Here is a 72089-nt window from a genome sequence, read left to right as displayed (position 1 = left end):
TCTGTCCTATAGGATCACTGTCAGTCAAGGGTACAAAAGCCTGAAGGATATCTAAGAGCTCTAGAAAGAGAGTTTGTCTTCACTTAGCTTAAAAACGTCCATGAGAAAAGGTGAGGCTAATTGTAAAGCCTAATATGTGCCTTTCCCATGGCAATATGTCTTTTGATTTCCTGGCTGCTGGTGCCAAGAGTGTTGACTGTGGAGCCAAGCAAACTAAAGCTGTGAACAATCTCAATCTCTTCACCATCCATCCTGATGCTGCCAATTGGTCCAATGGTGAGAATCTTCATCTTCTTGATGTTGAGCCTCAATCCATAGGGTTTTCAGAGGCCTGCTATTTCAGAAGTGGATGGCCAATCCTTCTTCCTAGTCTGTCTTAACTTGAATGTTCAGATTTAGAGACGTATCAGACTGTTAGGGACCTCTCCAGGGTACTGAAGAGCAATGGTGTCTCTCTGGAGACTAAGGCGTGTCTGATACAGGCCATGGTCTTTGCTATCACTTGTTATGTGTCAGAGAGTTGGACAGTGACTAAGGAGGCTAGAAGGAGAATTGATGCCTTTGGGCCGTGGTTCTGGAGAAGAGTATTGAGGTTACCATGGACTGCTAAGAAAACAAACAGATTCATCCTGGAAAGATTTAAACTGGGTGGCTCCTTGGAGGCAAGGATTCTGGGGCTTCATCTAACATACTTTGGACATGTTGTAAGGAGGGACTGGTCCTTGGAGAGGGACATCATACTTGGGAGGTTGGAGGAACAGCGCCGGAGAGGAAGACCCTCTATGAGGTGGATTGATTCAGTGATTGGGGTAATCGGTATGGGAGTGTCAGAGACAGTACAATTGGTACAGGACAGAGCAGAGTGTAGGGCTGTTGTACATAGGATCGCTATGAGTCGCAAGCGACTCGACGGCACATAACAACAACAACGTGTGCCTAGGGGGCGCTGGTGGGTAGTCCATAGGGAGTGGTACCACTAATTTCATGGGAGAAAGATGGCCAAAGTCCTTCTGCGCAATTTAGGAAACTCAACGGGAGATCGGCTATGAGTTGATTCAGACTCAACAGCAATGAACAACTTTTAAATTTGCCTAGGAGTGTCAAGAAGAGATCCTCATTCCAGTTATGTGTGCTTAGATTATGGGTAAAATCCACACATCAGTCTGCTAGGCCTGCAGGACCTGCCCCCAGCTCCTCTGTCTTCTTTGCTATCATCTCCTAAACCTCTTCCCGCCCCCCACCGCCGTACACCTGCTCCCTGCACTCCAGCTGCAGCAGCTTCCTTACTGTTTCTGAATCAGGTATGCTTCTAGCTGGGCCCTTTAAACTGACTGTTCCTTCTGCTTGGAACACACTGGCCCCAGATGCCTTGTGACTAACTCTCTCATCCTCAAGTCTTTGATTAAAAGATATCTATTAATGAGTCATCTAACTCCACCCTATTCAGAATTGCACTCTGTTCCTAAGTCTTCCAATCCTGTTCTGGATTGTTATTTTTCTGTAACACATAGTATTATTTATTTACATGATTTATATAATGAACATATTTACCCTTCATTATCTGCTTCTCTAGGTAGCATGCTAGCTCTCAAGGGCAAGAATCTATTTAAATTGTTTACAGGAATTTCCCAAGATGCTAGAATAGTGTCTGGTATTTAGTAACGGTAATAAACATGTCAAGCTACAGCCCTGGATGTGTTTACTAGTCCATACCAGGAAATTTGGGAGACAGCTACCTGGACTACTGATGGCAAGAGATTAATATTTGTCCCCATGCCAAGAAAGGTGATCCAACAGAATGTGGAAATTCTTGGATAATACCATTAATATCACATGCAAATAAAATCTTGATGAAGATTATTTAAAAACAGTTTGAACAATACATCGACTGAAATTCAAGCTAAATTCAGAAGATGTTTTGGAGCAAGAGATACCATTACTGATGTAAGATAGTTCTTGGCTAAATGCAGAGAACACCAGAAAGATGTTTGTTTGGTTTTAGGTTTGTTTGTTTTTGTTGTGTTGTGTGTGGGTGGTTGTTTTTCTTTTTTCTTTTTTTTTTGGCTATGCAAAGACCTTTGACTATGAAGACTATATTAAATTATGGATAACATTGAAAAGAATAAGAATTCTAGGACTCTAAGTGTGCTTCTGATGAGCCTGGACAAGAAGCAGTTGTTCAAACAGAACAAGCAGCTACTGTGTGGTTTATAATTAAGAAATGCATATGCTGAGCAAATAATCTGAAAACCTGTACTATATGAAGAAGCATGTGACAACAAAATTACAAGAAGACTTATCAACAATTTATGTTACGCAGGTGATACAACCGTGCTTTCAGAAAGCAAAGAGGACTTGAAGCACTTACTGAAAAAGATCAAAGACCACAGCTTTCTGTTTGGTTCATACGTCAACATGAAGAAAATAAAAGTTCTCACCACTGGACCAACAAGCAGCACCATGATAAAGGAAGGAAAAAACTTAAGTTGTCAAGGATTTCTTTTACTTGTCTCCACAATCAACATCCACGGGAGCAGTAGGCAAACAATTAAGAGATTAATTGTGTTGGGCAAATTTGCTGTAAAGAACCTCTTTAAAGTGTCAAAGAGCGAGGATGCCAGTTTAAAGACTAAAGTGCACCCGATATAAGTCATGGTATCTTCTTCAGTAACTTTATACACGTGTGAAAGTTGGACAATGAATAAGGAAGACTGAAGAATTGATGCCTTCGAATTGTGGTGTTGGCTAAGAGTGTTTAAAATACCACTGCCAAGAGAGTCAATATGTCTTGGAGGAAATGCAACCAGGATACTCCTCAGAGGCAAAGATGGTGAGACTTCATCTCCCATTCTTTGGGCATGTTATCAGGAACATTCAGTCCCTGGAGAAACGCATCATTCTCGGAAAGGTAGAGAGTCAGAGAGAGATCCTCAATGGCATGGATTAGCATAGTGACTATAACAATGAGTTTAAGAACAACAGAGACTGTGGGGATGACCCAGAATCAGGTAAGTTTATATCTGTTGTACCGAGGGCCACCATGAGAATTTGCATTGAGAGCGCCTAACAATACTACCGCTTCTCATTACCATTGAGTAGAAACCTACTCGTAGTTGCCTCTGCAGTCTGTTTGCATCTGTCTTTGAGTTGACATCCACTACTAGGCCACCTGCACTCCCTACACTTAACAATTACAAAGAACCTTGTTTAAGACACTGGATAAGAAACATGCATAGCCATCTGACCCTGACCTGCTACAAAGAGTAATAGGCAACAAGTAGGATGTCTCTGAAAGTTGGGAATTATACTTCAAACTCCTTCCTAGCATAGCGAGAGAGGGAAAGGGATCGTTCCTGAGAACTTCCTGGAGAAAGGCATCAGGCTTAGTAAAGAAGAGGGTTAATGACAAACAAACAATTAAAAAATCATGAAATAGACTGAATCCATGGCTACAACAATGGGCTCAAATAATAGCAATGCTTCCAAGACGGCTCAGGACTAGAGGGTTTTACATTCTGTCATTCACAGTGTTGCTTGCTATGAGTTGTAACTGGACTCAATAGAATCTAACAACCACCTCTCTTCCCTAAAGCTCACATTTGCTTACTTCTTTCATGCATTCATCTGCTCACATTATAAACTGCAAATGCACAGTGACTGGAATGAGAAGGAGGAAGGTGCTTCAGGGAATCTGCAAGTGTGCAGGGAAAGGAAGGACTTGGAGAAAGAAGTAATGGTAGATTACAAACTTTCCTTGTAGCACAACATTTTTCTCTGTAGCGTTTGAATAATGAAACAGACTGTGGTTGTTGAGGTCTCTTTGTTCATGTCTTAGAGTCTGGGAGTCCATGTGATATGACAGGCCCCAGGCATGGAGGAAAACATGTCTGGGAACTCCAGCACTATCAGCTATGGGACTTTTTGTAAGGTTCGTAAGAACCTTTTCTAAGCTTCAGAGTCTATATATATGTAAAAGAGGAGAAACACTTCCCTCCTGCACAGAGATGTTGTAGTTCAGTAAAGGTGACATAGGGAGTGTTGGTGGCCCAGTGATAAGGAATTGCATTCTAAACACAATGGCGTGTTGTTGGAATCCACCAGCTGTTCCACTGGAGAAAAATGGGCACTCTCCTTCCTTGTGATTTACTGCCTCTGAAAATCCACTGGAGGGTCAGCTATGGATCACTTTTGACTTGACAGTACTCAACAACAGCAACCAGATTACTAAAACAAACAAACAAAAAAAGATGATGTGTCTAACTCCTCTTAGGGCCACTGAAAATTAATCACTTTATAGATGTATGGCATCATGTTAACGTTGGTGAGTCTGCTTTCAGCTGACATAATACAGTCACTAAAGTGGCCCTCACACCTGCACCAGCCATGTCTCATATCATTACGTCTTGCTTCTTGAAAGCCAAATTGGATTGACAGGGCTGATGCAAAAGGCAGTGTTTGACTCAATGTGTTGTAAGAAGTCCAGACTCATCCTGGTGGGTTCAGCCCCATGTTTCTTGGTTCATTGGGCCAGCTGGGGAGAAGGGAAAGCCTGAGGGTGGTCCAGCCTCATTCATCACTGGGTTCCCTGGTCCCAACCACAGAGCATTTCACATACAATCCCCTTCACCTACAAATCAAAAGATCTTAGGAAACCCATCTTTTCTTTTGAGTGGGATAGGTTAATAGTTCTAGTTACAAAAATGTTTTGCTGTGAAAAATGTAGAAAAAGAATGAAAGTATATTAAATAAAATTTAAATTTCTCATTAACCTATCACCCAGATTACTATTTATACCTTAACAGTCTCTCTCTCTCTCTTTCTCTCTCTCTCTCTCTCTCTCACATTCTATCACTATCTCTTGTTCTCTCTCTCTCACTCCCCCCCACACACACATGCACACATGTTAGATGCCATTGCATGCATCAGTTTAAACACATGGCATGACAACTCCATGCACAACAGAGTGAAACACTCAGGGAAACATTCGGTGTTAAGAAGCTGTGCTGCAATCCCAAAAGTACACAATTCAAATCCACCAGATTGTCTGAGCGAGAAGGATGGGCACTTTCTTCCCATGAAATTTACTGCTTCTGGAGGATTAACTATAGATTGTTTCTGACTTGTTAGCACACAACAACAGCAACATCCTTGAAGAAGGACATCATACTTGGAATGGCAGAGGGTCAGAAAAAGCAAGAAAGACCTTCAGGGAGATAGACTGACACAGTGACTGTAGCAATGGAGTTAAGTGTGTTAGAATGATGACACTGGCTCAGGATAGGGCAGGGTTCAAAGCCATTGTTCATAGTCTCACTAGGACTCTTCATCAATTCAGTGGAACATAACAACAACAATATGCCAATCCTCACAATCGCTGCTGTATTAGAGTCCTTGGTGGAGCCATCGTGTCAGATCATCTCATTAAGGGTCTTCTTTTTTCCCTCATAACCTCCTGCTTTAAGAAGCAGGATTCCCTTCTTCAGGACCTAGTCTTTTCTGATAACATGTCCAAAATAAGTATGAAGAGCTCATTTTCACTCAAAGGAGCACTTTGACTTTAATTCTTCCAAGACAGATGTTTGTTCTGATAGTGCATCCATGGTATATTCAATATTATTTACCAATATCATAATTCAAAAGCATCACTTCTTCGTCAGTCTTCCTTACTCATTGTCCAGCTTTTTTGCAAGCATATGAGTCAACTGAAAAATACTATGGTTTGAATGAGGCCTATTTTAGTCTTCAAGGTCACATCTTTACTTTTTAGTCATTTACAGCGGTCTTCTGCAGAATTAAAAGTCTTCTAACCAAATGCTCAAAATCAATGACAATAAGAGAGATGCAAATCAAACCTGCAATCTCACTGCAAAACATCTCACTTCAGAAGCAGTGGCAAAGTTTAACAAGACAATAAGTAATAAATGTTGAAGAGGATGTGACAAGATAGGAATTCTTATACATTGTTGGTGGGATTGTAAAATGGCACAATCAACCTGGAAGACAGTTTGGCATTTCCTTAGAAAGCTGAACGTAGAAATTTCATATGTCCCAGCTATTCCACTGTATGGAATATACCCTAAGAAAATGAGAACTGAGGCACAAATGGAGACTTTTACATCAATGTTCATAGAAGCATTATTCACGATCACAAGAACATGGAAACAGCCTAAAATGTCTAACCATAATTGAATGGATTAAGAGATTATGGTACATTCATACGATAGAATACTATGCAGCATTCAGGAACAATTAATTTTTAAATCACTACCTAACTTGCAAGGGACTGGAGAGCATTATGCTGAGTGAAATAACTCAGTCCCACAAGGACAAATACTGTATAAGACCATTATTGTAGGAATAGATAACTAGTAAAACATATATGGGGATCTAAGGGGGGGAGCAAAGGGATGAGGATGAGGGGGTAATCATAGAGTCATACAATTTGATGGGTGGAGGGAGGGATGGGTTAAAGAAATGGGAAAGATCTGGTATGGAAAACAGTGAATATGAACTTTGTAAGTAAACAGTAAAAATATAAACTTTATATTAAAAGAAAATATACTACTTTTGTGACTTTATACTCCTCCATGCTAGTTGTTGTTGTTTATTGTTATGTGCCGTCGAGTTGCTTGCGACTCATAGCGACCCTATGTACAACAGCCCTAAACTCTGCTCTGTCCTGTGACAATCTCACTGTCTCTGACACTCCCATCCCGATTATCCCAGTCACTGAAACAATTCACCTCATAGAGAACCTTCCCCTCCTGCGCTGTCTCTCCACCCTCCCAAGCATGATGTCCTTCTCCAAGGACCGGTCTCTCCTCACAACATGTCCAAAGTATGTTAGAAGGAGCCTCAGAATCCTTGCCTCCAAGGAGCCACTCAGTTTAACCCTTTTCAGGACAAATCTGTGTGTTTTCCTAGCAGTCCGTGGTAGAGCTATAAGTAAAACTCCTTTAACTGACATCACCACCTTATAGTTAGACATTGTAGTTGTGACTATTCCAACAGAGACTTAGATCTTTCTCCTCACCTATCATCTCTCCTCATGGTCTTCCTTCAACCACTCTCTGCTCAGAGACAAGGGACAGGCAGACACCAGGCAGAATGAGAGTCATAAGGGTAAAACAGGACTCTTGTTCTGAAGAGGCTGCAGTCTTGAGACACTTCACCCACTAGAAAACCTCTATAGCTTGAAATAGGAGCCATTAGCCCAAGTTCAAAGAGAGACTTGGAGAGTGAGAAGAGGATGAAGCATTTTCATTTGGGTTAAAGTGAATAGGAACCACCAAGAGGACCCTGCAGCACTTACCATGTGCCAGGGGCCAAGCATGTACTGGTGAGCAGTGAGGCCAAAAGCCAGTCTTCATTCAGCGCAGGAGCTTGTAGCCAGAGACAGCCAGTAGCCTGGAGGATGTGAAGTCCAGATCGGAGGCACCAGACTGGTTCCTGCCCTTCCTGAGCTTACAGCCTAGAAGGGAAACAGATAGCAATCAAATCAAATCACAAATAGAGAGAAAATTATAACTGTGCCATGAAGATGAGGCAGGTGAGGCTTCCCTTGGGAGGCAGACGCTACAGAAAGCCCTGTGTGGGAGGAAGCAGGTGTGTGAAACCTGGAAGACCGAAAAGGAACAGAGACCAGGGGAGCAGAGTGCAAGGCGACACAAGTCAGCAGAGGCTACTGATGGTCACATCAGGTTTCAATGCAAAGGGTAATGAGGAACTGTTAAACGGTCTTAAGTAAAGAGAAAGCAAGATCAGATTTACATTTTTAATTAATTGTTCTGGATGTAGAGGGAGCACTGAATTGTTGTTGTTGTTGTTGATTGCAGTCCAGTGGAGCATGACTCACAGCTACCCTACGAACAAAAGGCCTGAACCTTTCTATAACTATCATCATTTATCCAAGTTCACAAAGTTTCCAGAGGCATGTTGTTTAGGAAGTAAATGCAACTCCTGCTTCCAAACTGAGAGTAATGGAGGCGATAGCCCATCCCTTCAAAACGGCACACAGTATCAAAAAACTGCTGAAGGTGTGACAAGTTTCCGGTGGCATGGACAAGGAAGAAGCTGAGGACTGGAAAGATATGTTGGGGCTGGGATCGACAGGGATTTAGGTGAATTCCGTGACTTCCAAAAGACCTTTGTTGGCAGCTTTAACCAAGAGCATGAAGAGGGCTAGATGTCTTCTTAAATAAAGTCCCTCAGAAAACTTTCACATTGAAAGAGGTGAAGCTAGGAAAGAGAGCATAGGGAGAGTTGCCATAAAAAACAATGGCCACCAGGAGGCAGCACAAGGGTCTCGGGCACCTGCAGAGGGTGAGTTCAGGAGGACAAACAACAGCTCAGCGAGTGAATGCATCAAGTCCCTCTCCAGCTGTGTAAACTTCAGCAAGTCACGTCACTTTGCTCCTCCGTGGCTATATTTGAACACCTATAAATGGAGATGATGATGCCTGGCCTGTGCCTCTGGTGCTAGTGAGGCTGTAAGGTAGAGGACTTTGAAAGACTCTCACACATTTTAACAAAAGAAATTTCAAGTGAACATACTTTGTAATGGGCCAGCCTGCCTCAGAGAAGGGTGTCAAAGCCTAGGTCCCTTTCCCAGGAGGACTGGACAGGATTCTCCTATTTCCTATCAGAATTGAAGGAATGCAGTGAGGAAGGGCCTGGGCGCCCTGACTGCTGTCATGTATATGGTCTCCTCCTGGGTGCCAGGAAGTGCAGTGTGTGGTGTAGCAGCAGCTGGATGTGAGGATATTTGTATCTCCAGTGGTGAGCATGGCACACTAGATTATATGCTATGAGATACTGTGTGGTTTAGTGTGGGGAACAAACGCTATGTGGTCAAGGAGACCTGAAAGGACTCCCAGTATTGCTGGCTTCTCCTTCACCTCTCTGAGCCTGCTTCCTCATGTCTCAAAAGGAGTGGTGGACATTTATCCATTTTGGCTTGTTGTTGTGCACCATGGAGCAGGAGCCAAGCCAAGCTGACCCTCCAGTTCGCTTTTAGAGGCAGTTTAATCTCGCAGGAGGAGATTGCCCATTGCTCTGTCAACTCAAAGATGCTTGGTTCAAATCTACCAGCTGCTCTGTGGGAGAAGGCTGGCCAATCTCCTCCTGTGCTATTAACTGGCTCTGAAAACCTGTTGCAGGGTCAGCTTTGCATTGCTTCCAACTCTACAGTTTACAATATCTCTACCTTACCGTGTGGCTGTGGTCTGGCAATTATGGGACATTCCTGAAATAGCTGAGGGTGCTGCCTGTGTTATGGGCTGAAGCTACTCTTGTGGAAGCGTTGGTCCTGGGGGTGCCTTCAAGACTGGCTTCCCCAGCCTTACTCCATGAAGTCAAACTGCTGACAGTGGCAAAGCCACATTGCCATGTGTGGGGATGGGGAACTGCTTTGGTTTACAGTTATAATTTGAAAATGAATATTTGAACTTGGTTTCCTTTACACTTTGGCAACAATGTGCCTTTTTTTCGACTACTGTTCTCTGCTTTGGTTCAAGTCCTCTCTGGAACCGCAGAAACTAGAAGGGTTTTAGGACCCAGCTGCTGAGGTCCCCTCAGACCCTTCAGATCAGGGGTCTACAGTTCCTCTGAGAGAGGCTAGAGCTAGCTGAACATGAATGAGAGGCAAGAGGAAATCAGGATTGAAAAGACTAGCCATGGAATAGCTCTGCTGTCGCCAGGCAACCGACCTGACGCAACATAGAAAAAAAAAGTCTCTTAAAAAATAAGAGTGCTGAGAATTCACAAGGAGCACGAAAGGGAGGGAGAAGCCGGCTCAGACTCCAGGGCTGAGGCGAGAGGTTGAGGATCTGGTGCTCAGCCCGCCTTGGGAAAAGGACGCTGGAGACCTTGATGACATCCTAAAAGGGACCCCCTGAGCGCCCTAGGGAGGTAGGTTCATGACAGAGCAGTGGATACTTTCCTAAGGGTCTGGTAGCCACTACAGGGTGGGTGGTGATGTGACTGTGGTAAAAGAAGTAGAGGAAGGAAATTGGGGTACCCAGGGTGTCTGGACTGTGGGGCATAGAGCAGCCCAGGCCTGGGGCTGGGGGAGAATGTGGAGTGCACAGAGGTAACCTCAGATTCTAAAGCACCTCTGAGTGGACATACACCCACCGGTAGGACAGGGTTTCTGCTTCACTGTACTCCAGGGACACTGGGGGTGTGTGCATGCGTGTAAGCTCCATGTGTGTATGTGTGTACTTTCCTCATGGGGGAGTGGAGCAGTGAGGGTAAGACTCTATCTCCCTGGTCTCTTCCAGGGCTCAAGTTCTGAGTCAAGATTTGGGTCCAAGGTCTGAGAGGCAGGAGCAGCCCCAGGCCGGTCCCTTGACTGGTGACCTCCAAGCTCCCTTGTGTCCTCTGGGTAGTCAAGTTCAGTGAAATGGAAGGTCCTACACTAACGATGCAATCAGCCACTTAGGGAAAGTGACTCAGGGTAATTGGGCTCTAAAGGGGTGATCAGAGAGGAAGCCTGGAAGGGCAACTGTGAAATGTGGACATCTGTGGGTCATCAGGGTAAAGCTGGAAAACATTTTTTCTCCCAGTGAGGGACCACCGACCTTCAAGAAAGTCAGGCTGAATTGATTGCTTTTGGAAAAATCCTTTATCATGTGTATTTCAGTTTTGTTTTCTGTAGCGCTTACTTAGATAAGGAGGCCCGGTGATATGTAATATGTTATGAATTAGGTTGTTAACTGAATGGTCAGTGGTTGGAATCCACCAGCTGCTCAGCAGAAGGATGGGAAATCCTCCTGTAAAGATTTACAGCCTTGCAAACTTGATAGACGGTCACCATGAGTAGAACAGGAGGGGCTGGATGACTGGGTTTTGGTTTGGCTCAGTGCCTACACACAGTTCTGTCCGGTGTGATCTCCTGGGTAGTCTGGAAGGCAAGTTGTCCTTAGGCTTCTGGGTCATGGTCATTGTCTCACATTCATGGGCAGGTTCCCCCAAATCCAGATTCCACAAACTCAGTCACACCAAGTGAATCCCAGAAGGCGAGACTGGATCCTTTTAACCAGGCACCCAGGTGCTTGAGCGAGACACAGTTGCAGAATGACTTCCCTTCTGTACCTGTGCTGAACGTAGTTCTGGGAAACCAAAGCTGTATCTGGGCACCCTGGGGACTGTTGCTTAACCCTGTCCTTCTTGGATAAGGCTGACAATAAAATTTGAACTTCTGCCAATGTTTTTAAGGAATTTGGCCAAGTAGACTTGAGCTGTACTTAGAGCAAATAAAGATGATGATTGCTCTTTCCTGAGGAGATCTGGGTCAATTAGTGGTAATGAACTGTGCTGCCAACCCAAAGTCATGTGGTTCAAATCCACCAAATCTGACTTGCTCCATCAGAGAAAGATCAGCATTCTCTTCTTGTGTGATTTAATGCCTCTGAAAACTCACTGGAGGGTCAGTTATGGGTCAGTTCCTACTTGATGGTAGATAACAACAGTAGCAAATTCTTCCCTGAGTACTTGAAGTGATCTTAAACTGTTTGTAAGCCCTTCCTATCCACTTGTCACTTGACCCTTCTGATTGCCCTTCGAAGGAGGCATCATTAGCCATAACTTGCTGGAGTTCACACAGCTGATGAAGCACAGAGAGAACACCCTTGGGTGCCTGATCCCTGAGGTGCACTCCCCAGGGAGGGCTGCTTTGGGAAACTTGAGCTGAGATCTCAATGACTTCCTAGCCTAACATTCTTTCCTGACAGAGGACGGAGGCAAACAGCTCTGTACATATGCAATGGGAACCTTGTGGAGGAGCTCATCCTATGACCTGAGGATGTGTCCAGCCATCTCAGGGGACCCTGCAAAGCCAGGAAAGCTATTCTTGTGTCAGGAACCTGAAAAGTTTTGCCACTGGTCATGGCCAACCTCAACTCTGCACCCAGGAAGCAAAGAAGAATGGCCTTCCCTATCCTGTATTTTTTTTTAACCACCAAAACTCACTCACACACACACTCTCTCTCTCTCTATCTCTCTCTCTCTCTCACACACACACACACCCTCATCCACCTGCTTCTGTCATTCTCCCTCTTCCAGTTAGTCTAGGATTTCTAGTCAGTAGCTGCTTTAGTATCTACCAGCATGGCTTCCTTCTAGGAGGGACCCGGACCAGGAAATAAATGAAGAAAAATAGCTATTTGCTGAAAGATGTTCACAGAACCTCAGAGCAATGAGGAAGAAACTACTTGTTAACCTCCACAAACATACCCACCCTGTTTTCTAAGTTTATCTTGATAGTGGAAAACTCCAGGAGCCACTGGAATTTCTGGAGTCCCTGGATCTAGGCTCTCCCCAGCACTTACCGGAATGTTGAGCTGCTTGTAAAGGTGGAAGATGAATGAAATGCAAGTGATTTGTTCTCTAGATTACAGACTAAGAATGGGGGAGACCCTCATGTCCCACTACTTGGAAATTATTTCAGATTAACCAGTTGTGCCTTCACATACAAATACTCTCTAGAATTTGATGGGGCCTTTAGATTGGAAGGAGGAGAGAGGTGTTTTGTGCCATCTAGTGGATTTGGACTACAGGCCACCCTATAGGGCAGTGTGGAACTTCCCCCATGGGTCCCCAAGGCTGTCGTCTCTATGGAAGCAGACTGCCTGCCACATCTTCCTCCCACAGAGTGGTTGATGGGTTTGAACTGGTGACTTTGCTATGGTCAGCAGGACTCCTTAAGGAAAGGCTAATTTTGAAGCAGATCTCAAAGGGATGTTGCTGTTGCTACTGAGTTAACTATGTATACCAGAACAAAACTGTTCTTGATCCTACAGTATCTTCATGAGTGCTGGTGTGTTTTGTCACTGTCCATTCGGTGGCAATGAACAGTGACACCCTGATGGGGGTAAGCACGACAGAGACACACCACTCCGGGAGCCATTCAGAGAGTCAACTCAGCTCAATTTTATTGGGGGCTACAGCACACTTATATATAAACAAGTAAACAGGAAGACAGGATATGGGATAGGAGAACCTCAGCCTTGTGCAGACCACTCCCAGCTCAACAGATGTGGCAGCCTTCTTCCTAGGTGGCAAGTTTTCTCAAGCCAGTACAGCCAAACACAGGGGAGCTTTCTGTATCCTGTATTAAAGGCCATTGAGGGGCTTGCACTTATCTGGAGCTTAGGTCATCTGTCCTGGACAGAGGCCCTCCCTTCCTCCCCAACATTCCCCAATAGTGTTTGAGTCCATTGTTTTGTCAATCTCTGTTATTGAGGTTCCCCTCAGTGGGTGTTCCTACAATTAACAGATTTCAGCAGAGCTTCTTGACTAAAACAGATTAGGAGTAAAGGCCTGGTGACCTACATCCAAAGACTGTTGTTGTTAAGTATTGTCCTGCCTGAAGTGGCCTATAGCTGATCCTCTGGTGGGTTTTCAGCAGCAGTAGATTGCATGGGAGGAGATTATTCCTCTTTCTCCCACAGAACGCTGGAGAATTTGATCCCAGTGTCTTCTGATTAGCAGTGCAATTCTTTGCCTCTATGCCACCAGCATTCCTCATCCAAGAATTAGTGAATAAAAACCCTGTGGATCACTAGGAAGCAAAGACAGGTTAATTAGAGGACAGCCATGTGGGGAACAGGAAAAAGGAGCTCAGAAATGGAAAAGAGACTGAGAAAGAAGATAATAGACAAGTTTTGCCTACTTTACTGCAGGTCAGTCAGGTTTGGACTGCCATAGGCATCAAGTTGGAGGGACAATTTTGGAGAACTGCAAATCCCAGCTTTTCACTGGCTAGGGCACTTGATTTGGTAGCAACCCAGAGCCTTCCCACCATGACTCTCACCATCTCTCTTCAGATGTTATAAAGAAAAGGAGAAAGAAAGTGAACAAAAGTAGAAGTTGTAGGCTTATGATGCTCCACTCACCCAATCCCTTTTCCTCCTTAGCACCCTAGGAGGGTGTTCACACAATGCCCATCCTTCTAAAAGGGCCTGTCTCCTTGTGCAAACAGTCTACCCAGGAAGGGGCCTTTTTTCTGTGATTAAGAAGCAGTGAGCTCTCTAGCACTGGGTCTTCACACCAGGGCTCCTGCCCACCCACGAGGCTTGCCTGAGCTCTGTGGTAGCTCCCACAAGCTATGCTCCATCACTGTTAAAGCTGCCTTTGTGATATGGAATTCCTATGTTCAGCTTTTTGAGGAAGTTCCAAACTGCCTTCCAGAGTGATTGTACCATTTTATAATCCCACCAACAATGTTTAAGAGTTCCTTTCTCACCACAGCCTCTCTGACATCTGTTACTTGCTACCTTGTTAAACTTTACTACTCTCACCGGAGTGAGATGATACCTCATTGTTGTTTTGCATCATTGCCAGTGACTTGGATAATTTCTTCATGTGTCTGTTGGCCATTCAAATATCTTCCTCTGTGAAAATGCTCTCCATGTCTTTTGCCCATTTTGTAATTGGGTTATCAGTTTTTTTCTTGTGGAAGCCCACAAATATTCTGTAAACTTTTGTTATAAAACTCTTGTCTGAGATTGTATTACCAAATGGATTGAGAAATTATGGTACATTCATACAGTGGAATACTATGCAGCATGCAGGAGCAATGATTTTGTAAATTATTACCTAACTTGGGAGGAATTGAAGAGCATTATCCGGAATGAACTAACTCTGTCCCACAAGGACAAATATGATATAAAACCGTTATTGTAGAATGAGTATAAGGATCCAAGGGGGTGGGAGAAGAGGGATGAGGATGAGCTGGGGGAGGGAGGATTAGTCATGGAGTTGTACAAACTGATGGATGGAGGGGTGAGGGAAATTGGAAGATTTAGCTCTCAAAAACAATGGATTCAAATTTTGTAAATAAACTAGTATAAAAACCAAAACAAAACAAAACTCCCTTTGTGGATGGATCTGCAATATTTCCTACAGCACCATTCACTGTAGCCCTCCTCCCTCCCAGCAAGTTTTGCAGAGACCCTGGAGGAGGTGAGGGTTCAACTTCTCCCTGGGGCCTAAGCTGAGCCTCATTTCATCAGAGCCACCTCCCTATCGTGGCTGGAATTTCCTCCTGAGGTGTCTTGATCTGAATGTGGGAGCTGGTAATGGATCCCCAGAGGCTTCCTCACAGAACTGATCCCTAGGGACCTGGAGGGCAAGACCAGATGAGAATGAGTTTCCAGGTCAAAGGGCAGGCATGCGCAGTGGAGCCTAGGCAGTGACTTCAGTTGCAGGCACAACTTCAGGGTGTCCTAAGGCTGAACATTTCCTCATTCCAGGCAGCCAGCAGACTTGAATGAGAGCTCAGCCCTCGCAGGTCAGAAGGAGAGCATCTCTGAAGCACGGAGGACATAGAATCTTCCACAGGGGTGGCCACCTGGAGACCTGTGTGCCATCAAGTTGAAAAGGACATGATCTCTGGTCTCTCAGCACAGGGAATGGGGGAAAGTGACGATTGTGGGTTGGCCTAAGCAGCCACCACTCAACTTCGCTGTACTGTGGTTCTGTTTGTTTGAATGATTGATAGCCTCTGAATAGTTTAAGGAAGGTGAAGACAAGAGTTCTTACAAGGTTTGAATGAAAACAATTTACAGATCAAATTGTGCCCTGAATGTAGACAATTTTCAACAAATATTTATTTGCAAACAGGTCCAGAAGCATTCATCACCCTGTCCTGTATGACAAGTGCCCTCCGAGCAATCAGCCCTCTTAGGCACTCTGAGCACACCTTCATTACAGATTGCTCATAAGTTGAATGCCTCTTTTTTCTCTGCTACCTAGCAGCGGTCTGCTGTGATTAGATAGGAAGATGAAGCCTTCCCTGAACTGTGGACTTCACAGAGCTGTCCACCGGGAATGGGGAGTCCTCATTGCAATGCCCGTGGGTTGTGACTCACCTGCTCAAACTGCATGGGATATCTCACTGTCTAGAGGGATTTTAACATAAGTAATTGGCATCCTATCAAGGAAACATAAGTCTTTGGCCATGCCCTGAAGGAGCAGTGTCTGTTCAGGGTTGCAGATTAATTGATTGACCATTTGGCCAGCCCAAAGTACTCAGCTGACAGCAAAGTGATGTTGTACAAAGAAAATGAATGTTTAATATTATAATAACTGTTTGCAGCCCAGTCCTTCCTTTTGATAGGGGAATATCTGTCAAGCAGTTGTTAACAAGTGATGCGCTAACTAATAACTGATATATCGAATATGACTCATAACGATCCTATGAACAATATACCTGAACCCTTTCCTATCCCACGTCATCCTCATGGTTTATCGTATTTGTTCCTTCCAAAGCTCAAATTCATGGATAAAATAGATTAAAAACATTGCTCAAGATATGTGAAGTGGCAAAGTGGCAGTGTCGGGGTGGTTCTGACACCCAACTTTGCACTGATTTCCTAACCTTACATATATGCCTTGGAGAAGTGCAACCAGGTTGCTCCTTAGAGACAAGGATGGTGAAACTTCATCTCACATACTTTGGGCATATTATCAGGAGGGGCAGTCCTTGAGAAAAGACATCATGCTGGGAAGGTTGAAGGTCACTGAAAGAGAGGAAAGTCCTCAGGAAACTGGAGTGACACAGTGACTGTGACAATGGATAGGGCCAAGTTCCTATCTGTTGTTCGTAGGGTTGCTATGAGTTCTGGTCAACTCAAAGGCACCTAATAACGACAGCTTGGTCACTGGCTTCCTGTTGCCCAGTCCTGTTTCCTTCCTTCCATGAGGTATAGCATGAAGCAGCTTCTGTGATCCAACAATGCAGATCCAATGGAGGGATCAAGGTCCCACACCACTCTTCTGCCTGCATGAACCACCTTAAAAATACTGGGTGCCGTGTGGCACTCCCAGGTTAGCCTCATCCTTAGGACCAGCCCTACCCAAACATCTGGAAATGTGGACGGTCCTCCCCCACCCAGTACACTCAGCTCCTCACATCCTGCACCCTCTCAGGAAGCCCTTGTAAAACACTTGGGCTCTGGAACTGGCAATACTGAATAAAATAGAAAACAAGTCATCAGAACAAATTTCTCACTTGAGCCGGAGTTTGTTGATTCTGCTTATTTGATTGAAGTCAGAGCCAATTATCCTGTGGTTTGAAGTCCTAAATCTACCTCCATTTCAAAGCTGAGACAAATGCCAATTTGGAAACATCATGGTGGTCTGAACCCCACCGTGGGAGAGGGCACATTCCCAGTGTCCTCAGTAATGAGGTGTCACCTTGGACTTTCCACTCCTGCAAAAGGCTTCATGCTCTTATAGCCAGCTGCCACTCCAGCTATGTCTTAGGCTGATTCCTTCAAATTCTTGTAAAGACTCTTCTGTGCCTGCTTCTCTAGAGTGGTAAAGAGCATCAGTGTCAGTCTAGAGACTAAGGTGCACCTGATCCAAGTCATGTTCTTCTCAATTGTTTGCAATGCATCTAAGATCTGGACAGTGAATAAGGATGACAGAAGAAGAATCAGCATGTTTGAGTTGTGGTGCTGGATAAGAGTGTTAAACATGGACTGCCAGGAAAACAAACAAGTCTGTCTTGGAGAGGATGAAAACAGTTTGCTCCTTGGAAGTAAGGATTTTGAACCTCTGTCTCACGTACTTTGGGCACCAGTCCTTGGAGAAGGACATCATACTTGGAAGAGTGGAGGGACAGTGTAGGAGAGGAAGACCCCAGATGAGATGGATTGACATAGTAACTGGGGCAATGGGGGCAGGTGTGTCAGAGACAGTGAAGTTGGCTCAGGACAGGGCAGGTTTCAGAGCCATTGTTCATAGGGTTGCTATGACTCATAGTCAACTCAATGGCAATTCCCTCAATGTCCTGTGGTCACATGCAGTCAGCAGGGTGACAGGCTGCCTCAGTCCGCCTGCAAAGCCCTGCATGCATGGGTGTTTTTTCTAGGAAGACCCCCTTCAGACTTCACTGCATTTCCCTTGGATAGCTCCTGCCTCCACTGACCAATGCTTCCCTGGAAGGCTGGCCACATGCAGCCACCTCAATAACCAGATGATTCTTGGGGCAGCTCTTTCCCTGGCTGTGAAAGCAGCCCTTTCCCAGGACCCAGCAGCCTTGAAGGGACTCTGGTTGCCTCACCCTCCCCACCCCCCCATTCTCCACCTCGCTGTGGCTTCCCTGTGCTATCTCCTTTCCTTCCACATAGGCCATAAATTAAGTCTACAGTTCCCACGAGTCAGAGCCTTTCCCCCTCCTGACTGGGAAGCACAACTCTTTCTCGGCAATATTTCTTTGCTGCAACTTCTTTCACTGGACACAATAAAGGGAAAGGTTTCCACACTCACTCACAGCTTGGCTGCAGGAGAGAGCTTCACAATAATTCTAGGGCTCAGTCTGCACTGAGCCGCCAAACAGAGAACTGAGCCCATCAATTATTTAGCACAGACCCAGCACTGTGAATTTGCAAAGGTCTTAGCAAGTATTTTTATAGATTCTATCCTCAGAATATCCCACAGAGATAAAACAAAGTTTCTCAATTTTCTAGACAATAGTACCCCAAACTCAAGACTACTATCATCCAGTGCATAGTGGGCCTCCATTCCATTTCTGAAGTTGTAAATCTTCCTCCTCATCTTTTTACCATGGAGCAATTGGTAGATTCAAACTGGTGACCTTTCGTAGGCTCTTTGACCCTAGGCCACCAGGGCTGAAGCAGTAATCTGTTTGGAGTCTGCAGGCCTGGGCTCAGCCCCAGCTCCACTCACTGAGCCGTGGGAACCTGGGCAGGTCCTACTGTTCTCTTATGTGCTGTTTTCTCTGACATACAGTGGAAGCCTTTCCTTCCGGGTCAGAGAGTATGTGAAATAATTTTCTGAACTTCACTGAGATTTGAAAAATGTGTGTAACTTCTTCTCGTTCTGTGCTGTCAAGTCGTCTGTGACTCATAGGGACCATCTGTACCACAGCCCTAAACCCTGCTCTGTCCTGTGCCAACTTCACAGTCTCTGACACACCTACTCCCATTACCCCGGTCACTGAATCAATCCATCTCATCGAGGGTCTTCCTCTCTTACACTCTCTTTTGCTACTCTTTCTTAAAACAGTATTTTAATTTGTATCTCTCTTAGAGCTAAGGATTTTTAATATTTCTTAATGTACTTGTTAGCCATCTGAATGTCTTCTTTGGTGAAGTGTCTGTTCATATCCTGTGCCCATTTTTCTATTGGATTATTTACCTTTGTCTTGTTTTGGTGCTCAAGTATTTTATAAATTCTGGATATAAGTCCCTTATCTGATATGTCATTACCAAATACTTTTTCCCAGTCTGTGGCTTCCCTTTTTACCCTGTTGGAGAAGTTTTTGGATGTGCATAAGGATTTGATTCTTAGAAGATCCCATTCATCTATTTTATCCACTCCTGGTTGTAGGTTTTTCAGGATACTTGGAAGACTGTTTATGTTGTGGATTAGGACCTCTAACATTCTTCCAAGCTTTTCTTTAATGAAGATTATAGTCCTTAGTTTTAGTCCTAGGTCCATGATCCACCTTGAGTTGGTATGGCGCTTTCTCAAAAAGTTGCTAATAGAGATACCATCTGACGCAGCAATTCCACTACTGGGAATATACCCTAAAGAGACCATGACTGACGTCCAAGCAGATATATGCACACCCATGTTTATCGCAGCTTTGTTCACAATAGCAAGGAGTTGGAAACAACCTAAGTGTGGCCATCAACAAACGGATAGAAAAGCTGTGGTATATTCACACAATGGAATACTATGCTGCATTGAAAAACAAGGAACTCATGCAATATTATTCAAAATGGGTAACCCTGGAGGACATGATGCTGAGTGGAGTATCTCAGTCACAAAAGGACAAATACTGCATGGCGCCATTGTTGTAAAACAGGACTGACATCAGGGTTAGGAGGAGACTGAGAAAGGTGGGTTCAATAATGTATGCTACATTGAAACAGATGAGGGAGAAAAATGTTTAAAAGGGCTTTGTGATTAGATATTTTTGTTGTGATGGGAGTCCAGAGTGAAGGCTACACAGTGGAGTGGACTTGGGGGGAGGGATTGTAAAACTAGAAAAGACTTTTTTTCTTTACTTTTCCAAGAGGGTAGTGTACTGGGCGGGGCGGGGGTGGGGGTTGGAGAGGGTTGAGAAGGGAGAAAATTGCAACAATGAATGAATGGAAATCCAAAGTCTCTGTACATTTTCATGGAAATTAATAATTATAAAAACCAAACAATATTTTATTGGAGTCTAAGTTAAAGTTTACACAGCCAATTACTTTTCCATTCAATGACATGGGTTGCAGTCCTACAACGTGTCAACACCCCGCCCATTTCCTGGGTTCTCTGTTGGTGTTCACCTGGTTCCCCTGGCCGTTCCTGTCTTTGTATCTTTGCCCTTGTGGTTTGAAACAGTTGATTGTTCTAAGTAGTACTTTTGTCACAGGTTTATTTGTTGTTGTTTTTTATATTCTAATCTGGTAATATTTCTTTTTTAAATAAATTTTTATTTTAATTGTAACGAGTGTTTACAGAGAAGTTAGATTTTCATTCATTCATTGTTGTACATTTAACCCCCTTGCCTTCCCCCAGTTCACTTCTTTTTTTTTCAATATTCATTCATTGTTGCATAATTAGGCATTTTTATTTTAATGTGTGTTTTATTAAGTTGAGAGGGAGTGGCTTCAGTTCCAAATTAGAGGGTGATGTTGAGCAGTCATTTGAAGAGTTCCAACAGTATCTGTCGGACCAGTAAGTCTGGTCTTTTTTAATAAATTTGATCTTGTTCTACACTTGTTCTAATCAGGACATTCTATTGGGTCCATGGTCAGAGAAGTCAGCAGTGGTCACTGAATTTCCTTCTTCTGGCCAGAAGAGGAGGAGGCCGTGGTTCATGTAGGCCATCAGACACTGGGATCAATTGCTTCCTTGAACTATTGGTTTTCTTCATTCCCCTTTGCTGTGATTGAAATGAGACTAATGGGAGTATCTTAGTGGTCTGCTCATAAACCTTTTTTAAAAACTCCTGATACTACTCATCAATAGGTTGTAGAATATTATGTTTATGAAGATTATATTATTCCAATTAGACTAGTTATTTCCCAAGACTCTGGTCGTTAGCCTTCAATTCAAGTATTTCAGGCTTATAAGATGTTTGGTTATGTCTTAGATGTTTACATAACTGTGCCTGTTTTGTGCACTATAGCTTATATCAATATTCATACAACACACACACATATATAGAAATGTTTCTGGTAAGAAACTGTGCTGCAATCCCGAAGGCACACAATTCGAGCCCTACAGCTGTGCCATCGAAGTAGGCTGGACAGTCTGCTATCATGTGATTTACTGCTCTCAAAACCCTCTGGAGGTCCATTCTGGGTTGGTTCCTACTCAACAGCACTCCGCTACCACAACGTGTTCATACACGTATATAGATGAAAGATTACTCTTATTATTCCAACTATGCAAACAGGAAGAGCGAATTAGAGTTGAGGTGCTACTCTTAGCATAAGATGCTCCCAATACAGTATCATCTGGAGATGTCCTCTGGACCCTGATAAAACAGGTTCCTCCACCCTCAAGGGTGCAAGTACAAGAAAACAAAAGTTAACTCGTGATTTTAGAGTTAATTCTGATTCATAGTGACCCTGCTGGACAGAGAGCAACAGCCCTGTGGTATTTCCAAGGCTGCTCATCATTATGGGTTTTAGACATTATTTATAAGGTTGTAAAGTTATAGGATAATAAATGTAAAGGCATTCAAATGTAAAGATTATAATAAATTATGAATAATATTCACAAGAATGGAAATTCCAGACTACTTAACTGTACTCATTGGAAAATTGTATCTTTACCAAGAAGCAGTCGTTTGAATAGAACAAAGAGATACTGCATGGAATAAAATCAAGAAAAGGTCGCATCCTTTCTCTGTACCTATTCAGTCTTATGCTCAGCAAATAATTTGAGAAACTAACCTATAATGAATAAAAAACATATCATTAAGACTGGAGGAAGGCACATCAACAACATATCATATGCAGGTGAAACAACCATTCTTGCAGAAAGTAAAAACTTGAAGCACTTACTGAGGAATATCAAGGACTAGATAGCTTTCAATAAGGATTACACGTCAGCATAAAGACAACAAAAATCCTCACAATTGGACCAATAGGCAACATCATGATAGGCAGAGAAAAGATGAAAGTTATCAATGATTTCATTATAGTTAGATCCACATTCGACACCCTTAATAGCAGCTGTCAAGAGACCAAAGGACCCATTGCACTGGGCAAATCTACTATCAGAGACCTCTGTAAGGTACTAACTATCAAGGATGTTATCCTAACCTAATCCATGGTAATCTCTTTGCTTAATATGTTTGTGAAAGTTGGACAGTGAATAATAAAGACCAGGACAGTGAATAATAAAGACCAGATATGAATTGATACTTTTGAATTGGGTGTTGGTGAAGAGTATGGAATATGCCATGGAGTGCCAAAAGGACAGATATGTTTTAGAAAAAGTGCAATTAGGGTGCTCCTTAGAGGCAAAGATAGCAAGACTTTGATCCACATACTTTGGGCAAGTTGTTAGGAGGCTCCAACCTTTGTACAAAGACAGCGTGCTACAGAGAAGAAGACTGTCACAAGGTAGATTGACACAGTTACTGCAACAAGGGACTTGAACGTGATAAAGACTGTGAGCATGGCACAGGAAAGAGGGGGCAAAAGAACCTTCTGTTCAGAGGGTTGCTATGATTTACAGTCAACCTGATGGCACCACCACCACCAACAACAACAATGACATATCTTTACAGAAGTGGACAGCCTGATGATAATTTTATTTGCTACTCCTAGTGTGAGATCGAGAATCTTAGACTGGGAAGGAACTTCTGTGGCCACCTCACCAAAAACCACTAAAGTTCTAGAGGAAATAACAAGCTCTGGGAAGGGAAGTGAGCTACCACACAGTCCCTCAGGTTTGCTGACAGCAAGCAGTCTTTTCTCTGGGTCTGTCCAGAATGTCTCTAATTTCCATCTCCCATCAGTATCCTGGGTCCCAAGGTTGCCTGCACTGCTAGAGTGAGGAGAGTCACAGGAGTGAGAAACAGTTCTCCAGGGCTCCTTGCCTTCTTCCTGGAGCCCCATTGTGGGATCTCTCACCGACCTATTTGTCTTCCATCCTGACTGACTGGGTTGGCTCGGGTACAAGCCTTGGGGCCAACTCCTCCAAGCCCTGGTATACCAGAAAGCCAGTGGCTTAGAGGACAAAGACAAATAAAACTAATTCCATGCCAGGTACTTTGCTCAACTTCCAAAAAGTTGTGTAACTTTCCCAGAATTGGATAGTCATTAGCAGTAGGGCTTTTCTTGGGCTTAATTCTTGCAGTTGGGCATTGCCCACGCACCCCTGCCCACTGATGCAGACTATAGCCCAAGAGGGAGGCCAGACAAACGCAAGTTGCATCACACACTACCATCAGTTATAGGGCACTTCAGTCTCGTATGTGAATATCGTTCTCCCTCACTTTCTCAGATCAGTTCTACAGTCCAAGCAGCAGGCAGTCCTGGGTTGTGAATGTCCACCTTGCCCTTTAATGCTATGTGAAGTTGCTCTTATAGTAAAACTCCTCAAGAATAGTGGCTTTGTCTAGTTATTAGGAACCAGTGAAAATCCAAGATTTGACTGGGGTACAATATACACCCTCTCGTGACACGTTCTGAAGTATAGATCACAGTGTATTTTTTTTTCAAATAAAATTGCTACTTTATACTGATTTACCTACAAAGTTTGTATACGTTGTTTTCCACACCACATCTTTTCCATTTGCTTTACCTGCCCCTCCTTTTACTCATCCAATTTTACAACTCTGTGACTTCCCTGCCCGTTTTCATCTCTCTGCTCCTATCTTCCCCCCTCTCCCACCTCCTTGGATCCTCATACAAGTTTTACTTTCTATTTTAGCTTTCTATTTCTACAATAATGGTCTTATACAGTATTTGTCCTTATGGGACTGCGTTAGTTCATTCAGCAAAATGCTCTCCAGTCTCTCCCAAGTTAGGTAGGGATTTACAAAATCATTGCTCCTGAAGGCTGCATAGTATTCCATCATGTGAATGTACTAAAAATGCCTTATTCTATTGTGGTTGGACATTTGGGCTGATTCCATGTTCTTGTGATGGTAAATAATGCTCCTGTAAACACCGGTGTACAAATACCAGTTTGAGCCTCGGTTCTCATTTTCTCAGGGAATATTCCAAGCAGTAGAATAGCTGAGTCATAAGGAATTTCTATGTTCAGCTTTTTGTGGAAGTGCCAAATTGCCTTCCAGAATGGTTGTACCATTTTACCAACAGTGAATAAGAGTTCCTCTCTCTCCATATGTTCTCCAACATTTATTAATTGCTGCCCTGTTAAACTTTGCCACTGATACTGGGGTAAGATGGTATCTCATTGTGATTTTGATTTGCATCTCTCTTATTGCCAGTGATTTTGAGCATTTATTCATGTGTCTGTTGGCCATCAAAATATCTTTCTCTGTGAAAATTCTTTCCATGTCTTTTACCCATTTTGTAATTGGATTATCAATCTTTTTCTTGTGGAGGCTCTGTAGGATTCTGTAAACTTTTGCTATGAGATCCTTGACTGTAATAGTATTGCCAAATGTTTTATTGCCAGTCTATAGGTTTTCTTTTTACTCTGTTAGGAAATGTTTTCGATGCACATAGGAATTTAATCTTTGGAAGGTCTCATTCATCAATTTTATCCTCTTTATATTGTGCATTTCTGGCTATAGCTATATTTGACAGTCTCTTTCTACTATAGACTAGGTCATCTAAGCTTGATCCCGGCTTGTCTCTGATGAACTTTATGGTTTAATATTTACTCCCAGGTCTCTGATCCACCCTAAGTTAGTTTTGTTGCATGGTGTGAGATGTGGATCCTGTTTCAATTTTCTTCAGGTAACAATTGAGTTTTACCAGCACCATTTGTTGAAGAGGTTGTCATTTCCCCATTTGATAGGTTTTATTTCCTTGTGGAATAACAGTCGACTGTAGATAGATGGGTCCATTTTTGGGTTCTCAATTCTGTTAAGAATTTGGTCTATGTGCCTCTCATTGTACCAGTACCATGCTGTTTTGGTTACTACTGCTGTGTAGTAGGTTTTGAGGTCTGGGAGTACTATGCCTCTCACTTTTTTTTTTGTTTTTCTAAAACGCTTTGCTTATTCAGGGTCTCTTTCCTCTCCAAATAAACTTGACAATTTCCCTCAATCTCCTTGAAAAAGAAATTTTGTGTCTGGTTTGGGAGTGCATTGAGTATATAGATTGCTTTTGCTAGGATTGTCATTTTCACAACATTGAGTCTTCCCATCCATGAACAAGGTATATTTTTCTATTTCTTTAGGTCTTTTATTTTGTCTTGCAGAAATGTTCTTTAGTTTTCTTTGTACAGGTCTTTTATTTCTCTAGATAGGTTGACTCTCCAGTATCTCAATTTGTGATTGGCTATTGCAAATGATATTACTTTTTTTGGTTTCCTTCTCTGAAGTTCTCTTTGTTACTGTAGAGGAATCCCACTGATTTTTGGATATCGATCTTATATCCTGCCACTCTATTAAATTAGTCAACTAACTCTAACAGTTTTTTTGTTGTTGAGTCCTTAGGGTTTTTGATCACAGTGCATGTGAAGAAGCTCTCAGGTACCACTATCATCTCACCTCAATGTCATCACCTACCACATATTCACAACTCTACAATGTAACCCCACCCCTACTTCATACACCCACCACTCATTTGTCAATTTTTTGTACTTCCATGGCTTGCATGTTGCTATTTTGCTGGAAGATATGCCACTGATATTTCAAACACTAACATCAGGGTCATTCATAATAGACAAGTTTCAGCAGAGCTCCTTGTCGGAGACAGACTAGGTAGAAATTACTGGTGATGTACTTCCAAAAAACAGCCATAGAAACAGGAGTTAAGGATCACATGATGTATTGAATTAGGGAGATCTGCTACAATACTTATTTAAAGTTTAGAAATGCAAAGCTGTTAATTTGATGACTAATGGGCACCCGACGTAAGCCACGGTCTTTTCCATGTCATCATATTTTTATGCAAAAGCTGGATAATGAGGGCAGAGGGCAGGGAAGAAGACAGATAAAGAGTGATGCATTTGAATTGTGGTATCAACAATGAATACTGAATACACTGGAAGAAGAATGAAGGAGTATGTCTTGCGGGTATCATAGCTGGAATGCTTCTTGGAAGCGAGGATGGCAGGACTTCAGTTCACTTACTATGGACATGCCATCAAAGGAGACTGGAAAAGCAAGGTAATGGTGAGCATAGTCCAATGGTGACTGATTTTATAAAACATAATGTATGGAAATGATTATATGAAGCATAAGGTCGATGAAAGTGTAAAACACAAGAACACACACCATGTATATGAATAATTATATGCATGGATATTGTAGCCGATGTTAGATGAATCTTAGCTGAAAGCAGGGAATACCAGAGGAATGTGTATCTGTGTTTCATTGACTATGCAAAGGCATTTGACTGTGTGGATCATAGTAAACTGTGGCTGACTCTGAGAAGAATGGGAATCCCAGAAAACTTGATCATGCTAATGAGAAACCTATACATGGACCAGGAAACAGTCGTCAAAACAGAGCATGGTTCAAAATTGGGAAGGGCGTACTCCAGGGATGCTTCCTATCTTCATACCTTTTCAACCTATATGCAGAGCAGATTATCCGGGAGACTGGGCTCTATGAGGAGAAATGTGGGGTCAAGATTGGTGGAAGATCTATCAACAATCTGTGTTATGCAGATGGCACAACCCTGCTTGCTGAAACTGAGGAGGACCTCATGCACTTGCTGCGAAGGGTAAAGGACTGCAGCCTTCAGTATGGACTGAGGCTCAATGTCAAGAAGACAAAGATTCTCACCACTGGACCAATTGGCAGCGTCAGGATGGATGGCGAAGAGATTGAGATTGTTCACAGCTTCAGTTTGCTCGGCTCCACAGTCAACTGTCTTGGCACCAGTAGTGAGGAAATTAAAAGATGTATTGCCATGGGAAAGTCTGCTGTTAGGAACCTCTCCAAAGTACTGAAGAGCAATGTTGTCTCTCTGGAGACTAAGGTGCGTCTGATACAGGCCATGGTCTTTGCAATCACTTGTTATGCATCAGAGAGTTGGACAACGACCAAGGAGGATAGAAGGAAAATTGATGCCTTTGAGCTGTGGTGCTAGAGAAGAGTATTGAGAGTACCATGGACCGTTAGGAAAACAAACAGATTTGTCCTGGAAAGGGTTAAACTGTGTGGCTCCTTGGAGGCAAGGATTCTGAGGCTCTGTCTAACATACTTTGGACATGTTGTGAGGAGAGACTGGTATTTGGAGAAAGACATCATGCTTGGTATGGTGGAGGGACAGCGCAAGCGGGGAAGGCCCTCTATGAGGTGGATTGATCAGTGACTGGGGTGATCAGGATGGGAGTGTCAGAGACAGTGCAATTGGTACAGGACAGAGCAAAGTTTAGGGCCGTTGTACATAGGGTCACTATGAGTTGCAAGCGACTCGATGGCACATAACAACAACAACAACAACAACAATAACATCAATACAAAATTGTAAAGAAAAAAAAAAGACTGGTTACTGGAAGGATATCCTGTTTTGTGATGTAGAAGGTCACCAACACTGAGAAGATTCCTCCATGAGATGGACTGAAACAATAGCCACAACGATGGATTGAAACATGCGAAACAGAACAGAGAAGGTGCAGCACTTGACAACATTTTGTTCTGTTTTATATATAGTGGAAATGAGTTGGAGCCCGCTGGAGAGCAACTAACAATAACTACACACACACACATGCACACACACACACACACACACACTTCCTTACAAAATCCATTCCTACCACATGCCAAGGTTTCAATCTCTGTCATTTCCCCAACTCTGTCGCTGCCAATACGGGCTGTGACCAAGACCTCGAATAAAGATGAGCCAGGAAAGACAATCAGTGTTGACCAGACCAGCGGGTATCCCCCCCTGCTACCATCACCATGGCAACCTCTGACAAGGAGGGAAAACACTCCCAGCAGCCCCTTTGCTGTCTCGCCAGCTTCCAGCTAACTGGCTCCTATCAGCAGCTCTGTGAAGCTCAAGGCTGTGTCTTCCAGACATTCTGCACCTGGGCTCATTAGTGCTCTAACACTTCTTTAGAGCCCAGAAGCTAATTTTACAGCTACCATCAGCATTGTTGGTGGAGCCCAGAGGTCAACTGGATGTCAGAGTCAGGCCCAGGGCTCTGCATTGAAGATAAGCATCAGAGTTCCATGATTCATGCCAGACAGTAAAGCCTGTCCAGTCACAACTCCACCTTCCGTAGCTGGCTGTGAACCTGCTCCCAAGCCTCTGTACTTCTCACTCACCTGCAGGGAGTGAGGAGAGGCATCAACGTCTTTAGCAAATGAAAGAAAAAAAGATTCATGTGTGAGCAGTACCTGAAACACCCTGGAGCTTCCTTGTGTGTACAAAGTGCTTCGCAGTCACCAAGTCCTCTCCTCTTCACACGCATTCTGTCCTCAGGGGGCTTCTGCATGGTGTATGTTAGGTCCCTGGAGCCATCCTAGCAAATTATCACTAACTATGTGTTCAAAAACAACAGAAATGTATTCTCACACACTTCCGGACTCTTGTTGTGTGCCTTCAAATTAATTCTGGCTTCTGACAACCCTATATGACAAAGTAGAATGGCCCCATGGGGTCCCCATAATCTTTGTGGGAGCAGATAGCCAGGTCTTTTCTCCCCTTGAGTGTCTGTCTGGTAGGTTCAAACTGCTGGCCTTCTGGATAGCAGCTGAGTGCTTAACTCTTGTTCCACCAGGCTTCCTACCTCTGGAAGGGTACGAGCAGGGCCATAATCTCTCCACAAGCTCTAGGAATGGATTGTTTCTTATCTTCCAGCTTCTGGTAGCTCCAGATGTTCTTCCCTGGGATCTGTGTCCCTTCTTCACTTCTGAATAAGGACATCAATCACACTGCATTAGGACCTAGTGGCAAGAAGCTGCTCTACAATCCCCAGGCACGTGGTTTGAATTCATCAGACGCTCTACAAGGGAAGGATGGGCAATCTCCTCCCGTGTGATTAACTGCCTCTGAAAACCCACTGGAGGGTCAGCTATGGGTTGATTCCGACTCGATGGTACACAACAACAACACAGAAACTCCAAAATGACCTCATGTTAACGAATTATATCTGCAGAGACCCTGGTTCCCAATGAGGTCATATTCACAGGTACCAGGAGTTAGAGTTCAACATATCTTTAGGTTTCAACGTATCGATTCAACTCAGAGCATGCTACAACACCATTTTCAAGTGAGAAGCCTGATATCCAGACTGGCCGTAGCAAGTCTCAGAGCTACTGGTGGAGAGGGCTTGGGTCTTCAGAGTGCAGACGCTCCCGTTTCACCATAGCCACGAAACTGGTCATTGTTATTGTTGCTGCTGTGGTTAGATGTCATCAAATCCACCAAGACTCACAGCGACCTTGTGAACAGTAAACCAGAATGTTGCCCTATCCTGCGCCATCTTCACGATTTCTAACACGCTCAAGCCTGTTGTGGCAGTCGCTGCTGTCAGTCCAGATTGCTGATGGTCTTCTCTCTTTCACTAACCTTTTACTTTTCTCAGCGTGATGTCTTTTTCCAAGGACCATGACAACGTGCCCATGAAGCTGGTGAGGTGCCATCAGGTTGGTTCCGACTCAGAGTGACCCTGTGTACAAAAGAATGAAATCCTCTGAGACCCTGTGCTGTCGTCACAACCTCTACTGTACTGACATTTGGGCCTTTTCAGCCTCTGATGCCCACCCTCCGTGCTCCACCCCAGGGTCTTGTTCCCTGAGTCTCAGAAGATTGAGCTTTCAACTGGGGTCTGACCCTGGCTCAAACTGGAACATTAGAGAAAGAGTTAGAGCCTCCGCCTCCCTTTCCTGTCAGTGCACTGCCCCCTGATGCTTTCCGGCTGAAGAGTGAGGAGATGCTGCCCTTTCTTCTGGGCATAAGCCTCTTAAGCCTAAGGAATGGCTTTTCAATGGGGAGATTTTAGGCTTGGCAGTGCACACAAACACCCAGCAGAGAAGTCTAACTCTTGTACACACACAGGCTCTGCCCACAGTTCCAGGCCCATGGCAGCAGCCAGACTTGACTTGCAGCCAGTTCTTTATTCTACAAGCTTCCTGGATGATTGATTTTTACCTGAAGATGGAAATTTTTTGTATGGGCAAGGCTATGGAAAGTCTAAGGAGCCAGCATCACCCTGATGATACAGTGACTCAGTGTTCAACCGCGATCTGGAAGATTGTCTTCTGAATCCACTGGGCACTCCGTAGGAGAGAGAGGAGGCTGTTTGCATCCTTAAGATTCACAGGCCAGGAAACTGTATGGGGTAACTCTTACGTCTTCTCAGTAGGTCACTGTGAGGTGAAATCATCTCAATAGCAATGGCTTGATTTTTGTTTTTAAGAACTGCCTTAACTAGCCAAGTTCAGAGGGTATTTTCTAGATGATGATATACTTCTAAGAAGTATGAGAGAGATGCTGAACTGTAAGTGAAGAGGTCTGTGGCTCTGGGATCACTATCCTGAGCTTGCCTGATGTGGCAGTGGGATGAGAAGGCCTGCCCAACTTCCTGAGCAGTCTCTCAGGGGGGATGTGGACATCATAGGACAGCTCAGAGCCTAGGCTAAGCTGGCTATATTCTGAGAATGGCTTGACTCCCCAAGGCTGCTTGGTGTAGACTGAAGGGAGTAACCCACAACCCTCTGCTCCATTCTGGACCCTCCACTCCAGGCTCAGCCATGCTCAGGGCACCAGCTCTGCCTCTGGCTCCTCTCCAGCATTCTCTCTGTACCACCTGCCATGTGTGCCTAGGCTTGCATCCTTGCTGTGCTATCCATAAGACTTTGGACAAGTTACTTTTCTTCTTTGTACTTCAGTTTTTCCATCTTTATAATGGGATGATAATAATACATATTTTGCTTGTGCAAATGAATACTAATATTTAGTTCTAGTGCCTGGCATGTGTTAAATGCTGAGTAGACATCAGCTGCTTAATTGCATGAAAATATTTGGTTGTAAGATTATCACATAATCAGAATGGCAGATTAGAATGGTAATTTACTGAAAGCAGAGAGGTGTGAGGGTAGGGGGTCCAGGTGAGTGAGTCACGGCCTGAAGGAGGGGGGTTTGACAGAAGAGGGGATACAAAAAAGTGGCAGCACCCATCTCTATAGGTTCAGGTAGAAGGGTAGGAGAGAGTGGTGGTGGAAGGCAGGTGAGACAAAGCTGGTGAAGGAAGATTGGGGTGGAGGGATCCCCAACTCTTCTACTACCATTGGGATCCTAAGAGCCAGCCTGCCTCAGTGACCTCAGCTTCCTTACAAGATTGAAATCAAGGGAGGTTTTAGTGTGTGGGAAAGTCCTATATGAACTATAAGGTAATACTACTGTCATGATGCCTGCATCACGGCTGGGACTTCAGTGTGCCAATTCCCTCTGACTTTTTCCTAATCATAGGCACCGTGTTTGTCAAATAATAATTCCCCTCTTTCCTCAGTGGGGATCTAAGCTCTATCACTTCTGTTCATGAGACCTTGGGGCCTCAGTTTCATGAGAATTATGTTGTTGGGTCCTGCTGAGGGGATCTTGACCCACAGTGACCCTGTGTGACAGAGCAGAACTTCCCCATAGGGATTGATTGCTTGGTGGTTATTTTTATGGAAGCAGATGGCCAGGTCTTTCTCCCTAACTCCTTGGGGTGGTTTGGGATTACAAGGCTTCCAGATAGGAGCTGAGTGCTTAGTCATTGCACCACCCTACTCCTTACTTCATAGGAAAAGGACCTCATTGCCTCACTTGTAAAATGAGGTTAATAATTGTGCTATTTTGGCTCCTTCGGGCCACAAAAGCACACTAGGCGAACTAGTGGGTTAACGGCAAACAATAGAAAGCAAAAGCTACCAGAAGCTCAGAATTGTCAGGAGGTTAGAGATCTCAGGTAGAAAACAGGTAGGGCCAGAGAAGTTCCAGAAGACAAAGGGCAGAAGACCCCAATGACCTTTCAGCAGGAACCGACTACAGGGCTACCACCCCTAGCACTATACATCTACCTTCAGGGCTGCATGCCACTTTCCATGCTGGCAGCAGTTAATCCTAACCATCCCTTTATTTGGGGCTCAAACATGCCAGATTCAGAGTTCTGGGCTGAACTACCAACTGACCTAGCTTATGTCACGTGCTCGCACCCTGAGTGTCAGGGAGATGGGAAAAAGAGAGAGGGAATGATTCCCCTTCTGATTTCTGAGAGAGAAAACAGAGCCCAGCCTGCCTACTCTACTACACAAAATGGTGAGTTCCTTAAAAGCCAGGCTGGAGCCAAACTTCAGTAATTCAAATCATAGCCTCATCACTCACGAGCTCTGTGACCTTGGACATGTTACTGAACCTCTCTGTGCCTCAGTTTTCTTGCCTCTAGAAGAAAGATACTAATACTTACCTCATAGGATAAGGATGAGAATGAAATGTGCTAGTACTTGCCTGGTGAGCTCTGAGTCAGCGTTAGCTAATATTGTGTGATGATGTCACTATTTCTCCGCTCTCCTTGCACCCGCATGGGCACAGTTCAGCCTGGACACAACAAGGGAAGTTTTAAGGACTGAGGCTTTCTAAGGTGAATGTCCCTGGGTGGGGGAAAGAGTGTGGTCCTCAGTGAGACAGCAAGGTTGGGTGGTGGTGTAGGAAGGCTCCTGTTGTAACATAGAGAAGAAACCAAATATTTCTTATGAAGAATCTGACTGGTAAGAGAAGGAAAGAGCCTATGGGAGCAAAAAGAGGCTGGGCTTCTGAGTTTCTTTGGAGAATAAAGAGCAAAGGGTGTTGGAGAGGAATGAGGAGAGAGAGAGAAAGAGAGAGAGAGAGAAAGAGAGAGAGAGAGAAATTCAGCAGCCTTCTGCCTCTTTCCCTGCCGCTGGGAGCCCTATCTAGGAAGTGGCTTTGAAAGTTTTCCAAGTGAGCAGATTAGATCATAATGAGGCAAGGTGTTGGCTGAATGACTGAGCTGCACCCACCCTTGATCTTCTGGGAGCCAGAGGAATTAGTTCACAGCTGGCGCCGTCTCCTGTAGCTGCCTCTGGGGGCCAGGAGTGAGCCAGGGAGCATGTTTTAAACACCAAAGTGCACATTGTGGGTTTCGGGTGCTAGCACTGATGGACCTCGCTGGATGTGGCCTAGCTATTGCAGGAATGTCCAAGTTCCCTGCAGCTAGGTGACGTGCCCCCCCCCCCCAGTAGGGCATGCCTGGACCTAGTGGTATTACAGGGGCCTGACCTTGTTTTTCCAGATGCCCTGGGTCCTAGGTTGAGGAGCGTCTTTTGACTTTTCTAATCAGCCCTTCTTCCTTTGAAAAGCCCAGGATAAGTGAAAATATGCTAACTCAGCAGCAGGAAGGATTTAGAATAGATGCAAAGAAAGTCAATTTGCCAGCCTTTCCTTCAGGGCCTGGGCCTCAGAAGTTCCCAGTTTGTCAAAAGCAGGTCAAGAAACAAATGATTTGGCTGTGACACCCCACCCCCCATTACCAAACCCACCCCCAACAACTCTGTTGGTTCATGCTGGGCAAGGTCAGGGCCCACTCCATCCTGCTGACCCTCCTGTGTCATCTTGAAGGGAGCAAAGAAACCCCACTAGGTGGTCCTTGGGCATCAGCATCCCCAGCGCTCTCTAGGATAGGTCCTGATGAGCAGGAAAATAGAACCTGCTCATCAAACTCTAGGGTGCTCTTGTGGCCTAGTGGCAAGAAGGTACGCTGCAATCTCAAAGGCACATGGTTCAAATCTACCCACCGCACCACGAGAGAAGGATGGGCAATCTCCTACCGTCTCCAAGGCTGCCTCTGAAAACCCACTGGAGGGTCAGCTTATGGGTTGGTTGCAGCTTGACAGTACACCACTATCACCACAACATCAAACTCGTATCACCTGGATGTGCTGGGCCTGCCTGTTTGAGGGACTCAAACCCAGAGCAATGAATCAATTCTGACTCGTAGCAACACCACACAGGGTTTTCAAGGTTCCAAGTCTCACGGGAGGAGACTGTGCATCTGACTACCACAAAGTGGCTTGTAGATTCAAAGCGACAACTTTTCATTTAGCACTCAGTACATTATATGTGCCACCAAACCCAAGTAACCAAGCACTTTTAAAATGTCAGTCCCCACCTCACACCTTCTTAATACCCTACATACACCTCCTACACCTCCTAATAGTAACAGTTGTCAAGTGCATAGTTCTTCCCAGATTGCAGAGAACTTCCGCATTCAAGGTTCCGTCTGATCCTCTCAACACCCTCAAGGGCTCGAGGACTGAGGGTGCCTTCCACAGATGAGAAAACAGCCAAAAGAGGAGTGGGCCATCCCAGATACAAGTGTGCCCGGCCTGGTGCTCCCCCTGCCCTTGGCCTCACTCTCTGGATAGCACACTGGTAAACCTGGCGTAGCCTCTGTGGCCCCCGCTGTGTATTAAGTATATGAACAAAAAAGGAAGGGTGTAAGTTTGGAGGGTTTTTTTTTAGTTTGTTTGTTTGGACTTTTTTACTATTTTTTCCTCTTTTCCTTTTCTTTGGCAGACCCGGATCAAGAAATTGCAGTTATAAGACCTAAAAATTTAAGAGGAGGTGATGAGTTTAGTCTCAGTCCACAAAAGGAGTTCAAGGGAGTACTGGGAGCCTAGGGGCAAGAAGGTGTGCTGGAATCCCACAGGCACATTGTTCGAATCCACCAGCTGCTCTGCAGGAGAAGAAGGGGCAATCTCCCATGAAATTTTCTGCCTCTGACACCCACCAAAGGGTCAGTTGTGGGTCTTTTCCAACTCAACAGCACACAAGGAAGGAGTTCAGGGGTGGAGATTGGCCCAGGCCGCCCAGCAGGTCAGGAAACAGCAGCACTGCAGCTCTGTGGAATGAACATAGACGGTTTGGTGATACAACTGTGCTGTAGACCAGCACTTGTCATAATCGTAATAGTAATGTTGTTGTTATGTGCCATTCAGTCTCCATTCTGAGAGCTCGATGATTATCACTTTAGCCAATGCTTACAGGGAGCTCTAGTAGTCTAATTGTGCTGCTAACCCAAAGGCTAGGCCTCTCTGGTGGTTCAAATCAACTGATCACTCCTTAGGACAAAGATGTGCAGTCTTTCCCCATGCTATTTACAGCCTCAGAAACCCAATGGAGGGTCAGCTGTGAGTTGGTTCCGCCTTGACGAGATGAGTGAATGAGTGATTCAGGTCTTGCAGTGACACTGATACGATGATTTGTAGGCCTGTCTCTTGGTCTGGGGCCTGAGCAGTGACAATGAGCCCAGCGCTTACAACAGCCCATGCTGGCTTAACCTCTGCTGTTTTACAATCCTTTGCAAGGGGCCTTTGATTTTGTCCTATTACTGCAATGTTCCATCGAGTTTATTCTAACCCATAGAGACCCTACATGACACAGTACATCTGCTTCATTGGATTTCCCAAGCTGTAACCTTTAAGGAAGCAGATTTTTAGGTCTTTTATCTCACAGAGGCACTGCCTCTGAACTCTGGTTAGCAACTGAGTGCTTGAACATTGCACCACCAACCCACCTTCATTTTGCCCTAGGCACCTGCTAGTTACACAGCTGATTACCAACCGGTTACAATAATAGCACACTAAATGATACTGTATTTTATGTTCTAAATTATATCCTGATTATCCCCACTTCTCCAAAAAGGAAGTAAAGACACAAATTATTAAATGACCTTCCCAAGATTATAGATGGTGGAGGAACCAGGATTTGGAACCTCACTAGAGGGTGTCTGGCTCTCTGCTCTTGAGTTGGAGCCACCTCAGCCCACCCAGCCTCCTGGGGGGCGTTGAGAAACTATAACTCACGTGGTAGGATAGTGGCCATCTCTCTCCTGAGGAGTCGCTGGTGATTCATACCATCAAAGAGGCACTGCCTTGGGGTTGGCAGTACATCTGCCTAAGGACTAGTACCTCTGCCACCTACTGTGTGGAAAAGTCCTGCCTCTGACCATCAGCGAGTCACGTAAGTTTTCCCAGTCTTGGATTCTCCCAACTGTCTGCGAAATGGGTAATTCTGCCTCTTCCCCATGGTTACCGGAAGTACGGGTGAGAACAATGTGCACACAAATGCTCTGTATGCTCCAAAAAGCTCCGTGGACCGAAGGAGCACAATTAGTTGAATCACGGCTCACTGACACGCCTGTTAATGCCTGGAAATATTTCTGGCATTGTCTTGACAGGCCCACCTGAGCCAATTTAGAAACCCCGGTGCTAATGTCTTACAATCAGCAGCTAATCTAAAGGTTCCCCATTTGAATGTACCCTGTGAGGTCTAGAAAGGAGGCCTGGTGACCTGTTCCCATAAAGATTAAAGGCAAGAAAACCCTACAGAGCAGATGAGGTTTGTAACAGATGGGGTTGCCATGTGTCAGAACCACACTCAATGAAACTTAATAACCACCACCACTAAAATAAACTTCCTCTTCCCCATCCAGTCCCATAAAGTCACAGAGTTGTAGCTGTTCTTCACCTCAGACACCTAAGAGCGCTTCAGCCTGTGGCGTCATGGTAGAAGGAGAAGCAAAGCCAGCTTCTCGCTCATTTGCTCATTCACAGAATGACTGTACAGTGGGTATTGCTCATCATGTCGCTCATCAGTTCGTCCGAAATTGGATCCTCTCCCCCAGGCTTCCGTCAAATAATTGGAGCTCTCTGTCAGGGGAAGGAAGCCCTGTGGGGTCAACAGCCTCCCTCACAGGCACATTCAAACCCGATTCTGGCACCGCAGCAAAGAAGCAGTCGGCGCCCAGGAAGGGCCCCCGGAAAGCCGCTAATAAGTATATTTAGAGACGTAGTAAAAAGCAATCTGTGTGAGTGTGGGACTGTACAGAAAGACCCTGGGAGAAAGCCCCCCACTCACAGAGGGTGTACAAACCTCAGTTTGGCCAGTCTCCAAGAGCCTTGATGATTGATATTATAAGCCCCATTTTACAGATAAAGGCAACTAAGGCTTGGTGAGTCAGAGGAGACATAAAGCTAGGTTATCAGATCCCTAAATGTAAGAATCAGTCTTCATAGAGATATCCTCTTTAATGGCTGTGTTTCATCTGCAGGGTTGTGTTGTGTTGTGTTTTTTTAAAGAAAACTCATGCTGAAAGTCAAGACCTTGGTTGAGGTTACCTGTCTCCTACTCCAGTTTAAACCCCTCTCCACTTGTTTGGACACAGAAGAGTGTGGGTAGCTTTAAGCAAGTGCTGATAGCGTCATTCAAACCCTAGATCCACTTATTAGAGCCTGGTCATCAAAGAATCTTGCAAAAGTCCTCAGGGGATTCTCCCGTGCAGCCAGAATTGAAAAGCAGGTCCCTTTGCTATTACCTGAGGTCAATATTCCTCCTCACTCCCAAGAGTGCCCAGAGCAGGAGACAGGAGTTAAGAAGGGAAAGATCTGGTGTGGAAAAGCAAGGTATATGAACTTTGTAAGTAAACCAGTGTAAAATGTGTTTTTTAATATGCTTACACACAAACACACACACACAGACAGACAGACACACACACACACACACACACACACACACACACACACACATATTTAAAGAGAAAAAAGAAAGCAGGCTAGGCTCCTCTTCTTGTATGGCTCTATGCACCATCTGGGGGGAATCCTACCCTTCTGTTGGTGGCCTGGTCTGGTTTTCATTTTTGCTGCCCACCCTTAGGCTTTTCCTCTCTTATTACTGCTCCCCATCTGCCGTCTTCCCATCACTTTATATAAGCAATAACAGCTACTAGTTTCTCTTCCATCCTGGAAGATTTTTTAAAGCACATTACTGTTTTTGTTAGGTGTCATCGAGTTGATTATGATTCATAGTGACCCTATGAACAACAGATCTGAATGAACCTGGCCTATCTTGTGCCATCCGCATCATTTCTGACACACTTGAGCGCCTTGCTGTAGTAACTATATCTATTATTCATCTCATTGAGAGTCTTGGCCTCTTTCACTGACCCTCTCAACTTTTCCAAGCATGATGTCCCTTTCCAAGGAATAGCCTCGTCTAGCAACATGCCCAAATTATGTGAGATGAAGCTGCGCCACTCTTGCCTCCAAGGAGCGCTCTGGCTACACCTTCATCGAGACATAACTTGGGTTTTTTGGTGTGTGTTTTTGTTGTTGTTTTGAAGTTCCTGGAATATTCAGTACTCGTCTCCAACACCACATCTCAAAGGCATCAATTCTCTGTCGTCCTTATTCATTGTCTAGCTCTCAGCAGCTTAACAAGTGATTGCAAAAGACTATGGCTTGAATCAGTCACACCTTAGTCTTCAGCCTAACATTTTTGCTCCTCAGTACTTTGAAGAGTTGCTTGACAGTGGACTTTCTCAATGCAATATGTTTCCTCATCTCCTGCCTGCTGGCACTCAGGGTATCAATTGTGGATCTAAGTAACGCATGTACAAGTTGATAGAAATCTCTCTTCTTTCTTATTTTCCCCTTCTTCACACCGAGAGGCTGCTGTACACTTTGCTTTTTTAAGTTTAGAATTTCTCTTGGTCCCCAAAATGAAAACCAAACCCACCACCACAGTGTCAATTCCAGCTAATGACAACCGTCAATTGTGTTTCCACAGTTGTAAATGTTCCTGGGAGCTGGCTCTCTGTGGAGTGACTAATGGAATGGAACAGCCAACCTTTCAGTTATCAGTCTAATACTTAACCTACTAAATCAGTCTGTATTAATGTATTATCTTTAACAGCTGCATTTCATCAGCATAGTTTGTTGGTTTTTGTGTGTGTGTGTTTAAAATTACTCTAAAAGTCAAGAGTATGTACCCTTCGTTGAAGTCAACTATCTTCTTCTGGGATTTAAACCCATCTCCTCTCTCTTGGACACAAAGAAAAGGCATGGGGCTGGGAGGCTAAAGTCTCAGTCTAACTATATTAGGTTATGTATCTGCCATGTCCTCTGACTCTATAGAAAAGGAATTTTGGTTTCTACCTGCTCACCGGAGGTGAGGAGGTGGGGAGGCCAAATCATATCAGTCATTGCCAGGAGACTGTTGCTGTGTGGGCATTTTAAAGCCAACTTGAGCACCCTCTTTCTAGAACAGTGAGTCATGAGCCTCATTCAGTTTAACGATCAAACTTGAATACCGTCAACTCTTTCCCTTTAGCAGCTGAGGGTTTGTTTGCTTCCGCCTCTGAGGAGTGAGGTAAGATGTTGTTCTTAGAGGGAGAAGCAGGAGACAGTGTGTGTGTGGGGGGGGGGAGGAGAGGGGGTGTTACTGTGAGTCTTCAAGAGCCAAAATGGAGGCTGGGGGCTGTGGTGGGCAGGGTGAGGAGGGGTCAGAGGCTGCAGTTGCTGCATGGAGGGGAGGTCTGTGCCCTGGAATCTGGAGGCCTGTACTTTCCCACCTGCCACTTGCTGAGAGCCCACAGATGAGTCACCTAACTCAAAGAGTCCTTGTGTAAAGTGGGGATTAGAGACAGCTAAGGATAGGTTTTCTGTGAGGATTAAATGGTACAATTGAGCTGAAATTATTGTCTAAATCATCAAATACTCTACAAATATTCACTTATTTATTAACTTGGAGTTTCTCTGCATCATACTGAGGCTTTCAGATTGTTCCACTTCTCTTCTTCAGCCAGGAGATAGGACCGCTAGATTCTGTCACTGTCATTTAAAGTCCACTGTGGCATGGACTCGGAGTGGACCTGTGACTAAAGAGCCTCAGTAGGACCACAGACCTCACGTGCTTGAGGGATTAGCACTGACATCATTCTCGTCCTTTCTCCAGGGCCAGAGGCTCCACGCCAACCAGCAGCTTCTCGCCACCTGCACTCCTCCAAGGGAGGGGAACTCTGGGGGCTGCTTCCTGAGCCAGCCTCTGATCTGTCTGCACTTCAAGGATTGATAGATCCTCTTGGCAAAGTCTCCCCTGAAGATTCGTGCTAACGCTTGTCTAGTCCTGCCCCTGTGTGAAGCATGGGACCTGCAGGTCTCCAGGAAGAGTCTTAGCCCAGAACCTTCGAGGCAGCCTGGGGAAGGGCAGCTGGCAGCTCCCGCTCTCTCGGGCTCAGATCTTTCTGGATCTGGGCGCTCTTCAGCCCTTCAAAGCCATTCACATGCCCTCAGGAGCCTTGGCCCCAGCTGGATGAGGTCTTTCCAGAGCAGGACCCAGCCTCGCCTCCTACCAGGAATTCCGCGCTGCCTCCCACCACCTCCTATGTCTGGCTCTTCAGACAGAAGATAGAATGTCTGTGCCCCAGATCCAAATAGAAGAGGTAGATGGAGATGAAGGGTCAGAAGGTGCCGTCCTGCCTCCTGATGACCACCTCAGGAGCCTGAAGGCCCTCACCGAGAAACTGAGGCTTGAGACGCGCAGACCCTCCTACTTGGAGTGGCAGGCCAAGTTGGAGGAACAGACATGGACCTTCCCCAAGGCAGCTGCCCAGCAGGACACCAGCCCCGAGCAGAGGCAGTGTGGAGAGGAGACCTCGCTGCTCCCAGGGGAAAGCAGGCAGCATTCTTCACCTAACGGGAGAGCTGGCCAGGGCCAGAGCCCCCTTGGCACTGGCAAGCTGGAAGGCTTTGAAAGTATCGATGCAGCTATAACCTGGCTCAGGAAGGAACTGGTGAGTGACAGCCCCTCTAAGAGCCCCTGGAAAAGAGAATCTCTCTCACTTTCTCTCTTTCTCTCTCTCATTCCTTTCTCTACCTTCTCTCAAATGCATATCTCGACCCTCTCCCAAATGCATATCTGCAATCTTCGTAGGGCAGAGTCCCCGTGGTGCAATGGTTAATTAAGAGCTTGGCTGCTAACCGAAGGGTCAGCAGTACAAACCATGCAACAGGTAGAAGTTATGGCAGTGATTCATTGACTCCCATTGCCACTGTGTTGGAACCAACTCAGAGCTGACTGCCCCCACTTGGCTTCTGAGGTTATGAATGCCACAGGTGCAGGAGAGGGACATTGCCCATCTTTCTGCCCAGGAGTCACTTGTGGGTTCAGACTGCCAGAGAGGCATGGCCTCTGGGTCAGTAGCCAAGCTCCCCAGGGAAAGATTACAACCTAGGAAAGCCCACTGTAAAGTTTTGTGCATTGGAGTTACTTGAACAGCAATGGGTTTAGTTCGATTTTTGGAATCTTGGTAGTAAATAAAGTAACCCTGCCTGGCGTACTCACAGTGAACTTCCATTGGGTTTCCAAGGTTGTAAATCTTTACAGACTGTGTCTCTGTCTCTCATGAAATGTCTGGTGGGTTTGAACTGCTAACTTTTTGATTAACAGCATGTAGGTGACACTCTACGTCATCACTAAGTGGCTAAATGACATTCACGTGTCAGTCAGTCCAGCTCTTGATTATAGATGTTAATAGAGGAGTCGAGTTTTGCTCACGATGAACTTGAACCCATATTCTAATGATGACCCCATTCTTCCTCCTTCCTCATCTCATGCTCTTGTTCCTGGACTGCTAAATGGGCTCCTACACTTTCATTGCCTCTTCCCCTCTCTCTGAATCAACCTTCTCACCCTGCCTTTACCCAGAGCTGCCTGCTGATGTTCTGTGACCATTTAGTGGATGTTCAGTAGCTGCTGATGCTGTGCCCATAGCAGCCTGCATGGGACGAGCTGTAGGGTATGGTTCTTGGTCTAGGGAAGGGAGCTGACTGTAAGTAGCTGGACTCTTTATGGAAAGGACTCTTACAGGGAGTTGTGTACGAGCCAGTGCACAGTGGAAGGTGTGGCTGACTGGAGCTCAGACTCTGGTGAGGAGGTCACATTAGGACCGAGTCTCAGGCTGAGTGGGAGTCTGCCTCCTTTCCAGGGCATGCCAGGTGGAACAACTGAGCAGATGGCACCTGGAGAGCTGGGAAGAGTGGCTTGCTTTTTATACTGTCACAGGTATGGAAGACACCCATCAAAAACACCATTCATTCATCCCAGCAGCGCCTCTCCGCCTGAGAAGGGGGTGGGTATGCAAAGCCCCCTAACACACATAGAGAGGGGAAAACCATCCTTCAGCACAGGATGGCTTCTCACACAGCCTGGCCCTACCACTCTGGGCTCTCCAGCCATGCCCACACCAACTCCTCAGGTGCAGGCAAACACCTGTGGAGTCAACTCCCTCACACCACCACCCCCCGCACACAGGGGCCAAATGCCTTCCGGAGCTAGTAGTCAACAGGGCAACCAGATGCTGGCTTTGTGTGTTTGGACAGAATGTCAGGAAATACAGTCCACTGGGGCCTGAGGTTCTTCATAAACCTCCTTTAGTGAGAAGGGAACTGCTAGTCAAACAACAGGCTCTTCTGTAAGGTGGATGGTAGCTCCAAGGAGGCACTCCATCTCTAGAACTGTCAACCAGACGAGATCACTAGGGGCAGTGGGTTGCCCAGGGATAAAGTTTAGAAAGCAGGGAGGAGGAGGTGAGAGAGATGAATGGGAGGAAGAATCGAGAAAGAGTGGGAAGGGGACTGATACAGTGTGGGGGTTTTATTGATGTCATAAAGCAAAATTGATATGAACAGTTGAATGGAATACCAGTCTGCTCTATAGACTTCCATGAAGTATGAGGTGGTCCAGAGAACACTGGGTGAAAGAAAAAAGATTTGCCGTGTCAAGGATTAATGGATAATTAGTAGATAATGCACAGAATGGGATTCCATAGGTAGAGAGTGGAGACTTAATTGTCAGGACAAATTCACGGGCCAAAAGCCGCATCCTAAAAGGAATAAGGAATATAAGTACTTCTGTGCTGATTTCTCTTTGCATAGCATTCTACCTCCTCCCCAACACACTGTCACATCTTTGGCAACGAGAGTTCTACTGAGGGTGAGTAATCATAGTAACAGTAGTAATAGTGAGATTTGTTACTAATTGAGAGCTTACACTTGCCAGGTACTTCACATGCATTAATTGATTGCCTGGAGTAATTGGCACAGCATCTTCCTGTTACCCCATTTTACTTTTGAAGAAACTGAGCCTCAGAAAAAAAGTGAAGCAATGAGTGAGAAAATAGAAATTAGAGCATTGACCCAGCTAATCTAACAGCCCACATGAGTGAGAAAATAGAAATTAGAGCATTGACCCAGCTAATCTAACAGCCCACATTAGCCATTAAATGTGTCTTTTTTCTTAACTGTAATTTCATAAGAATATCAATGTTCCACAGAATGTGCGAAGCTGTTGGCTGGAGATAGAGGAAAAACAAAGTAGAATGAGAGAGGCCAAGCCCTCACTTCGTTAATACTTTGATTCTCACAATATCCTTGTGAAACTGTTGTAATTGCTCCCTTGTACAGATGAGCAAACTGACTGAGGCTCATAGAACCACAGGTGGTTTACCCAAGAAATATGACTAGACGATGGCAGATCCAGGGCTTGAATTCAGTCTTCACAATTGAGCGTAGACAGCAATGGGGAGAGACAGGAGAGGAGGCTGGAGAGATGCTCCAGTCGGCCACACGGCGGGGAAGAGACAGAACAGCTTTTCTCCAACTCCCATGTGCGTACCAAGCACCCAGGTATCTTGTTAGTGTGAATATGTAGAATCAGGACTTCCCACTGGCTCATTCCTGCTTGAAACCCCTGCTTAGAATTTTCCTTTTCGTCCCAGAGACACTAAACCAGAACCTACACTTTAATATAGATTCTAATTTAGTCTATCTGGGATAAAAATGCAAATTCTCAGCAGGAGGTTGGCCTGGAATGAACCAGCTGAAAGTCTTTTTCTGAACCAGTCAGTCTGAGACAGAATTCACAATTCTGAATTTCTTATAAGCTCCAAAGCAAGTTATACTGCAAGTCCAGGGACAGCTTGCTGATTATCAAGTCATGAAAGGCAGGCTAGACTGAGGCCAGAGGCACCACCAAGGGACCTTAGAAGGAGGACCTAGGGAAGGGATCCCCAGGCTTGAACTCGGAGCTCCAACCCTATTCTCACTGCCATGCGACTGGACCCTCAAAAAATGGACTCTGAGCGTCCCACACTGGGCATCCAGACCACTTCTTACTCCAAGGGTTGTTCAAGAAAGTCAACAACAGCCCAAATGGAGAGAAGCAAGCAGCCCCTCCATTTGCACTTCTGCCTGGGGTTTAAATAGTAACAAAACTCATAACAGTCTTTGAATTAAAAACAGATTTCAACATTTTATCAACATGTTTTTGAAAGGCTCAGTCAAAACATTAAAAAATAACATTTTCCTAATTCATCATCTGTTATGTCATTAAAGGAGGAATCCGTTTTTTAAAAATTAATCTAGTTGAGCTGTGGTGGTTTGTGTTGGGTTTGTTGTTGTTGTTGTTTTAACACAAAGTGGTTTCAAATACCTTTTGTTCTGTTTTAAGCTCTGAGTGATGAAAATGGTTAAACACTATTGACCCAGAGGTCAGAGGTTTGAACCCACCCAGAGGTGCCTTTGGAAGGAACACCTGATCATGTCCTTCCTGGAGGTCACAGCCATTAAAAACCCTGTAGAGCCATTTGCTCTGCGTGTGTGAGGTCCCCATGAGTTGGAATGGACTTGATGGCCCTGGATTGGCCTTGATCTATGAGCCCAGAATGAAATTGTTCACACCACTGCCACTTTGACAGACTCATCTGAAGAGCTATCTTTTCCTCCTTACGTGGCAATGCAACAGACTGAAAATCTTAAATTCAGTTAGTCATTTGGATGTTTTCCCAACACAAAGCCAAAAGCCCAAATTTATGACTGTTTTGACTGAATTTGCCAGCATTTATTTTGATCCAGTGAAAGGGCTGGAGGCTGATACTCTATCCGAGAAGTATTTAATGCAACCAAGGAGGTACGTGTTCCCAAGGTGAGCCTCTCCACGAAGATTTGGAGGGATCATCTAGTTCATCCACAGCAGAGAAGTGACTCTGAATCTTGAATTATACAGGACAAGCAGGGGATCCTATCAGCTCCCTCAGCATTCACTCTTCTCCCTTTCACCAAAAGGAACACGTCAGTCACTTTGATCCCCTGTGGTGGTTGTGAGGTGTCATCGAGTCAAATACAACTCATAGCAACTCTATGAGCAGCAGATATCGAACTTAAGTGGATTCCCAATTCTGCACCGTCCTCACAGTCCCTGTCATACTCATACCCATTATGGAAGTCACTGAGTCAATCCATCTTGTTGAGGGTCTCCCTCTTTTGGTGACTTCTATCTTCCCCAGCATGATGTCTCTCCAAGGACTTATTCCTTGTGAAAATATGCCCTCTAGAAGTGAAACAAAATGTCACCTCCTGCTTCCAAGAAGCGCTCTAGTTATACTTCCATCAAGACAGATTTGCTTGTTCTTCTGGCAATCCATGCAATATTCAATACTCTCCTCCAGCACCACAATTCAAAGGCATAGATTCTTCTTCTTTTTTCCTTATTCATTGTCCAGCTCTCAGGTGCTTAGGAAGACACTGGCTGAAAAGACCATGGCTTGGATCAGGTGCACCTTAGTCTTTAAACCGAGGTGAGCCCTCAGGGTGGGGTGGCATAATGATTGCCCAAGGAAGGATCAGCAAAAGCAAGCCCCCAAAGCTGTGCGATACTTTTCACCTCTGCCTTCATGCTGAAGGCATAAACAGCCACTGGCTGGAGTTTGGGCCAGCTCACCAGCTCCCAAGGGCTATGCCCCATTCTTTATCCACTCCCCCCTTTAACATTTTCTTTTTTGTTCTTTTTTTTTTTAATTTTCATGTTAGTGAGAGTTTACAAAGAGATTGTAAACATTCGTTCCCATTCTTCTTCACAGGGAAAAAGGGATGCTCTCTTCTGTCTTTTCTAGCCAATTATGCTGAAAAACTCCCTTGTCAACGTGAAATATAAAGAAAACAGATTAAAAAAAAATCTTCTGTTCTGTCTGTGTGGTGCTAAATCCTGAGAAAACGAAACCAAAACAGCCTATTCCAGCTTCCCGATGGGTTGTCTTTATGTGTCAAGGCCCTGGGTGTCCACAGATATTTTTCTTTCATTTCAGGCAGGTGTTTGTTTGATCCCTCTAAACAAACCTCCTAAAATGTTTTATGGTTGTTAGATAAAGGGAGAGGAAACCTGACGAGTTTTAATACTCTGAGGACTGGCTGTGGCCGGAGTCCTATACACAGAAGTCAGTTTGTCTCATTAGGGCCAGAAGCTTCACTCCTTTTGATTTTAACCTGGGAGTCCTCTCCCAGTTAACCCTCTCTTGCCTTTGCTGCCCATTTGGCATGTGCATGACTCTAATAAGTCTGGACACAGCCCTCTTAAAACTCACTGAGCATCTTCTGTTGGAGGTAGAGGTAAAAAAAAAATGTGTTACCTGTGTTGGTATGTACCTTTGAAGGAACATTGTCCTTAGTTTCGAAAGCATTTTCAGCTACAGTATCCTATGAGAAAGAAACTTCTCTGAATAGTTGCATTCTTATCTGAAAGGTTGTTGGTTCAAGTCTATCAGCCTCTGATAGGAGTAAAAAGTGGCAATTGGTTGCCTTAAACATTACAGCCTTGGGAACTAACTCTAAGGGGCTGTTCTGCTCTGTTCAGGTTTCCTGTGAGTCAGAATTGACCCCACAGCAGTGAGTAGAATTCACCTTGTGAAAAACAGCTCGTTTCCTTCAGGTCAAAACCGATTTGTAGCTTACCCTCCAGTGGATTTTCAATGGCTGTAGATCACATTGGAGGAGATTGTCCACCTTTCTCCTTTGGAGCAGCTGGTAAGTTTGAATCACCTGCCTTTGGGTTGGCAGTGCAATTCTCTACCCACCAGACCACTTTGAAGGTGAGAAGAATGAGACTCAGAAAGATTATAGGCATAAAGTATAGAGAAGTTATATGACATGGACATAGTTATATGTGAGGATGTGGCTAAACCAAGACTTTGGACCTCATTTGCCAACTCTGAATTTAGATTTCTTCCCTTTGTATAACTGCTCACATCAGATGTTCAATTGACTAAGACCGCACGCTGAAAAGACTGCATTTTTAAAGTATTGTTAGTTTCTAAACAGGCCCTGTGTAAACAGCTGTAGCGTTGTTAGAAACCCTTCCCAATAACCCTTTTGTAGGACTAAGGCTGCCTTCCCACTTCACACTGAACACGAAGCCCAGAGAAATCCTGGTTAACTGGGATCTGATTCATAGAAGAATTTCAAGTGGAGGTAACTTTTTCCCCAAAGCTGATGCTTCTCAGTGCTGAGTGTGACCTTATGCCTGGCACCAGCAAGCTGCAGGAGAACTCCTCTCCTACCAATCTGGGCATATACTGACCCCTTCCAACAAAACCAAACCCAGTGCTGTTGAATCACTTGTAACTCAGGGGGACTTGTGTGTTGTTATAGAGCAGAACTTCCCTATGGGAATTCTTGGCTGTAATCTTGACAGAGAAAGCTCTGCTGATGCAATCCGCAGGGAGTCGTGCTGTAAACGCAAGACAGTGTCTGTCTAGTGTTTGAAATCCACTAACTGCTCCTTCGGAAAAAGAGGGACAGTCTCCTCCAATGTGATATCCAGTCTCACAAAAGACGGCTGAAGGGCCAGCTAGCTCCAAGTCGGCTCTCATTTGACGGACCTTGAGTTTACTCTTCACAGAAAGGGCTCCCCAGGCCTTTCTTCCACACTAGCCCTGGGTGAGTTCAAGCTGTCAACTTGTAGGTTAGTCATCAAATTCAAACCATTTCCATCACCGAGGGACCTACTCTATTTAACTACTTACTGGTGATTACACATTTTTTCTAAAAAAACCAAAGGCACCAGCAAAGAATATATGCTAAAGTTACAATGATCTTTATTTCTGGGTGAAAATATTGGGTTGGGTTTTTTTTATATGGATCTTGGCAGAAAACAAAGAGTACCAGAGGGGAACTTGTCTGTGTTTCATTGACTATGCAAAGGCATTTGACTATGTGGAGCACAACAAACTGTGATTAGCCTTGAGGAGAATGGGAATCCCAGGACACTTGAATTGTGCTTATGGGAAATCTGTACTTGGATCAAGAAGCAGTCCTCAGAACAGAGCAGTGAAACACTACATGGTTCAAAATCAGGAAAGGAGTATGTCAGGGATGCATCCTGTTTCCATACCTTTTCAATCTCTATGCAGAACAGATCGTTCAGGAGTCTGAGCTTTATGAAGAGGAATGTGGCATCAGGGTTGGAGGAAGACTCATCAATAACCTACATTATGTAAATGCCACAACCTTTCTTGCTGAAATTGAGGAGGATCTGAAGCACTTGCTGCAGAAGGTCAAAAACTGTAATCTTCAATATGGATTGAAACTCAACATCAAGAAGACAAAGATTCTCACCACTTGGCCAATTGGCAGCACCATGATGGATGGAGAAGAGATTGAGCTTGCTAACAGTTATAGCTTGCTCGGCTCCACAACCAACATTCTTGACACCAGCCAAGATAAATCCACTGTGAGGGACCTCTCTAGAGTACTGAGAAGCAACTATGTAATCTAGAGACTAAAGTGTGCTTGATCCAGCCCATGGTCTCCGCAAATACTTGCTATGCATCAGAGAGCTGGGCAATGACTAAGGATGACAAAAGAAAAAGTGATGCCTTTGAGTTATGATGCTGAGAAGAGTCTTATACATATCATGGACCACCAAGGAAACAAATAAGTCTGTCTTGGGGAGGGTGAAACAAAGTTTCCACTTGGAGGTTAGGATTTTGAAGCTCTGTCTCACATACTTTGGACATGTGGCCAGGAAGGACCTATCCTTGGAGAAGGACATCATGCTTGGAAAGGTGGAGGGATAGCACAGGAGAGGAAGACCCTGGATGAGATGGATTGATACAGTAACTTGGGTAATGGATATAGTTGTAATGGAGTCAGTGAGACTGGCACAGCACAGGGTAGGTTTTAGAGTTGTTACACATCGGGTCGCTATGGGTCACAGGAGATTTAACAGCACATACAACAGCACACTGCAGTTATCACATTTTCTGAATATTGGTGTTGTATGCCATTGAATCAGAATTGAATATGTTGTTGTTGTTGTTGTGTGTCATAGAGTCGCTTGAGACTCATAGCGACCCTATATGCAATAGCTCTGGAACCTGACCTATCCTGAGCCGGTCTCACTGTCTCCAACACATCCACCCCCATCACTTCATTTACTGTGCCAATCACTCTTATTCAGGGTCGTCTTCTCCTGTGCAACCCTTCCAAGAACTATGTCCTTCTCAAAGCACTCATCCCTCCTGGCCATGTGCCCAAAGTATATGAGACGAAGTTTCAAAATCCCTGCCTCCAAGGAGCAGCGTGGTTTTACCCTCTCCAAGATAGACTTGATGTTCTCTTGGCAGTCCATAATATGTTCAATACTCTCTTCTTGTACCAAAACCCAAAGACATAGATTGTTTTTAGTCATTGTCCAGCTCTCTGATGCATAGCAAGTAATTGCAAAGACCATGGCCTTAATCAGGCACACCTTAATCTCTAGACTGACATCATTGCTCTTTAATACTTTGGAGAGGTCTCTGACAGCATATTTCCCTAATGCAATAGAAATGTATTATATGCAATCAGAGGGGTGGGAATCATGGAAGTTTATGTGAATTAAAGACAAAGAAAATTGTTAGGCTCCTCTCTGACTTGTCAATGTAGTTGCACACATTCTTAACTCATAGGTTACAGATTTTTTTTTTAAAAAAAAAGATATAGAATAGTCTAGAATAAGGTAAGAAAAATTAGATCTACACTGTGCAAGAATTCCCTACTGTAAGGTATTGAGCCAAGGATATGTATACGACCTTGAATCAGAAGGTTGGATTTCTTTTCCCTTTCATTTTTGTCTTGCAAAACAAAGGAGAAATAGGAGAAGAGAAGGACCCTGAAGACAGGAGCTAACCAGAGTATCCACACAACACTGTTAGAGACTGACTCGAGCCCTGGTCACATAATGGATACGTGCTCAAAGTAAAGGATCAACAACATATTGGTAGTTTGAACCCAGCAATTACTCCTCAAGCAAAAGAGATGATAATCTTCTTCCATAATCATTAACTCCCAGTTAATTCTGATTCTATATATTTATGTAGCGTTATATAGAGTTTCCAAGGCTGTAAATTTCCATGGAAGTAGATTGTATCATCTGTCTCCCCCGTAATGGCTGATGTATTCAAACTCTCAGCCTTGAGGTTAGCATCCAAACAATTTAACCACCACACAGCCAAAGCTCCATTACATAAGGATTGCAGTTCTATTCTATCTTATAGATTCACACTGTTGTTACATACTATTGAGTTAGATCCAACTCATAGTTGACACTCCAATGGGTTTTCAGAGGCTGTAAATCACATAATAGGAGACTACTAATCTTTTTTCCATAAGGCATTTGGTGGATTTGAACCACTTGCCTTTGAGTTGGCAACTAGAGCACCCTATGCACTCGATGTTGTTGTTGTTGTGTACTGTCAACTTTAAACTGACTCATAACTAATCCTCCAGAGAGTTTACAGAAACAGTAAATTTCATGGGAAGAGATTGCCCAGCTTTCTCCCACAGAGCAGCTGGTAGATTAGAACCACATACATAGCAACAGGTTTTAAGAGACAAATCAGGGTCCTGGAATCCAGTCCTCTGTACATTTACTGAGGATCAAGGCCTGTAATTGGGAAGTGAGGCAGTGGGACAGAGGTGAAGGAGACAAGGTTCCTGCATATGGAAGTTCCAACTTTAGGTAAGAAACAGTCACATAAACAGTGACATGTGGTATTTTAGACATAAAACAAAGTTACCTATAGGTCAATGTTAACCTAGTGGTCACTGTGTTTTAGGTCTGTGGACAATTAAATCAGCCTCCTTGTTGTCAAGTCGCTTCAGTAAACTAAGACTTAAAATGACCTTATGGACAATAGATCTAACCCTTGTCCTCTTCTGCACTATTCTCACTATCTCTGATATACTCAAGCCCATTGCTGCAATCACTCTGTCAGTCCATCTTGTTGAGGGTCTCTTTCTCTGATACTTCACCTCAGTGTCTTTTTCCAAGGGCTAGTTAGTGTCTCCTGACAACATACCCAAAGTATATGAGAGAACTTTCACCAGTCTTGCATCTAAGGAGCACCCTGGTTGCACATCCTCTAGGACAGATTTGTTATTTTGACAGTCTGTGGCATATTAAGTAGTTTATGCAACATGACAACTAAACAGTATTGATTTTCTTCAATCCTCCTTACTCACTGTCCCAACTTTCAGAGGCATAGGAATGACTGAAAATTTCATTACTTACATCAGGTATACCTTAGTCTTTAAACTGACATCCTTGCTTTTTAGCACTTTGGAGAGGTCCTTGACAACAGATTTTCCCAAATGCAACCCATCTTTTTGCTTTATTTTCTGTTGTTACCATGGGTGTTGAATGTGGCTCCAAGTAAAATGAAATCATTGACAAATTTAATCTTTTCTCCATCTATCAGGGGTAAGGACTTTTTATTTTCTTGATGTTGACATGAAATTCATATTGAAGCCTGTATAGGCTTTGATCTTCTGTAGCAAACATTTCAAAACTTCCTCACTTTCAGCAAGCAAGATTGTGTTATCTGCATAAGGCAGGTTTTCCCTCTACTCTTGATGCCACATTCCTCTTCAGATAGTCCAGCTTCTCAAATGATTTACTCAGCATACAGATTGAATGGGTATGGAGAAGTGGATACAACCCAGACACACATTTTTATTAACTTTATGCAGTATTATTTTCTTGCTTCTTAGTTTATGTATATAAGTTTTGCATTAGACAGTTAAGTGTTCTGGGGTTCTCATTCTTTGCAATGTTACCCATAATTTGTTATGATTCACACAGTTAAAACACAAGTGAGAATCTTTCTGGTATTCTTTCAGCCAATATCCATCTGATATCAGCAATAACATCCCTTGCCCCATTGCCTCTTCTAAATCCAGCATGAAATTCTGGAGATTCTCTGCTGATGAACTTCCAAGCCATTTTTAAAATCATCTTCAGCAAGATTTTACTTGTATGTAATACTAATGGCATTGTTTGGTAATCCCCGTTCCATATTGGGTTAATTGATTTTCCTAGCTAAGACATGGTACAACTTGACTTAAAATCTCATAGAATTACGAATGTGCTCTTTCCACTCCTCTAGTGACTCCCAACTGCCAATTAGTGGGCCAGTTACATAAGAATTACTTGCCAACACTCATTATATTCCTAATCTCAGATTTCTAAGTCTGAATTTCCATAGAGAGCAAGAGATATCTATATTTTATGCCCAAGTTTTATGCCTAGTTTTTATAACTGAGATGGTGCCACACAAGGAGTTGGGCTCTTAATTATTGTAGGAGGAAATACAAATTGGAAATGAAGAGAAAGCTTCAGTCAGTTCTTAAAGGTGTGGATTTGGTGACTAAGAAAATTATAAGAGGAAGTAATGTTGAGATAAGAGAACTGAAGATTTCCAAATACAGTTTAAGAAGACAAAGCAAATTATTATAAGAAAAAAAGAGTAAAGGGAATGTGAAGAGAAGGAAGGGCAGAAGAGTTGTGAATATTTGTAAATAGTCGGCTACTGTATTATATGCTCAAGAAGCCCTGTTGGTCCAGCTGAAAGACTGGGTTAGCAGTTGGAGACCATCAACCACCCCGTGGAAGAAAAATGGGCAGTCTCTTATCATAAAGATTTATACCTTTGAAAACCCAACGGAGGGTCACCGTAAGTAGGAATCAGCAATAGTGAGTCTGGTGGCATAGTGTATTCAATGTTAGTTTACCAACCAAAAGATGGTTAGCTAACCAAAAGGTTGGTCCAAGTGTACCAGTTACTCCTCAAAAGAAAGTTGAGGCTGTCTGCTCCCATTGAGATTGATCGCTTTGGAAACCTGATGGAGGGTGACCATAAATTAGACAGACAGTATGACTGGTTTTGTCTTGATATTATATTGCTGAATAATTTGACACAAAAACATCCTCAAAATTCGCCACACTCTCAAGTTGGTTGTGCCTCATAGTTGACCCTCCATTGGTTTCAAGGCTGTAAATCAGGCAATGGGAACAGATACCCTATTTTCTCGCATAAAACAGCTAGTGGATTCAAACTGCTGGACAAGTTTGGCCTTTAGGTTAGTAGTCTACTTCTCTGTGGACTATAACACCGGAGCTTCTTCACTCCAGTCTTGTGTGGCCTGTGAACAGACAAAAACCAGGGAAAGGGCACAAGAGACTCAGTGAGGGCAGGTGAGTCCTTAGAATGTGGAGGCCATTCCTACAAGCCAACACAGAGGGCCTGGCAGGAGGAAGCCATTGCCCTTATGGTCAGGCCATTAGGTGCTGCAGGCCACACTGAAGGCTGGGAAGGACGAGGCTCAGTCTATAGGCAGCTCCAAAAGCCCCAACTACTACTGCATCCATCACAGCTCACACACGGGGGAGGCATCCTTCACAAACAACTAGCTAAAGGGGACAAAGTTCTCTCTTTACTGGATAATTATCTTAAATCAAGTGTTAAAAGAGGGAGCCATTTGAAGGGGTGATCAATCCCTCATTTCTCAAATAGGGAAAGAGATTCCCAGACGGGTTCTGCGGTTACCCAGTCAGACAGCAGAGCCCTCTGAATTTGCTTCTTTCGCTGTTTTCTCAGCGTAGGCAGCCCCACTGTGGACACTTGGCTGTACCCAACAGTCCTAGAGACTTCTCTGAACTCCCAGCATGGGAGCGCCTCCTTAACTCAGGAAAAAGAGGGAGGAATCAGGTCAGAGAGATTTTGGCAGCAGGCACAGAAATGATTTCCTGCTTGAATTGTTATTCAAGCCTGATACTGCAGACAACAACAACAACAAGAGAGCTCTGTTGGCCTAGTAGATAGAAAGTGATGCTACCAAGCCAAAGGTGCGTGATTTTAATCTGCAGCCCTCAGGCCTGGTTTTAATTGGTTTTGGTCAAACATTCTTCTAAGTGGTATAGCCCTGGTGTGTCCATTTTCTGTACAGAGGTAACTCATGGTTGCTGTGATGCTGAACACTGTGACACTCATTTGTGAAATACAATAATGGTTACCCATGGTGGACAGTGTTTGGTGGTGCTCCCCGATTAAAATAAGCTTGAAAGCAAGAGTGGCATCCACTTCTAAAATAGCTTGCCTCTGGAAACTATGAAGACAGAGAAACAATGAAAGTTATGCAAGTGTTCAGGTCTTTCATTCATAGGGTTGCTATGAGTTGTCTATGACTCAATGGCACTTAACACCAACAACAACTGCAGACAGCTGTGAGGACCTCTAGCAGATGAAACCAAAAGTATCTGTTCATAATAAAACAGGTTTCCGGGTAATGGAGTGTGAAATTATTTTGGAGAACAAGATGATCTCAGACAAGCTTAGAGGGTAGGACAGAGAATAGATTTGTTTTCTTTCTCTTTGAAGACCTAGGCAGGAATCTAGCTATAGAAACTACAGGTGGAGGTTCCGCACATGGTCATAGGTAGCAGCTCCTTCTTACTCTGGGTCCCTGAGCCCAAGAGACAGGTTCCTAGCTAGTTCACAAGTGTGCTAAGCATCAAATGGGAAGTCTGTGCTCAGTTAACTTCCAAGATGGGGAGCCTAGAACCTAAGAAAAGTCCAGAAGTCTCAATGTTGTCGCTCCAGGGATCTTCAGAGGGCTCTCGGAGGGTCACCTCAGCACCCTTCAGTCTCACGTGACAGCACGTTTGTGAACTCTTCTGAGTCCACAGGGCATGTGAAGCCATTCCTGCCTGTGGAACATCAGTTTCCCCCGGGACATTGGCCTGCAGTGGACATTCAAAAGGCCATGTCAGACACTACCATCCGTGCTCACCTCATGAGCAGAGGTCTGCCATCTCGATGCCACATGCCCTGCGGACGATGGCTCTGACCTCTGGGAAAAGTGTGTGAGGCTGGAGGCCCTTATTGTAGCCTGTCATGTTGGGGTTCAACTCAGAACAGGAGAATATTTTATGTGCTTGTTGAGTTTCCGATCTGATTCCATTCTCACCTTCCAGAGTCAATAATGAGTCCAAACAGGAGCCCGGTGCGTCGCCCCGCCCGTAACGTCTTTATTTGCAGAAGATAACAAATTGGTCTAGGATCTTGCTAGTTTGGAAAATGAACCTGTTATTCAGGATTTTCTTAGCTGTAATTTTTACAGATGCATAATAAACAGGTATGTCTTGAAGAGGGTGCAGCCAGAGTGCTCTTTGGAGGCAAGAATGATGAGGCTTCACTTCATATACTTTGGGCATGTTGCTGTTGTTGTCATTGTTGTTATGTGCCATCGAGTCGCTTGCGACTCATAGCGACCCTATGTACAACAGCCCTAAACTCCGCTCTGTCCTGTGCCAATCGCACTGTCTCTGACACTCCCATCCCAATTATCCCAGTCACTGAATCAATCCACCTCATAGAGTGCCTTCCTCTTCTGCGCTGTCCCTCCACCCTCCCAAGCATGATGTCCTTCTCCAAGGACCTGTCTCTCCTCACAACATGTCCAAAGTATGTTAGATGAAGCCACAGAATCCTTGCCTCCAAGGAGCCACCCGGTTTAACCCTTTCCAGGTCAAATCTGTTTGTTTTCCTAGCAGTCCATGGTATTCTCAATACTCTTCTCCAGCACCACAGCTCAAAGGCATCAATTCTCCTTCTATCCTCCTTAGTCATAGTCATTGTCCAACTCTCTGATGCATAACAAGTGATTGCGAAGACCATGGCCTGTATCAAACGCACCTTAGTCTCCAGAGAGACACCATTGCTCTTCAGTACTTTGGAGAGGTCCCTAACAGCAGACTTTCCCATGGAAATGCACCTTTTAATTTCCTGGCTGCTGGTGCCAAGACTATTGACTGTGGAGCCAAGCAAACTAAAGCTGTGTACAATCTCAATCTCTTCACCATCCATCCTGATACTGCCAATTGGTCCAGTGGTGAGAATTTTTGTCTTCTTGACATTGAGCCTCAATCCATATTGTAGGCTGCAGTCCTTGACACTCTGCAGCAGGCGCTTCAGGTCCTCTTCAGTTTCAGCAAGCAGGGTTGTGTCATCCACATAACACAGATTGTTGATAAATTGTCCACCAATCTTGACCCCACATTTCTCCTCATAGAACCCAGTCTCCCGGATAATCTGTTCTGCATATAGGTTGAAAAGGTATGGAGATAGGATGCATCCCTGGTGTACGCCCTTCCCAATTTTGAGCCATGCAGTGTTCCCTTGCTCTGTTCTGACGACTGCCTCCTGGTTCAAGTATAACTTTCGCATTAGGACGATCAAGTGTTCTGGGATTCCCATTCTTCTCAGAGTCAGCCCTAGTTTGTTATGATCTAACAGTCAAATGCCTTTCCATAGTCAATGAAACAGGGGCTAATCCTTGGAGAGGGACATGATGCTGGGAAGGATAGAGGGTTGGTGAAGGAAAGGAAGACCCTCAACCAGGTGGGTTGACATGGTGACTGTTGCAATGGGCTCTTGTGTGTCAGGAAGTGTGAGGATGGCACATGATAGAACAGGGTTCATAGGGTCACTATGAGTTGTACTTGACACCTAACAACAACAACATCACCAGGTATTTCTTTCTCATAGTCATGGGGGAGTTTGAACATCCACTCTTTCAGATTTGTAGGCAAGGACGAACCAATTGTGACACCCAGAAACCTTTGAAAAACATCAGACTTTATAAAAAAATCAGATTTTACAGAGAGGAGGGAGGACCCACCCCTGCTGGGTCTGAGGTGCCCCGGGTCTCTGTCACAGCTCCAGTCCATTCTCCCCTTCCAGAAGTTCGATGGCTCCGAGATCACGAAAGCCCCTTGGGAGAGCCCAGGACACCACTGTGCCTCCCTTCCTCACACACTCCCAGGCCAGGGACATTCAGAGGCCAGGGTCAACCCTGCGCGGTTTATCCAAGCTCCCCTCCGAGTTCCGCAGGGTGTGTGGCACCAGGGAAGAGGGACCTCGCTTGAAGGCAAGTACTGTGCTCCCTCCAGCTGGCCTGCTGCTTCTCAGAGCAGAAACCTTTGTCTGAACGACAACTTCCCCCGGAAATCAATTCATAAACTCCCTTTGGTTTCTAAAGATGTTTGAAAAATACATTTTTAAATTTTTTTCCCCCGGGCCCTAAAGTTGCCATTCAGCCGTAAGTCTCAGTGACGCCAAACAGCTTTCTTTCCTGGTGGCATTATCCTGGCCCTTCTTCAGAGAGCAAAACCAACACCGAGTAATGGAAATAGTCCGTTCCAGGAAAGACGCTTTTGTGCAGCATTGATTAACATGATAAGTTAGACCTTTAAGGCTGAGCAAGATAAACACTGAGGCAAGGTTCGGCAATCTTTTCCAAGGTTCAAGAATTAAGCCTCATTTTCAAATCATGTGAGGATTTGGGCAAGTTCTGTTTCTTCACACATGGCTGCAATTTTTCATTTTCTTTTTAGCCACCCTGAGTAATATCACTTAGAATGTAATTGTAGCCCTTGGTCTGGGCTTCTTAAATATGAGCCCTAGGAGTAGAGATTAGATAAAATGCCCTCGTCCACCTTGGCATTCCTCTTGTCCACATTCATCTGTGCCTATCACCATGCTTTCCAGTTTCCATACGTCCCCTCTGATTTGGCTCCGAAGAGCTGTGATTTTCTTGAACCAGCTTTTAAAATACATTTAAAAAAACTCTGTGTCTTTAAAATGTTCTACGTTTTGCATATGCTCATGTCTCCAGCCACTGACAATCCTCCTTTAGCTATTTCCCCAACTAAGTGAACAGGAGTTTACACAAGTAGACATTCAAGGCTCAACTCTCTGGGAAAAGGAAAGACTAGTTTAAAGCCAAAGATTGGTTGGCATTGAGTCACTTCGACTCACGGCAAGCCCATATGCATCAGAGGAAAGTTGTTTGCAATCTCTGCATAATCTCTGGATATTTAGCTTTTAAAACTACCTTTTTGAGATCAAAGCGAGCTCTGGTGGCCTAGTGGTAAGGAGCTGTCCTGCCAACCCAAAGACACATAGCTTGGATCCAGCAGCTGCTCCACAGGAGAAAGATGGGCAATTTCCTTCCGTGTGCTTTACTGCCTCTGAAAACCACTGGACAGTCAGCTATGAGTCAGTTCCAACTGACTCAGAACAGAACATATATCATGGCACAGAACAGACATACAACATGGGAGATCAAATGAGTGTAGTCTGGAGCAAATTGCACTGCTAATCAAAAAGCTTCATGTCTCTGGCAGTTTGAACATATCAGCAGCTTTGAAGGAGAAAGAAGGACAATCTCCTTCCATTAAGATTTAAAGCCTCAGAAATCCAATGGAGGGTTGCTGGGTCAGAATTTACTCAGTAACAGTCAGTGAGGGTCTCCAGTGATTGTTGTTTTTTTTTTTTTAGAATATTGATTATTTGCCAGGCTTTTCTTCTGAGGCTCCACTGAACAAACTAGAATTGAACACACTATGAACTACTAAGAGAGCAGGTCTGACCTGGAAAGGGTGAAACCAAGCTGCTCCTTGGAGTCAAGGATTTTGAGGCTCTATCTCACATATATTGATAGGTGATGTCAGGAGGGGCCAGTCCTTAGAGAAGGACTTGGAAATGTGGAGGGACAGCGCAGAAGAGGAAGACCCTGGATGAGATGGATTGACACGGTAACTGTGGTAATAAGGCTAGGTGTGTCAGAGATAATGAGACTGGCTCAGGATAGGGCAGGGTTCAGAGCTATTGTACATAGAGTCGCTGTGAGTCATAGTGGACTGCACATCACAATGATGGCACATAACAACCACAACCCACCTTTCAGTTAGCAGCTGAGAGCATTAATTGTTTGCATCTAAGTGCACATAATATTTGAATTCCACATAAGAGAACCAAGGCAAGAAAGAATTTAAGTTAAAAGATAAAGTGTTGGTTGAAGAGCGTTTCTCCGCCAGTTCACACATCTGCACATATTTTCAGTAACAGAAGATGTGAGAAGTTAAAGGTGGCCTCCTCAGAGGGTCAGAGGTTTGCTTCTTTGTGTTCTGAAAGGTCAGTATTTACACATCCTTTTATGTTTTAACTCTTTGAGACAGCCTGGGGCGAGAGGAAGAATTCAGGCAGATCCAGTGGCACTCAGAAAGGAGAGCATCTGTTTGCCTGAGATGTCACGGACCTACTCAGGTTTTTCACCTAAGTAAGTGAACTGAGAGCAGGAGGGCAAAAAGGACTGTTGAGGATGGAAACAGATTCTCTGGGTGAATGCCAGTCTCCCAAGTGCTGGGTTAGCCATTGACAAAAACCAAGATACTCTCTTCTTGGCAGTTGGGAAACACCCTCCCACTCTCTAATCTCTGAGACACCTGCCTGTTCTGGAATGTAGCATCTCCAATGCCACGAAAGCTCACACAAAGAGTAGCATCATCAAGCTGGCTTTCTGTATCTGCCAGAGGACAAGCCTTCATGGGCCAGGCTTCCATTCATACTTGCAGCGAGGTTTCTGGGAAATGGTGTGTTCACCCAGGAACATCTTCATGAACCACTGCTTCTTGTGTCTACAGACCAGAGGAACTAGATGGTGCCTGGCATCCCCTACCAAATGTTCTGCTCAGGAGCACAAGAGATGGATCCTGGTAGAAAGGAAGAAAAATGTGGACCAGAACTTCAAATGCTCACACTATTCACACTTAACTGGACCTATTGAGACTGGAGGAGTCCCAAGACAGTAGTCCTGAGACACATTTCAAACCTTGACTCAAAACTACCCCATGAAGTCACCTTTAAACTAAGTAACAGGCTTGGAAAGTAAAGGTCATCACCCTTGAGTTTTGCATTCCTTTTAAAAATTGTCTGCATCACACCAAGTGAGCAGCAGCGATTTTCAACCACAGATAAGAAGGTCGGAGGCAGCACAGGGAGTTTAAGCCAATGGGTTTTAAGCAAGCACAGGAATAAAGAGAATGCTGACACACTGACAAAGGAGATTAATCAGAACTGGCTTTGACAAGCACTGTGGCATTTGGACAATTAAAACAGACATTCGGGGGGTGGGGAAGAAGAACGAATTGGGGAGGAGGGTAGAGAAAACAGTGCAGCAATGAATGAATGAGAACCCAAAATCTCTGTAAATGTTCATTAAGACTAATAAAATTTAATTGTTGTTGTTGTTGTTATGTGCCGTCGAGTCGTTTGCGACTCATAGCAACCCTGTGCACAACAGCCCTAAACTCTCCTCTATCCTGCGCCAACCGCACTGCCTCTGACACACCCATCCCAATTACCCCAGTCACCGAATCAATCCATCTCATAGAGGGTCTTCCCCTCCTGCACTGTCCCTCCACCCTCCCAAGCATGATGTCCCTCTCCAAGGACCTGTCCCTCCTGGCAACATGCCCAAAGTATGTCAGACGAAGCCCCAGAATCCTTGCCTCCAAGGAGTAGCTTGGTTTAATCCTCTCCAAGATGAATCTGTTTGTTTTCCTGGCAGTCCATGGTACATTCAGTACTCTTCTCCAGCACCACAGCTCAAAAGCATCCACTCTCCTTCTGTCCTCCCTAGTCATTGTCCAACTCTCTGATGCATAACAAGCGATTGCAAAGACCATGGCCTGTATCAGGCGCACCTTAGTCTCCAGAGAGACACCGTTGCTCCTGAGTACTTTAGAGAGGTCCCTAACAGCAGACTTTCCCATCGCGATATGCTTTTTGATTTCCTGACTGCTGGTGCCAAGAGTGTTGACTGTGGAGCCGAGCAAACTGAAGCTGTGAACAATTTCAATCTCTTCGCCATCCATCCTGACACTGCCAATTGGTCCAGTGGTGAGAATCTTTGTCTTCTTGACATTGAGCCTCAGTCCTTACTGAAGGCTGCAGTCCTTGACCCTTCGCAGCAAGTGCATGAGGTCCTCCTCAGTTTCAGCAAGCAGGGTTGTGTCATCTGCATAAGGCAGATTGTTAATAGATCTTCCACCAATCCTGATGCCACATTCTCCTCACAGAGCCCAGCCTCTCGGATAATCTGCTCTGCATACATGTTGAAAAGGTATGGAGACAGGATGCATCCTTGGCACACACCCTTCCCAATTTTGAACCATGCAGTGTTACCCTGCTCTGTTCTGACTGCTGCCTCTTGGTCCAAGTATAGGTTTCGCATTACGAAACATAAAATTTAATAATAATTTTAAAAAAAGAGAATGCTGATACCACATGAAGAATTTATCTGATATTATTGATCATTATGCCAATAAACTGTGGAAGGGGAACACATATTGGTGTGAAAATTTTCAATTAGGAACATCTTGGGCAAGCCTAGGTGAGTTGAATGCCCTAGATTAACAGCCTCCGGTTTTATCCCACCAGCTCAGGATTAAGAGTGGTGGCTCTTTTCGCACCCAGGGAAAGCTCTAACGAATTGTGTGGCTTTGTTAAAGTTAACTGGCAGCAGACAGCTCAACTGTTTGTGTTAGACCCCATTCATGATAGACAACGTTGTCTTCTGACTTTCCTCAGCCAGCTGCTTACGCTTGGAATTTTCCTTCTTCTGCCCCAAACCCTTACCCTAGAGTCTTTTGCCCTCCTCTCCACAAGCCCCTCTCCACACCCTCACCAAGAAAATGTAGGTAATTTGCTATTCTCTTATTGCATAACCATTTAATTACCAGCTTTGTTACTTACTCATGCCCTTGGGGAGTCACCTTCCTCCCTAAGGAACAAAGGAGCTCCCCTGAGAAGTATTCTTGTCTGCCTCAAAGAAACACATCTGTTGCTTACAGCCAAGTAAATACCACAAACAATTCTTTCGAAGGGACTGCCAATGCCCACATCATCATTCACACCCAGTGGGGACACACCCATTCACCTCAAAGGGTGGATTGCTCTCTGCTTTCACCAAGTACACTGCCATAATTACAGGATTTCTGGGATAAGTGACCACACCTCTAAGAATCCAACCAATACCTTTATCTCTGGATGAGGCAACAGGCTACCCTTGAAAGGGGTCACTGGAAATCAGCGCGGCCTACAGTTTGAGACTTTGCCAGGGAAAGCATTAAACCCACATTGATGGTTCAATCATAGGGACTATGTTGGAGCTAAGGCCTCAGTCTCTATCAAGATGACTTCTATGGAAATCTGCACAGATTTCACCTCTTTATCCTGGAGAGAAAGGACTTAATGTCACACCTCTTATGATTGCTTTGGTCAGCACTAGTGTTCATAGATGGTTTAATGTTAGGAAAGGAATGTCTCAATATTATTTCTTTTCATCATATTTATTTAATCTCTACGCTGAAACCGGACTGAACGAAGAAGAATTTGTCATCAGAATTTGAGGAAGAGTCATTAACAGCTTGCTTTGTTATAGAAGATAGTCTTTGGAAATGGGCATCATGCATGGAAAGGCAGAAGGTCAAAGAAGGAGAAGACCCTCAACAGGATGGATTGGCGCAGTGACTGCAGCAATGAGGTTAGCGCCACGCAGATTGTGCGGCCAGCGAGGATCAGGCAAGATTTCCATCTGTTTTGCATTGAGTTGCTATGAGTCAGAGTTGATTCAAGAGCATCTAAGAACAACAATTTGCAAATGGTACAACCTCACTTGCTGAAGGCAAAGAGGATTTGAAGCATTTATTGATGAAGAACAAAGACTACAACCCACATTGTAATACCTTAACATAAACTTGACTCACTGCCAACAAGTCAGAACCCACTCAAAGCTGACTTTCCAATGTGTTTTAAGAGGCAGTAAATATTTTTCTTTTTTTATTATTAATGATTTTTAATGCAACATACATATTCTTTCCATTTAATTTCCCCCCATTCATTCATTGTTGCACATTTTTCTCCCTGGCCACTTCTCCCCACAGTTCATTTTTCTCTTTAAAGAAAAAAAATTCTTTCATTGTTACACCCTCACCCAGCCCACAGTCCACTTTAATATGCATTTCTTTTTCTGTAATACTGTCATGAAAATAATTCCTAGTCCTGTATTCTTTTTAAATAGTTCTCTCCATCATCTGTTTCAATGCAGTATACATTATTTATCCCCTCTTTTTTTTAGGTTCCCCCAACCCTGATGTCAGTCTCATTTTACAACAGTGGCACTATACAGTATTTGACCTTTTGTGACTGGGATTTTTCACTCACCATAATGTCCTCCAGGGTCACCCATTTTGTATATTTCATGAGTTCCTTGTTTTTCAATGCAGCATAGTATTCCATTGTGTGAATACACTACAGCTTCTCTATCCATTTGTTTGTTGATGGGCACTTGGGTTGTTTCCAGCTCTTTGCTATTGTGAACAAAGCTGCAATAAACATGGGTGTGCATATATCTGCTTGGGTGGTGGTTCTGGAATCAGCCCATATACCTTTGGTCAACTGATTTTTGACAAGGAGATGAAATCAGCTAAATGGGGAAATGACAGCCTTTTAAACAAATGGTGTTGGCAAAATTGGAAACCTGTCTGTAAAAAACTCAAGCAAGATCCACACCTCACTCATACACAAAACCCAATTCAAAATGGCTCAAGGACCTAGGATTAAAACCAAGGACTATAAAAACTTCATTAGAGAAAAGTTTGGAAGAACTCTAGAAGCCTGAATCCACAACATAAACAGTCTTCCAAGCATTCTGTAAGACCTACAACCAGGAGTGGATAAAATAGATGAATGGGACCTTCTAAGAATCATATCCCTTTGCATATCCAAAAACTTCTCCAACAGGGTAAAAAGGGAAACCACAGACTGGGAAAAAGTATTTGGTAATGACATATCAGATAAGGGAATTATATCCAGAATTTATAAAATACTTGAGCACCACAACAAGATAAAGGTAAATTGAAAAATGGGCACGGGATATGAACAGACACTTCACCAAAGAAGACATTTAGATGACTAACAGCACATGAAGAAATGTTCAAAATCCCTAGCTCTAAGAGAGATGCAAATCAAAACAACTACGAGATATAATCTCACCCCAGTGAGAATAGAAAAATTCAACAGAGCAGCAAACAGCAAATGCTGGCGAGGATGCGGAGAAACTGGAACCCTTATTCACTGTTGGTGAGAGTATCCCACTATGGAAGGCAGTGTGGTGCTTTCTCAAAAAGTTGAAAATAGAATTACCACTTGACCTAGCAATTCCATTACATGGAATATACCCTAAAGTAAATCTTGTAGGGGGAAATTGCTTAACGTTCTCACAAGATGCAGCTGGTAGATTAGACCTGCCTGCCCTTGAATAGGCAACGTAACTCTCTACCCGCTGTTGTTGTGTGCTGTCTTATTAGAGCCTACTCATAGTTAACCCACATGTGGTTTTCAGAGGGAGTAAATTACACAGGAGAAGATTGCCCATCCTTCTCCTGAGGAACAGCTGGTGGGTTCAACCCGTATGTCTTTGGGATTGCAGCATAGCTTCTTGCCACTAGACCAACAGCACTCCCTCATTTATCCACTAGGCTACAAAGTTCTCATAACTAGATTAGTAAACAACAACTTGGTAAGCAAGAAGAGGTTTGACATTGTCAAAGATATACTTTGATCCACAATCAATAACCATGGAACTCAAATGACATAATTACACTGAGCACATCTCCTGCAAAAGACCTCGTTAAAGTGTTGAAAAGCAAAGATGTCACCTGAGGACTAGGTGAACCTGACTGAAGAAAGCCATGGTCTTTTCAGTAGCCCCATATATGTATGAAAGCTGAGTAATGGATAAAGAAGACCAAAGAAGAATTAATTAAACTTATGGAGTTGGCCAAGAATATTAAATATATAATGGCATTCTGGAAGCTTTAACAGATTTGTTTTGTATCAGAGTTCCTCTTGCAAGCAGGGATGTGAGATTCTGGCAGTGTACTGTGGACATACTATCAAGCAGGACTGGTACCTGGATCATATATGACAACACAGGGGGCCATTAAAAAGACCGGCATCAATGAGCTCACGCATAGCAATGATTGTGAGGATAGTGCAGGGCCAGGCAGTGTTTCCTTCAGTTGTTTACAGGGTTGTTATGAGCCAGAATCAACATGACAGCACCGAACAACACAATTCTGGTTGTTGTTGTTCTTGTTTTTCATTGCCATGGAATCAACTCCAGCTCCTGGTAACCCCATGTATAACAGAACAAGACCTAGCCAAGTCCTGCGCCACCTTCAAGAGTGTGGATATGTTTGAAGTCATTGTCGTGGCTATTGTGTCAAGGTATTTCACTGTACATTTTCCTTCTTTTCATTGACTCTACCAGTTTTCCGGGAAAGTCCTTGGAGAGAAACATCATGCTGGGAAAAGCAGAGAGTCATCGAAGGAGAAATACACCCATCAAGCGGGATCGGCACAGTGGCTCCCACAATGGGCTTAAGCAGGACCGAGGTCATGAGGATGGAGCAGGATAGGACAAGGTTCAGATCTGTCACTCACAGGGTCTCTGTGATTGTAGTTGACGGTACCTAACAACGACAACTACCAACCATCATGGTTTTCTTTTTAACCAATCTACACCAGCTCTGTTGTTGGTTATGGTTATGAGATTTAATAACATAATATGTATCAATCACTATGTAATTTACTTCTCACAATCTTAACAAAGGAGTTATGCCTTTTCTGTAGATCAAGAGGCAGAGAAGCTCAAGGAACATTTATGACTTACCTAAAACCATTTCGCTAGTAAAGAGTGGACTTCATTTTAAACTCGGCTTCTAACTCCATAAACCAAATTCTAAACTCACTGCTGTTGAGCTGCTTCCGACTCATCACAACCTTCCATCAGGTTTTCAAGCCTGTAAGCATTAATGGGAGGGCACCACTCATCTTTCTGCTTCAGAACCACTGGGAGGTTTGAGCTGTCAGAGACACCCAGCCTTCTCGGCAGCAGCACAATATACTATAGACAACACCACCCGAGCTGCTGTGCATGTCCCACTCCTGCTATTTCTGATGCCTCTTCCCAGAAGCACTGTCCTCCTCAGTGCAGCTCACTATTGGGTGTACAGGAGCCTTAAAGTGTTCTGGGCTACACTGACCTAGGTGAGGTCTGAGTGCCAGCATCGACAAGCCAATTAATTGATCCTAAGCAAGGCCCTAAATTATCTTGGTCAGTATTCTCATATAAAACAGATAAACATAATGGCTGCAAGCTAAAGTTGTTAGAAAAATGCTATGGAAGTGTGTGTGTGTGTGTGTGTGTGTGTGTGTGTGTGTGTGTGTGTGAAACCTGACCTTCCAATGGGTTTTCGGAGGCAGTAAATCATGTGGGGTTAGGGTATATAAAGTACTTCTAAGAGCACATACGTCTAAGTATGTCTGGAGAGGGGAGGGATGGAAGGAGAGAGAGAGAAGGAAAAAGAGAGGGAGGGAGTGGGAGGGAGGGAGGGAAGAGAGGAAGAGATAAAAGAGGAAGGAAGGAAAGAAGGGAGGAAGGGAGGGAGGGAAAGAGAGAGAGAAGGAGTTCCTTAACCTAGTCTAGGCTCTGTCCTCTTTGCGTCCTCACCCTCTGCTCCTTTCTTGGCAACTGCCATGCTTCTGACTTCTGAACAGGACCAGTTAAGGCGTATGTTAATTTTTAAAAGCTTTTTCATGAAAAAGAAATTGAAGCCTCTTAAACTTGCACATTTTTCTCAGGTGACTTGGAAAGGCTATGGGGTTCAAATTAATGTTGAAGGCATTAAAGTTACCTTTGGTAAAAGCATAGGTGATGGCATGTCCAACGGCCAGTTTTCCCTGGTTCTTTCCTGGAAAACATGATGTTTCTTTGGTTGAGCAGTTGATTTGCCTTCATGGAATCATGACAAACTATATATTCTTGAATAGTAAGATATTAGAGCCCATGTTGTTGCTGGTGGTGTTGTTACATGTCCTCAGGTTGACTATAGACCATAGCAACTCTATGAAAAATGGATCTGAGCCCTGTCCTATGCTGTCCCATCCTCACAATCTCTGACACACTTGAATACTTTCCTCTAGTCACTGTATCCGTCCATCTGACTGAGGGTCGTGCTCTCTTTCACTTACCTTTCCAACCATGATGTCCCACTCCAAAGAATAGCCTCTCCTAGCAATACGACCAAGATGAAGCTTCACCATCTTTGCCTCCAATAGCAAGTCCTAAGGTGAGAAGTTCATGGTAAGAGACACCCTCAGAACCAATGTGTGCTCAGGAACCAGCAGACGCACCACCTTCTTTTGTGCTCATTCATAGCATGAACCAGAGGATGACTGGAATCCCTATCCTTAATAAAACTGTGGTTTCATTTCCCTTCTTTCCCTTACATACAGTTGAGTGTAAATGAAAATGTGAGCTGACTACACAGAGGTTGCCTTTGCTCAGTACAAGAAAACTGAGCACATACCTATATCCCTCTTTCCCACTATGATGGGTTTTGAGCAGTCTGCTTTTGTAAAGTTACAACCTTGGAAACCCTATGAAGCAGGTCTGCTCTGTCCCCTGCAGTTACTGTAACTTAGAATTGACTCAACAACAGTGTGAACAGTCACAGAAAAATAGCCCCACCTCCCATCCCCATGTACCCACTGGCAGACACCATCTCACACATAGCCCTCAGCATCAGCTCAAATCTGAAGTTTTCTAACTTTGAAATGATCTTTTTTAGTCAGAGATCTAACTCCTGAGGTCAGAGTTCAAATCTAAAAACCAGAGGACGTGCTACCTTTTCAGAGTCCCACTGGTGTAGCATGTAAAAAGATGAGAAGTGTGAATCCAACTTGGAGAGAGAAAGATGGGCAGTCTCCTCTCATAAAGATTGGTAACCTCAAAAACCTGATAAAGGGCTGAGATGAGTCAGAACCAACTTGATGGCAGTGAATGATGTTCAAATTATAGAATATTCTAAAAAGAAATGCAAGCAATGGTCTCCAGAACGCGGAGGCAGTGAACATGAGCTGGGGCCACCTTTTAATCAGGTCTGATAGCTTTCTCCTTCAGAAGAATTTAGGCAGCATCCAGCACAGTTGCAGGCATGGTTAGGTTCTCCATAATTAATTGGTGAACCTTATTAATTTGATTCCATTCTAGGTCAATCCAGTTTCTGATTGAAAAGAAATTTTTAATTAAGCAGTAAACTAATGAATTGGGGGCTATGAGAATTAATCCCAGTTTGGCCATTAAATAGATTTCCAAGCAATACATTCTAGCTTGTTTTGCAATGAAGGAATGAAAACCCAAAATCCCTGTAAATGTTCATTAAAACTAATAAAATTTAATAATTAAAAAAAAATAATGCTACTATGAAAAAAAAAGGAATATTGGGTTGTTACCAAGTCCTTCACCTTAATTTATCCTCTTCGAGTTATCACTCTAGTTTACCCACAGTTTACAAATGTAAACTGTAATCCAGTTTCACTTTTTTGACCTTGACTGCATTTGACTATGAGAAAGCCCCTGAGGGCACACTGGAACTCTCTGAGTTCTAGTTTCCTAATGTGTAAAATACTTAACCACACTGCCCTGTTGGTGCCCCTGGAATTGTAGTGACATTCCAACAAGGTTAAAGATGTAAATGGATTCTGGAAACTGTAAATGTTAGGCTAACTGAAGCATTATCTCTCTTCCTCAGGTAGGAAAACATAAATGTGCTAAAAATATCAGACAACTAACTCCAACTTCTACAGTTGAATAATACTTTAAGAGACTTTGTTGTCAGCAGTTTGGACACTGACTAGACTCCTAATCCCATCCTTGATTGGACACAAGTGACTGTCTTTGCTGTTCCTCAACATCTTCATTTATAAAATGTAGATGTTGGTGGCAGTATTACTTCACAAGGTTGTAAAAGAGGTGAAATATTATGTTACACAGGTGAAGTCTGGTGGCCTCGTGGGTAAAGAGTTGAGCCGCCAACCCAAAGGCAGGCAGTTTGAACCCATCAGCTTCTCAGTGAAAGAGAGGCAGTCATCTCCCGTGTGATTTATACCCTTTGAAAACTCGCTGGAGGGTCAGCTATGAGTTGGTTCTCACTGGATGGCACAAAACAACAAGATATATGAAGAGTTTAGAACAGTGCTTGATTCAGAAAAAAAAATTCAAGAAATATTAGCATATTTTGTGTTTAACTATAAAGAAATATTCAGATATTCTAAAATGTTTAAGGACACACGAATGACTAAGCATAAGATAAAAAAATATGACTGATAGAGTTGAGTCCTTATAGATACCTTCCACAATCACATACTCTCCTGTCTACCTAGAATTAACTGTGCTCTTGAATTTAGCAATTACTATTTCCATGCGTTCCTTTCACTTTTCACTCCATCTCTAACAATGAGACTAAATTGAAAATATCTCTAAGGAGTTGTTGAGCGGTGCCATCAAGTCAACTCTGATTCACAGAAACCCCATCGAACAGTGGATGTGAAACTGCCCTATCCTGAGCCATCCTCGTCATCTCTGATAAACTGGAGCCCATTTTTATAGTCATTGTATTAATCCATTTTGTTGAGGGTCTTCCTCTTTCCCCTGACTCTCTACTTTTCCCATCATGATGCCCTTTTCCAAGGACTGGCCCCTCCTAAATAAACGCCCAAAGTAAGTGAATTAGAGCTTTGCCATGCTTGCCTCCAAGGAGTATATCCTAGTTGCACTTTCTCCAGGAAAGATTTGTTTGCTCTTCTGGCAGTCCATATCATATTCAATACTCTTCTCTGACACCGCAGCTCAAAGGCATAAATTCACCTTCTGTCATCTTTAGTCATTGTCAACTTTTAGATGCATGGGAAGTAATTTAAAAAAACATGCCTTGAATTCGGTACACCTTAGTTTTTAAACTGATGTTATTGCTTCTTAATGCTTTGAAGAGGTCCTTCAGAGCAGATTTTCCTACTGCCATACATCTTTTGATTTCATAAGGGTATTAATTGTGAATCCAAGCAAGATGAAATCATTGACAACTTCAATCCTTTCTCCATATATCATGATGTTGTTTATTGCCCCAATGGTGTTTTATATTTCTGATGTTGAGATGTAATCCATACTGAAAGCTATAGTCTTTGATCCTCTGCAATGTTTCAAGTCCCCCTCACTTTCAGCAAGCAAAGTTATGACATCTACATAATACAGGCTGTTGATGAGTTTTCCTCTGATTCTGGTGCCACATTCTTCTTCATAATGTCCAGCTTCTTGAATCATTTCCTCAGCATACAGATTGAATTAGTATGGAAGAAACAGCCCTGATGCACATCTTTCTTGACTTTTTTAACCATGCAGTGTTCCCTTGCTCTTTTCAGACAGCAGCTTCTTGATCTAGGTATAGATTTCATATAAACATAATTAAATGTTCTGGAATTCTCATACCTGTCAATGGTAGCCAGTTTGTTATGATCCACATAGTTAAATGTCTTTGCATAATCAATAAAATACAGGTAGATATTTTTCTGATACTCTCTGCTTTCAGTCAAGGCCCATTAGACATCAGCAGTGATATCCCGGGTGCCACATTCTCTTCTAAATGCAGCCTAAATTCCTGGCAGTTCTTTGTTGATGTACTGTTCTGGGTATTTTTAAAGTAATTTCAAAGTTAGGACTGTCATGCTTTTCTGTCACAGGGTTTAGGCATAGTACGAAATCCTTGGGCAATGTAATTAACATGTTAGGCTGTTAACTCCTAGCAATTAAAAGTTTGGGGCTCAGAAAAGCCTTACAATCTACTTCTAAGAAATCAGTCACGGAAAGTCCCATGGAGGACAGCTCTACTTTGACACACATTGGGCAACATGAGTCTGGATCAAATTAAAGAATGGTTGGACATAGTATCACATATAGTACCAACTGTAGATTTGCAAGTGTATTCTAATTCATCATGTTGCTACTTGTGGATCTTTTCAACTCTGTATGCTGGTAAAGTGCTTATATATCTGTACAGACTGCTTAATAATCCAAGATCATCAATTAGACTTCCTTTTAATGAGTTCCTGTTTGTCAGGTCCCCCACCCCACTCTGTGCTGATATCTCTCTCCACTTTTTGCTTCTAGACAGAGATGCGGCTGCAGGACCAGCAGTTGGCCAGACAGCTCATGCGCCTGCGCAGTGACATCAACAAGCTCAAGATTGAGCAGACCTGCCACCTGCACAGGAGAATGCTCAACGACGCCACCTACGAGCTGGAGGAGCGGGACGAGCTGTCCGACCTTTTCTGCGACTCTCCTCTGGCCTCCTCCTTCAGTCTCTCAACTCCACTCAAGCTCATTGGCGTCACCAAGATGAACATCAACTCCCGAAGATTCTCTCTCTGCTGAGAAGCCCTGTCTAAGGTCAAAAGAGCCAGAACAGGGGCTAGTCATGGGTGTGGGTAGGGGAATACTTGAGAAGGGAGTTGAGGCTGAGTTACCGTCACTAGGTCTCCCCAAAGGGAGGTTAACAGCTCTGGGGGATCACACCTGCAGCGTTTCCCTGAGACTGCTGGTTCATGGGCCCTCAGGGTGTGTGGGAAGGTGTTCTCTCAGGCCCTTGACCAGCTCTTCATTTAATACCCAAAGATTGTGCTGAAGAGCCCCTCTAACCAGCTGGAAAGTAAAAACTGAGTTCCCAGAACAATCCATCACAGTCCTCCCCTTAGTGACCCACAATCCTGTTCTGGTGCTATGAATTGGGATCCAAATGGGAGCACTCCCTTGCAGGCTGTCATTCTTGGAGCCAACTCCCTCGGTGGCCCTGAGTCCCCTAGAAGGAAGGTGACTAGATACGTTAAATGTGCTCATCTCCATGTTGTTGTCCTCTATGTACTGGTTCCTGAAATGGTGACTTAGTAACCTTGACAGGAACCCAGAAGGGAAGGAAAACCAAAAGGGTTAACGTGCTCCACAGAACCAACAACCATTGTCTCTGGAGGGCAAGTGGTCCAGGCAACTGTCCTGCTTTGCTGCTGGCACTAGACAGCTAGGTCAGTTGTTTCCACATGTTTCAGCATGCAGGATGGACACATGCAAAGTGTAGTTTGGGCAAAGCAAACCCACACCTTTCTTTTGCCTCCCCTGGACACATACACCAATCAGAAGTCTCAAAGAACCCTTTTGGGGTCACTCCACCACCCGGGGAGTGCCTAGGAGAACCTTAGTGACAGAACTAGGAAGAACT

The 72089-nt window shown here is 44.1% G+C and overlaps 1 protein-coding gene across 1 annotated transcript; it reads left to right on the top strand.

Moving 5' to 3' along the window:
* The first annotated feature begins 40332 nt into the window (after positions 1–40332).
* FAM167A (family with sequence similarity 167, member A) lies at positions 40333–71251 on the top strand. The gene is made up of 2 exons (XM_006884886.1): positions 40333–40713; positions 70988–71251. Exons 1-2 carry the CDS (start codon positions 40333–40335, stop codon positions 71249–71251), a joined length of 645 nt encoding a protein of 214 aa, XP_006884948.1.
* The last annotated feature ends 838 nt before the right edge of the window (positions 71252–72089 follow it).

Source organism: Elephantulus edwardii, unplaced genomic scaffold (genome assembly GCF_000299155.1).
Source record: "Elephantulus edwardii isolate Elephantulus edwardi_28Jun2011 unplaced genomic scaffold, EleEdw1.0 scaffold00038, whole genome shotgun sequence".
NCBI lineage: Eukaryota > Metazoa > Chordata > Mammalia > Macroscelidea > Macroscelididae > Elephantulus > Elephantulus edwardii.
This window is presented reverse-complemented; position numbering and strand designations above follow the sequence as displayed.

Bases quoted from the DNA above. Each gene is read 5' to 3' on its own strand.
- FAM167A (XM_006884886.1), top strand. From the start codon at position 40,333: ATGTCTGTGCCCCAGATCCAAATAGAAGAGGTAGATGGAGATGAAGGG. The intron at 40,714-70,987 runs GTGAGTGACAGC...TTTTGCTTCTAG, and splicing joins CCTGGCTCAGGAAGGAACTG to ACAGAGATGCGGCTGCAGGA.